The sequence below is a fragment of the Crinia signifera genome, chromosome 3 (assembly GCF_055691185.1).
Source record: "Crinia signifera chromosome 3, ASM5569118v1, whole genome shotgun sequence".
In the NCBI taxonomy this organism is placed as follows: Eukaryota; Metazoa; Chordata; class Amphibia; order Anura; family Myobatrachidae; genus Crinia; species Crinia signifera.
The window spans coordinates 320,378,373-320,439,320 of NC_139219.1; the positions used below are offsets into that span (position 1 = coordinate 320,378,373).

Sequence of the window (60,948 nt, forward strand, 5' to 3'; positions counted from 1 at the left end):
ACTGGCTTCCTCCGCCAAAGCATTAATCCCTGGCTGGTCAGAGACCCTGGGGGAGTGGGGTCCTGCTCAATAGAGAGGTCTTCCCCTCCAGGGCACCCCCAGCCCAGGCTGAAGCCGGGGGCTGTCCCTGGTGCCCCTACATGGTGGGCACCAGGCTGATAGCCAGAAAGTGTAAAATAAAAAAGTCAGTAACTATTGGGTTAAGTTGTGGAACTACTAGTTCCAGCAAGCCTCCCCCACATGCAGGGACTTGGCGAACCCCAAGTCCCAGCATGTGGGGCATTAAAGGGCCTGCTGGATCTTGTAGTTCCACAACTTAAGCAATAGCCAAATAAATCCATAGACACCCAGTAAAATAACACTTTAATAAACACCACATTCATCCATCCAATACATACTTACCTATAGGGTCCACCATAAGCCAGTCCTCTTCTCCAGTAGATATCCATATAAATCAAATTATACTCATCATGTTCTCTGGCGAAGATTGAATTTTCTTCATTCCATGTAGGCATCCATGGGTAAAGAAAAAAAATGGACAGTCCGGACACCATAACGAACTGAAGGAGACATAAGTGTGTTTACACTCGCGACTATTCCCTTCGAACTGAGGTTTTCCCAGGGACATCATACACTGGGTCCTCCCCAGCCAATTAACAGTGAGCTCCGAGGGAACTCTGTGGCTGATTGGCTGTTCATGGCTCCATAGAAGCCCATGTTAACGATTAACATGGGCTTCTATGGGCGGTTTTCCTCATAGGCATCCATGTTAAATGTTTAACATGGGCTCCTATGGTGGGAAATATATATATTGTGGCAGGGACAGCGTACTTCCACATGAGGGTAATGTCGAAGATCCGGTCCAGGATTTAGAACAGCAGCAGGGCTAAGGAGATCCAACCCGTGTTTTCCTAGGGGGTGCCGGACGGGGTCCCGACAGTCGGGATCCCGACAGTCATTAACCCGACGTTGGGATCCCGACTGTTAAAACACAGACGGCCAGGTTCCCGACGGCCGTCGGCTATTTTCCCTCGTGGGGGTCCACGACCCCCATAGAGGGAGAATAGAATAGGTGGCGAGCCCACAGCGTGGCGACCGCAGCGAGCCCGCAAGGGGCTTTGTTGCGCTGACCACTCTGTCTCAGACCAGGCAGTTGGGATCTCGACGTCGGGATAATGACTGTCGGGATCCCGACTGTCGGAGAATCATACCACACCCTTCCTAGGATGTATTGGGAATCACTGGCTGATAAGCAGCACCTGGAGCTTCGTGTTGTATGTGTGTTCAAGACAGAAGGTTGGTGTTCCCAATGGCAATTAGTGTCTGGGCAATAGGCTTGTGGGGGTGGCGGGGTCTGTGATCCTGGAATGCCTGAGAATAAAGAACCAGACCTCTTTAACCCGTGTATGTGATTCCTTGTCATTATTTAATTTACATTATTTATTTCCTACATTAACAACCTCCACTGTACCAAATAGCTGCTAAACATATTAGTATTATCTCCTAACAGCGTTTACTTTATTCAAATTCATTTATTAATTGTCTGAGCCTAGAAGCTGTTTGGGAATCCCCTTATCAGTTACAGCATTCCATTTATTATGTGCGAGATACTATAACAGTCAGCCTGCTGGACGCAACAGATGTGTTTTATATCAACAAGATTAAGTAACATACAGCGGCTATAAAGATTACTCCCCCCCCCCTCTGGAGTTTCTGATATTTTACTTCCCTACATCAGAGTCAAAATGGATATATTACAGATGTTTCACCTCTAATCAGTATATATATATATATATATACTGTATATATATATATATATATATATATATATATATATATATATATGTCATATCACAGTATCTTGATTCTTTTTTCCAGCCTGTTGTTCAGTCCCAGGTGACATACCTCAAGGACACTACCACCTTAATCACCAAACTTCAAATGTTACCACCTCAATCAGACAATTGCTGGTTATGTACCCTGGATGTGGTGAGCCTGTACACCAGCATCCTACATGATGCTGGTGTCCAGGCCTCACGCAGGCTTTTGTCTGGACATCAGCTGTACAAAGGGCCTGATATGAATTTTTTCATTAGTTTATTAGAGCTGTCTGACATTCACTTGCCAAATGAAGATAGCGCCGGAGCTGGGACTTATATAGCGATCCAGTCTCGCGAGAATCCGACGCGGGATGATGACGTTTTAGCCTTGTTTTGGACTCGGAAAGATGGCGGGAACCGTCAAACTCCTCTGATCCGGCCTCGGATCAGGTAAGTTCGGGGGGGGGGGGGTGGTTCGGATCTCTAGGATTGGATTGGAAGGATTGGAGCCGGCACACGGTGAAGGTGAAGACAAGGTTTTTAATGCAACAGCATCAAAGCAACAGTTACAGTTGTCAATCCGACAGCTGTTTCAACTGCTCACTGGCAGTTTTAATCAGGGGTGAAGCACATACAAATGGAGCCAGTATTTAAAGGGAAAATTGCGCCAAAAGAAACATGTAAATGAGGTCCGTGTGACCTCTGTAAGCTGCTGTGTGGCATCTGCAGCCATGACAGACTGTAGGAGGCGCGGCTCAGTAGCGCGTCACGGGGATACAAGTGCAACGTCACCACAGGAGGTGCGGCTACCCGGGATCTCAGTGAGCGGCTGGATGTGCATGGCGGCATCAGTCACTGAGCTACGGGAAAGGTGACAAAACATGAATGATAACAAAGCATGAATGTGAACAGATAGTACTGATACAAATATAAGTGAGATATGTCTGCATAGTGCGAGGCGTGCACACAGAATGTAGGCATGCTGCATATTATTGAATGCGACTGTATCTTCACACCAAATTAGTTGGCCAAACCTGCACTTGTTAAGGCACACCTCAACCTCTCACTTCCTCCCATCAAATAGCGCACCCCTATATACCTATAAATCATACTTACCTACCCTCCCGGATCCCCAGAATAGTGGGCAAGCCTCCCGAATTTAGCAGGGAGGTTCAAAAATGACACAAATTGGGTCATTTAGTACCACCCGCTCCCCGAAGAGCCGTGAATAGCGGCAATTTCCAGGATGTGGGCGGGGCTTAATGGCCCCCGCAAAAGCTGCAAAGAATCTCCTCTCCGTGCTTCTTCTGCAGAGGAGACTCTCAAGTAGGGATGGCCATCGTTGCCATTGCCATCGATGGTTGCCATCGATGGCAAATCAGCAACTGGCCATCGATAGTGCTTAACTATGCAGTGGATGACCATCGATATTTTTACATATCGATGGTCATCCATTGTGTTTGATTGATTGGCCTGTGGGCCAATCAAAACACGGGGGCGGGGCTTCGCGGGTGTTGGGGGGCGGAGCTATGCTCCGTGTCCCAGCACTTTGAAAAAAATAAAAAGCAAAACATCGTTTTGCTATTCCATCGATGGAGGGAAACCATCTGGTACTCCCCATCGATGGCAAAAGTATTCGACATCGGCCATGAACCATCGATGATTTCGAATCATCGATGTTCGAAGGCCATCCCTACTCTCAAGGTAGGCAAGTATGCAATAAATCCACCAACATTTTGCAGCATTACCCAGATACAGTAACAAACATTTACAAATTATATTATACTTTACACATTTGCACCTATCGGATTTGCTAATCGGCTTCTATTTTCTATAAAGAAAAAACCAAGACAAAGACCCGATGTCCACTTGGAAATAATTTATGGAGATAACATAAGAATTCCTAGCATTGTATAGGCATTGTAGGCTGATGAGAAGTAGTCTCTTCCTGTCTGAGGGTTCTGGATAAAACTTTGAAACTGTCAAGTGTTGAAATTTATATTCTTCAATGTAAAGATTTGCAGCTTTATCCCCTGCCATGCGCCGCAGTAATCCCAGGGTGCTGGGAGCTTTCGGCGCCTTGGCTGCCACCTCACACAATACTTCCCTGGGCGACACTGTAACATCTGCTCTGGTGACGTAGATGTGCTGTCTGGGAGAGGGGGATAAGTGACGTTTGGGAAAGTAGGGACAGATTTACTACATCCTGGAGCTCTGCACCGTTCCTTTCTTAGATTATTTTTATGTCTTGTGCTGGAGTTTCTTCTGTATATTATGGGATTTGTTCTGTTAGTGGCATCAAAGTATTTATTCGTTCTGTTTCAATGTTCCCACATACCTTGTCACGATCTGGGTAATTAAACACTTGTTCTTACCATTAATCAGTTGAGTGGTGGGTTATCCTGGGGCAGGACATACCTACCAGGGCGGGTTTGTTCTGCCCCAGAAATACTCAGCCCTGAATGGGCTGCCGCTGCTCTTCTCTGACTTTTGCAGCAGCCCTGTTCACCAGGGGATTCTACTGTCGCCGATCGCTAACCGTTGCTGCTTGGGGAAGTTCAGAGCCGCTCTCATATGTTTGTGCATATGTGTGTTTGTGCATATATTTGTTTGGGTGCCAAATGCCCAGGCAGCCATGAACTACCCAGAGCGGTGACAGGATGGATCGAAGACAGGGGGCCCCAGCGTTTGATCCCTGGGGTGAGTGAAAAAATGGGCGAGTGCCTGGAGGAGGTGGTTATATCATTGTCTTGCTCCATTAACTAATCCTCATCTCCAAACACTTGCTGCATCCACTAATCCTCATCTCCAAACACTTGCTCCATCCCACTAATCCTCATCTCCAAGCACTTGCTCCATCCCACTAATCCTCATCTCCAAACACTTGCTCCATCCCACTAATCCTCATCTCCAAACACTTGCTCTATCCCACTAATCCTCATCTCCACACACATGCTCCATTCCACTAATTCTCATCTCCAAACACTTGCTCCGTCTCACTAATACTCCTCTTCAAACACTTGCTTTATCCCAATAATCCTCATCTCCAAACACTTGCTCGATCCCACTAATCTTCATCTCCAAACATTTGCTCCATCCCACTAATCCTCATCTCCACACACATGCTCCATTCCACTAATCCTCATCTCCAAACACTTGCTCTATCCTATTAATCCTCATCTCCAAACACTTGCTCCATCCCACTAATCCTCATCTCCAAACACTTGCTGTATCCACTAACCCTCATCTCCAAACACTTGCTCCATACTATTAATCCTCATCTCCAAACACTTGCTCTATCCTATTAATCCTCATCTCCATACAGTTGTTCCATCCCACTAATCTTCATCTCCAAGCATTTGCTCCATACTATTAATCCTCATCCCTAAACCCTTGCTCATCCTATTAATCCTCATCTCCATACACTTGCTCCATCCCACTAATCCTCATCTCCAAACACTTGCTCCATGCTATTAAACCTCATCTCCAAACATATGCTCCATCCCACTAGTCCTCATCTCCACACACATGCTCCATTCCACTAATTATCATCTCCATACCCTTGCTCTATCCCAGTTAACCTCATCTCCAAACACTTGCTGCATCCACTAATCCTCATCTCCAAATAAATGCTCTATCCCACTAATCCTCATCTCCAAACAACTGCTCTATCTCACTAACCCTCATCTCCAAACACCTGCTCCATCCCATTAATCCTCATCTCCAAACACCTGCTCCATCCCATTAATCCTCATCTCCAAACACCTGCCCCATCCCATTAATCCTCATCTCCAAACACTTGCTACATCCTACTAATCCTCATCTCCATACACTTGCTCCATCACACTAATCCTCATCTCCAAACACTCCATATTCTTATATTCAAACACTTAATCCATCCCACTAATCCTCATCTCCAAACACTTGCTCGATTCCACAAATTCTCATCTCCAAACACTTGCTCCAACCTGCTAATCCTTATCTACAAATACTGGCTCCATCCCACTAATCCTCATCTCCAAAACACCTGCTCCATCTCATCAATCTATCTCCAAATACTTGCTCCACCCCATTAAGATTCATCTCCAAACACTTGCTCCATTTAACTAATCCTCATCTCCAAACACTTGCTCCATCCCATTAAGCTTCATCTCCAAACACTTGCTTCATTTCACTAATCCTCATCCTCAAAAACTTTCTCCATCCTATTAATCCTCCTCTCCAAACACTTGCTCCATTTCACTAATCCTCCACTCCAAACACTTGCTCTATCCCACTAAACCTTATCTCCCAACACTTGCTCCACCCCATTAACCTTCATCTCCAAACACTTGCTCAATTTCACTACAGTAATCTTCATCTTCAAAAAATTGCTCTGTCCTATTAATCTTCCTCTCCAAACACTTGCTCCATCCCACGAATCCTCATCTCCAAACACCTGCTCCATCCCACTAATCCTCATCTCCAAACACTTGCTCCATCCCACTAATCCTCATCTCCAAACACCTGCTCCATCCCACTAATCCTCATCTCCAAACACTTGCTCCATCCCACTAATCCTCATCTCCAAACACCTGCTCCATCCCACTAATCCTCATCTCCAAACACCTGCTCCATCCCACTAATCCTCATCTCCAAACACTTGCTCCATCCCACTAATCCTCATCTCCAAACACCTGCTCCATCCCACTAATCCTCATCTCCAAACACTTGCTCTATCCTATAAATCCTCCTCACCACACTCTGGCTCCATCTCATACTGTAATTCCTCTTTTGCAAATAATTGATCTTACAATACTCATCTACCAAACGTTGGTCCACCTCAATAATCCTCCTCATCACACTTTGGCTGCGATTCAGACCTGATTTGTCAGGTCCAAATTTGCTCCCCCAGCCGATGGTATTTGTGCATACCCTGGGACCGTATGCATTTGGTGAGTTTCACAAGAGGGTAGGCAGATTGCACAAGCAGGGAACCACCCAGCATTCTATAACACTTGCTTCATCTCACTACTCCACATCTCACAACAACTGCTCCATCTCACCCGGCAATTTCCATGGGAATGCCCTGCGTTTACACACTGGGCATTCCCATGGGCGAGTACCCTGCCCCGCCGCCCATGGAGCTTTTCTATACCCTGCTCTCTGCCATCATTTTGGCTTTACAACGCTGGCACCACCTTATTAAAGTTGGAGCATTTGGGCAGATGAATGGCTCATTGTAGTTGTTACTGAATGACGGTGAACCCTCTGAGTGCCAACTAAAAATGTCAGCATCGCTCACAGCGGTTGAAATGAACTGAGAAATGATGTTTGTACTGACCGGAATGTGCCAGTGGAATCTTGGCAATGGTAATGACAATGGTATATTGATGTTAGACGAACAATTGATGATGAGATGAAGAATTGATGTTGGATGAACAATCGATGATGGAGGGCTGAAGGAACTATGTTAGATGAACAATCGATGATGAGACACTGAGGAATCAATGTCAGATGGATCATCGATGGTTAGGCAATGAAGACTCGATGTTGGATGAATAATCGATGATGAAGCTGAAGAGTCTACGTCAGACGGACAATCGGTGGTTAGGCAAAGAAGTCTCGTTGATGGATGAATAATCGATGGTGGAGCTGAAGAATCAATATAGTTAAAACTGTTGATGATGCTGGGATATCAGAAGAGGTCAGGCAGCACCTTAGGGAGGAAATAGGTGCAGGTCTCTTTAAAGAGGAATGATTATGCAGACACAGGTGCTGGAGTCCTGGAAACTTGCAGGAACAACCACTGGAGACGGAGCCATCCAACAGGAGGTTAGACAATTGAAGCACTGACAACCAGGAAGCATTAGATCAGGGAACTTATACCTGCTGTGAAGCAGGGATTGGCTGGCCAATATCCAGGAAGCAACCTGCATCGGATTGGCTGGGAAAGCCCATTTAATTCTGCCAAACATGGCTGCACCCATGTTTGTCGTGGAGGGAAAGTCTGTTTGTTTGCTGCATGGCGGACGCCTACAACAAAGGCAGTAATCAAGACAGCTGCAGTGAGCAGATGGCATCAGACAAAACTGCAGGGATAAGCTGCATAGCTGCAGTATCAGCAGCACCAGGTGACCTCTGAAAAGACCGTGGGGAAACTACTGTATGCTGTGGACTGTATGCAAACAGCACTGATGATATCCAGGCCTGGAGTACAGTGACAGTCTGGACCGAGGTGAGAATAAGTATTTAATTACCTGGATCATGACACACTAGTATTGCATTGCACCGCAATTCCTGAGAGTACCCCCACATTATGGGTGGGCACTGGAGGCTTAAGCTCCGTACATATGGAGCGATTGGTTGCTGAGTGATATATCCCTCAGCAACCAAATTGCCGAGTGTCCCGTTTTCATTAGTGACCAACCAGGGGTAGCCGCTGGTCACCGGGGTAGCAGGAGCATGGACAGAAGAAGGGGACGGGTTTCTGGAAAAGTGGGTGTGGCCTCATAAATCACACATTTTAATCACTTTTCCTCACAACTCCTCTTATGCCAGTCTCCTCACTCACTCCCCAGCTCGTGCCAACCTTTGCCTCCTCAGCTGTCACCCACATACCCTCAGCAGTCACAGCCAGGTTCCTCTCGCCAGGCTTGGCCTATGAGTGACAGTCCTCTCTCCCACCTCCCGCACACCACTGCTCAGCTCCTCACCTTAATCTCTTTTCTGAAGCTAGCGAGAGGGTAACGCCAAAAACGTGGGAGACAGGGGAAGGCAGTGGGTGATGTAGTGTATGACGGGTGCAAGCATTGGTTGGGAGAGGGTGACAAGAGAGAGGGATGATGGGATGACAAAGTGAGAGATGAAGTGGGTGACAGGAAAATATGATGGGGAGGGGCAGTGGGTGACAGAGATGCAGTGACTGGGAGAAGCACTAAGTGACAGGGAGAGGCAGCGGATGATGCTCAGGAGAGGATGGGCATGACAGGGAGGGGCAGGGCATGACAGAGAGAGAGTGGATGTCGATGTTGGTGTCCCTTGCATAAAGAAAAAAACACAAACATATAGTCTGTGCCGTCATATTTAATGGGCGTCCAACGAAGCAATTCAATTGTTCCGGGTGCTCGTTATTTTATTGAACCCAATAGACCAGGTTTATCTGCATTAAACAACTATGCACATCTGAAGTGGGACTTTTTCTACATTTCTGATGGCCACCTCTGGAGGCTGCGAGTAGACACGTGTCACCTGCTAATTGGTGTCCGAGTAGATCAGCAATTGAATCATTCTATCTGGCGTGCATTAGTGACAGCCACTGTGAGAATCAATTCAATCGCCACTATAGCCATTACATGAATAAATATACACACTATGGGCCAGATGAAATAAAGCCTTGAAAAGTGATAGAGTAGAGAAGGATAAAGTACCAGCCAATCGGCTCCTAACTGTCATTTTTTAGAAATATAGTCATTTTTGAAAGTTTTTAAGGCTTAGTACATCTGGCTCATTGAGTGATAGAAATTGAACTCAATTTAAGCACCATAACCTCACACGCAATATTATCATGGTAATATTAGGAATCCATATTTATGGAGAAAGTAGGGATGTGTGCTAATGTGCATCTGCTCTAACTAATACCCCTTCTACACCAGCAAGCCGGGTTACCCCCTGGACTTTAGACCCGGCTTCTGACCACTTTTACAACGGTCTCCCCACCCGGCACAATGCCTGGCGGGTGATGTCACCGGAGGCGGGGCCTGAGACAGCGCTAGAAGATGAGAGCATATCCCAGAGACGGCTTTCCCATTGCAGTGAACGGATTGGTTACCCATTTACACTGTACTCAGAGCCGGGTCATTTCTGTCTTCTACCCTGGTAGAATTCCCAGGACACTCGACCAGTGATCGTTTTCCAAGGACCCTTTTCCAATAGCAAAAAACCCGGGTCAATGCGCCTCCCCCAGAAAAAACCTGGGTTATATTTGCTAGTGGGAAAGGGGTATAAACTACAAGCATTATCCTTTATCCGCTCTCTATAGTGTCAGCGCTTATATTATCCTATGTTAAAGGAAGATGCTTTATACCAAACAGGGGTCTATACATGAAGACTGAAAAGACTGCAGAAGTCGTCCATGACAACCAATCAGCTTTGAAGTAACATTTATCAAGTGGATTCCATTATACAAATTACAAATTATAGGTAGCGCCCGCACCGATGGCCATCCCAAGCATTGTGTGTCTTCTGATAGGAGGAGCTAGGAGGAGGGAGTATTCCCCATGCAGGTGCAGAATTCAGACCAATATTCTGTGGACACCTCCTCACTCTCCTTTACCCCAACTTTATCATGCAGTGAAGTTGACACATGAAAGCATAGTGAAACCCAGTGGCTTAACAATAGCCCCGCAGACCCCGTGGTGGGCTATTGATATGCTGCACTGCTCGGGACCACATTTGAGGGGTAAGGCAGGGTTGGGGGGAGATTTACTTTACGGAACAGGGGGGGGCAATCCCAGCAGCGTAACTATAATTTGGGCGCCCCCCCCCCCCGCCGATAATAAAGCACGCCCCCCCATCCCCTGCATATTTACCTGTAATCGCTGCGCTGGTCCCGGCTACCCTCCTGGCTTCATTCTGATGCTAAACACGGACCATCACAAAATGGCCGCCCCCATACAGCAGACAGTTTCATAGAACAGTTTGCTATATGGGGGCGGACATTTTATGATAGCCCGACGAAATAGCATCAGAATGAAGCCAGGGGAGCCGGGACCACCGCAGCGAACATAGGTAAAGATGCGGGGGATGGGGCATTATAACAGCACCGCAGCCCCCCGGCGCCCGGGCTTACCCAACGCCTCCCCGCTACCACGGGGGGGCTGCGGTGCTGTAGTTACGCCACTGGGCAATCTATATTAGCAGCTCTCAATGCCCTGGACAAATAGGGACATTTACCAGGTAGAACGAATCTATTGGTATAATTCAGAACTGATCGCAGAGTACATTTTGGGGCCGATTCAGTCCCATTTGTATGGGTCCGAATTTGGCCACGTTTCGAATGGTGGTTGGTCTACGCATGCGTGTATATGCTCATGTGCATACCCCCTGTACGAACGCCTTCGAGGAGTATCACACTCGTCAGCAGCATCAGGGGAACTCCTAGCGTTTTAGAGGCATCCCTACGAAAAAGCTGGGCATTCCCCTGGAAACACAGGTGTAGCGTTACCTGCACAGGGTGGTCGGCTAATGTCACATGAAGTCAGCGCCCACCCGAATTTGGAGAATTAGGCCCTTTGCAAAAGGACAAAACCATGCTGCACTGCAGGTGGGGCAGATGTAACATGTGCAGAGAGTTAGATTTGGTGAGTTATTGTTTTTCTGTGCCGAGTAAATACTGCCTGCTTTATTCTTACACTGTAATTCAGTTTAATTCAGTTAATAATTCAGTTTCAGTTTGAACAAACCCCACCCAAATCTGTCTCTCTCTCTGCCCATGTCACATCTGCCCCACCTGCAGTGCAGCATGGTTTTGCCCATTGGCAAACAAAATGTGCCCTGCAATCATGTCTGAATTAAGCCCTCTGTGCCGGAATATTGTGCACTTTGTAAAACACGTCCAAGATCCAACGGGTATTTTGCCGAGGTGTCTGGAAAGACAGTGATGCTTATTACTGGCACAATAGAGGTCAAAAGTTTAAAAAATAAAAAGTAACGTCTGTTAGACTCTATCCGTGTTACAGCTCCTTTTTGGTCTGCACCAGGAGTCATAAATCCTTGATATGAACAATACAACAGGATGTGTAAAGATATACTAGTATACTGTATTATTTATTTATATCTATTTATTTTAAATGACCAGTATTACACAACTAAAAAAAAGTTGAGCAATCCTAAAAACTGGTGATAATGGGATATAGAATACCGAAAAGGGGGAGTGGCCTCATGGAAAGGAGGTGTGGCATTACAAAAAGGAGGCAATACACATTATGGAACACACCGTAATGCCCATTACACATAGTCACACACCGTAATGCCCATTACACATTATGGAACACACCGTGATGCCTATTACACATTGTGACACAATCAGTTATACCCATTACACATTATGACACACACACACACACTGTAACGCCCATTACAGAATTTGACACAATCCTTATACCCATAACATATTATTATGGGCAATGGCAATTATTCCTGCTGGCTGGAGGCTGGGTGCAAATTTACCTTGTCTCAGACAAGAAGTCAGTGAAGACGTTGAGTTGCAGCAGCCACAGGCAGCAGGGATAAGTCAGAGGTGCTGCGTAGGGTAGGGTACTAGGAGTAGGAATCAGGACTAGTCATAGATAAAAAACAAGCAGGACACTTACTAGTAGTAGTCTTGCACTGTGGCACTGGCACAGCAGGACAGATCCATTCCAACTACACCACGTGACTGGCTCTACCCGGCCCTCTGCTTAAATAGCAGCCGTGATGCCGTGCAGGTTCTTCCGCCCCTGGATTGGAATCTGGATGGCGGCGGCAGGTCAGGTGCATCCAAGTCATGCAAATGACATTCAGGAGGCAGCGGGGTGGTCTCTGGAGCAGCAAATGACATGGGGAGTGGTGTGGCGCACAGGACTCGAGGCAGCAGGGCGGGCTCAGCGCTACTGCAGAAAGTTCTGAGAACTTTCTGCACAAATCGGCCCACAAGGCCATCGCCATTTTGGCATTTGCCAGAAGAGCCAGATGGCCAGTCCGGCCCTTCGGCCCTATGTGAAAAGCATCACTGGAGAGGGATCTTCTATTCCCGCCCATCTCCATGCTCCTCTCCAATCACCTTTTGCAATTACAGTACTGCACTTTTGTTCTGTGCGTGCCTGTCCTGATGGCTGCGCGAACATAGAGTTATTGTTGATGCTATAACTGTACTGTAGGTGTCTTGGCCAAGATACGTTCTTATCGCACACAGTTGTCCGAGCAGAGGAATATTGGTAAGTTGGGAAAAAACTAATTCACTAACGCTGGTTAATGAGTCAGGGGATATATAGTTTTTGTGCCCCATTGCCCTCAGTAACAGACCACTATGATTAATCAACATTATATAGGAGTTGATATAAAATTGAATAATAAATTTAAATAAGATATAAAGCAAATATCTTTCAATATTGTTTCGTGGGATCTTGGACATCGCTCAGAGCGGTTAGGTTTAGACAGTGTAAAGGAGGTTAGGGATAGGCTGCACTGGGGGGGGGGCTGGGGGGGAAGGGTTAGGCTGAAGGGGGAAGGGTTAGGCACTAAGGAGGTAGAGTTAAGCAATAATGGGGTACAGCAGGGATTAGGCTGTGGGGGGAAGGATAGGCACTACAGATGTGATTAGGGTTAGGCTGTGGGGGCGACTTTAGGCTGCTGGTAAGGAGGTTTGGTTGGGTGGATTAGGCAATAATGGAGGGGTTAGGGTTGTGGGGAAGAGGAAAAGTAGGGTTAGGCTGCAGGTAGGGAGGGGTAGGAAAGTGGTTTGGGTTAGGCTAGGGGGGGTGAGATTAGGGTTAGGCTGCAGTTATGGGGAGTTTGAGGGGGGGTTAGGCACTAATGGAAGTGGTTAGGGTTAGGCTGCGGGGGGCTGAGATAAGGGTTAGGCTGCAGATAGGGAGGGTTAGGTGGGGTAGGGAGGTTATGGTTGGGCACTAAGAAACTGGTTCGGCTACAGAGGGGAGATTAGACTCAGGCGGCAGGTAGGGAGGGATGGGGAGATGGTTAGGGTTAGGCAGCAGGGAAGTAGTTAGGGTTAGGCAGTAGGGAAGTAGTTAGGGTTAGGCTGTGAAGGGGGTTTAGATTAGGGTTAGGCTGCAGTTATGGGAGTTTGGGGTAGGGAGGTTACGGTTGGGCACTAAGGAAACTGTTTAGGCTGTAGAGTGGAGGTTAGAGTCCGGCTGCAGGTAGGGAGGGATGGGGTGATGGTTAGGGTTAGGCAGTAAGGTATTGCTTAGGGTATGGGTCAAGCTGTGGGGGTGGTGGTGGTGAGATTGGGGTTAAACTGCAGGAGGGAAGGGTTAGGGTTGGACACTAAAGGAAGTGGTTAGGGATGGGCTGCAGATTGCAGATTAGAGTTAGGCTGCAAGTAATGCCGGCCACACATCAGACCAACTTTCCTCCAACCATCCAACTAGTTGGTTGGTTGGACTGAAAATCTGGTTCTGTGTGGGGGCAAATGCCAATAAGCAATTTGCTCACAAGCTCAGGAGAGTGGACAAAAACATTCAGTGAAGTTGTTTAAATCAAATAGCTCCAACTACAGTACATTGTCTGAGTGACAGTTGTTGTCCATTTTCCGATTTGGAAAACAAATGATTTAATTACAAATTACATTTGCTCCCATCCAGCACCAGGTTTTTATTCCATCCGAGCAACTAGTTGGACGGTTGGAGGAAAGTTGGTCTGATGTGTGGTCAGCATTAGGCAGGTTAGTGAGGGGGGGGGGGGGGTGTTAGAATACTTACCACCCAGGTGTCCGGTTTCGGGATGTCACTGTTGGCTTCTGTTTGCCGGGATCCCAAGCACTGATACTGCCCCCAAAGAGAAAACTGTTTTGGGGAGAAAAAACAGGGAAGGTTCATTTCCTCTGTGTCAAATGAAGTGAGGGTATAGTGACAGCCAATACAGGGATCTTAATTAGAGGAAATTAACCATATTTAAAGTAATACTCAGTAATTAAGTCTAGAAAAGGAATTTCTGTTTGTTTGTTTGTCTTAATCATATTTCTTTTTGTTTTTTAAAGCTATCAGTTACACATATATATGCAACTGATACAAAGCTGGGAACATCGCAGTGCACTGTACTACATCTTCCTCATATTTAGGTAGAGAGGCGGAGGGTGTGTCTCTCTGACCAGACCCCTTTCTTTCTGCAGTGTCATCTGTATCTCGTGTTGCCCATTAAATAGAAACAGCAACTTTCTCTTTATCAGTTTCTTGCAGGACCTGACAAGAGCCCAGTTACCATTACAATACCCTCATCATGTCATTTGACACTAATATTAGGTATAAATTTTCCATTCTTGCAATTGGACTTCAGGTCATCCTAATCGTTTTATTTGGGATATTTGTGCGGTATGATACACAGCAACATCCAACACCCCAAAACTCCACGCACACAGATGACACCTTCGTTGACTTATATCCGTGTAAGTATGAATTTCAGTTCCTTAACTCCTCAGCCTTAAAATACTGTAACGACACATTTTGTTTATTATTTGCAGAAAAAATTATTGAAATATTGTATTTTAAATGTAATTTGGAGCAAAGTATTAAATGTGCAATGAATTTGTTAAACAAATTGCTCTAAAATGATAATCTTGTTGTTACATAGGGCAAATAGTATGGTATTAATATTCATTATATAAAATTATATATTTTGCATTTTTGTATGTGCATTTTCTGCTATATTTAAATCCTAATAATACTTATTATTATTATTATTATTATTATTAATTTATTTTTCTGCATTATTATGATTATGAGAATTATTATTAATAGTAGAAATCATAATAATAATAATAATAATAATAATAATAATAATATTAGTATTAGTAGTATTTGATGCATAATTTACTTTCTTTTTATTTAGTAAGTGCATTTAAATCTTTTATGTAGCTTTCCATACCTTTTGTTTTATAATCAGAAATCTAAATTTTGCAACAAAAATAAATAATTAAATGCATTTTTCTGTCACATATCTTATGACAGGAAATAAGAAAAAAAAAAAAACCCAGCCTGTGTCTAATTACAATCATGGAGCAGGATTTCCTCTATAGTGATAACGTTTAAACCTTTATTTATATACGAGTAGTGGAGTAGTGCCCTCAACTCAAAGTGTGTTTATTTTGTATACTGTACAACTACAGCACATGTATCTTGTTGTTGTAAGTGGATATTCTATCATTTTAATAGATCCAAGTGATTTTCTCTAGATGTCGGCATTTCAGTTAATTCGATTTTTATGAACAATTGTAAATGAGCAGAATTTGTTGACCCTTTGTGAGCCGAGTGAATTTTTTTTTCAAAATACACATGGAGTAGGTCCCATCCTGGCAGGGGATGGCGCTGGCGACGCCAGCCGCCATCCCCCGCCAACACCATATCGATGGCGAGAAGGGGACGCGCGCGCACAAGAGGTGCACATCCCCTTCCAACGGCGCTTCCATCCGCTCCCCGCCGGCTATAACCATTACACCATCCGTACTTCCCACTTTGTAGAACAAATGGAAGAGACGCTGACATTTTCAGCAGATATATTGCACATCGCTCACAGAGCTGTTGGCCCTCAATGGGTTAACATATCATTTAGGTGCAAAAGTGTAGTAAATAATGTCAACCATTCAGCAATTAATTATTCTCTCGCGTTAGACAGCGAGTAGCATGACGTGACTTAGACGCTGCTCTACAGATTTTGCGTCTTTTCGCACTGCAGACAGGGTTGTAGCATACTGGGGGCTTGGAATTTCTACTTTTCCTGCATTTGTGGCGTGAAGTTGCATGATAAGACACATGACACGGTTACTCATATTGGTTTCACGGTCTCTTGTCGTGTTCTCACAGTACAGTAGTTTCTTATACAGTATATGCATTGTAGCAGCACGCAAATCCACTAGTGATGTATAAGGGACACCGAGTTTGTGCTTTTATCTCATCAGCCGTGCAAACAATATGCAAATTCACTAAAAAGTGAATGGATTTGGCCCCAAAATTGCCAGGACTGGGACTGAAGTTTCCAATTCCGGGATATTGGGGTTAGACTGCGCATGCATAGTCAACGCTGCCCGGCTGCTCCCGTCCCAGGTGTGCGGCTCTGAGAGCAGTCAGAGGTCACGCAATGCATCACGCTGCGCAGCCCGCCGGCCGCACCATCGCTCTCTAGTTCCTGCCGCTCTCCAGTTCCGGCCTCACCGCTGAGGATTCCCAGACCCTCTTTCCTGTACATAGCCACTCCTGGACTCTCTGCCGCTCCCGCCCAGGTAAGTACTGTAAATTTGGGGGGCGGGGGCATTTTTTTTTTATTAGGGAGGCCAATCCTGGGATCACGGGAATCCCAGGATTGAGGGTTTATTAAATCCCGGGATTGCCCTGGGATTAGCATTCTTAATCTGGATATCTGACAATCACTAAATTGACTCCATATGGTCAACATACATGTGGTTGACAAGGTCATAAGGTCAACATAACCAACAATTCGACATAGCAAAGGTCAACGCACGATAAGGTCAACGCGAGTTTTTCAGGATTTTTTTTTCATTTTGTTAAAAAACTTTTTCATACAATTCGTGAGGACTACACCTGGGACCGGTATAGCAATGCGAGGGGGCGCCGTGCACTAACTAGGCGTCCACATGCTCAGATGTTGACATTGACACCCTAAATCATTTTAAAAATGATGTGGACCTTTTCACGTGTCGACCTTGTGTATGTCGACCTATTGGGGTCAACCTACTAACTGTGGGCCTAGACATTGTCCGTGAGCTATACCACATCCCAGTAATAAATACTGAGCAACAGGCACATGGCGCTGCTGTGTTAAAATTTTCATGGCTCGCCAACTAGGCCTAGTGCAATTTGAGACTCAGGGGCTTATTTACTTATGATTTTACTAGCATATATAACGGCAGAGAAAAGCATTGCCATTTTAGGTTTCAAGCACAAACACGATCAGAATCAGTGAATGAGGTCACAACTGCAGCAGGCACCTCAACGAATCGACTACTTCTTCTGTTGGCATAATGTGCATAAGAGGCAATACTGTGTAGTGTAACTTGAATAAGGAGCACTATCGCATGAATAAGGGACACTACTATTTGGTGTAATATAAATCAGGGGCCCCTTTTTTTACCCTTCAGGTAAACTCAACCTTTTTTAAGGATTAAAAAGGGTTGAGTTTACCTGAAGGGTAAAAAAAGGGGCAGACTAGATGGGCCAAATGGTTCTTATCTGCCGTCACATTCTATGGGGGAAATTTACTAAAGGAAATTTGTAAAAAATAGGTGTATTTGTATCCAGAAATTCACTTATTTTTGACATTTACTATCCCGAAAATAGCCGTATTTTTGGGATAGTAAATGTCAAAAATAAGTGAATAAGTGTGGCATAATTTTAAGTGGGGGTACTATTGTGTGACCACACCCCTTACTTTTAAGACTACAGTCCTTTTCTTAAAGTATGGAAGGTAGGTCACAAATTTATAGTTTGAAGAGGGTTCTGAAAATCCTGGCACAGGCTCGGGCTCCACCTAATAGGGGAGGGGGTCAGGGGAAATGAGTTCCACCGCCTCTCCAGGAGCACTTTAAACCCTGGCCACACCCAAAACAATCAACAGAGAAAATGGGCAAAGAGACAACACAAATAGATTGCAGTCACAACATTTACTATTAATATATTCAGACAATAAATGCGGTAGCGGCTCTTACCATTATGGAGGGAGGGGGCTGCTGCAATGCGCCCCCCCCTCTGCTGCCACTGTTGTCCCCGGCCGCCTCCGCTGTTGTCCCCCGGCCACTGCCACCATCCCTGGAAGCTGCGCATGTCATTTCATAGATACTGTGCATGCACTGGCACAAGCCTCCATGGGCTGCCTTTGCAGCAGCCCCCGGAGGCTTCATCAGGTTACCGGGTTCCGACGCATGCACAGTATGGTCCGCGGTACTGCGCATGTGCAGAACCCATTTTGGGAGCTGACGCACATTTGCGCAGAGAGATGGGATGCCTTGAGTGACTGGCAGGTCAGACTTCCAATAGGAAGTCACTGCCATTCACAGTGAAGCCAGTGCAGTCTAACAGACTGGCTTCACTTTAGGCAGAGACAGTGGCGGATATTACATGGGGGGTTGCAGCCCTGCAGCCCATAGGTAAAAAACGCCACTAAATAAAAGGTATAATAGCATTAAATCAAATGGATACAATTACACAGAGTCACTGCTGTGATGGGGTCACATACAGTATCTGCTATATTAAAGTTTAAGGGTTAAGAAAATTGAAAAAAATCTAAAAAATTCTAAGCTCCTATTGCAACTACTGGATGTGTAAATTCCTACGAAGACACGTGTACAGTATCGGGGGAGAGAAACGGTTACATTATTGTTTCAGTATTTACAGTACTGTACTTTATACCGTAACTGTGTCTATTTTGGTGGAGCAGACAGAATATACAGTAAGTAACAGTTCTTGTTTATCTGCCGCGACTCCTTTTTCCTGGAAATTGCAGAACTATCATATGATATTAAGCGTTCGTCTCCAGCCGTTAGCATTAGTTTTTGTTGTATGTATTCCTTATAGAATTAGCTACAGATGGGGAAAATAATGTTACCATGTGACTGTGGGTTACCACAACACTCACCACAATAGTTTAGACGTTACGACACCTGTGTCTCTTATTGGGTTAAGTCATACTTGCCTACTTTTGAAAACTAGTTTCTGGGAGATTATAGTTGGAAATAGAATTTTGCACAGCGCCCCATTGAGGGGGGGGGGGGGGGGGGTGTCATGCTTCACCCAAAGGGCGTGTCTAGTTCCATATATGGAGAGATTGTGAATGTGGCACCTAGAAGTGTGGGTGTGCACTACTACATCTGAGAGGAATCTATTAAAATGACTAATATCCAAATGTAGATGAGCCCCAGAGCAGTTAGTAAGAGCTACTATACTTGGTAAAGTGCTGGGAAATGGTGCTGATGATTCAATGTAAATGTGTCTGTCTCTCATTCCTTTTTTACCCCAAAATGGAACAGTGCAATGTGGGCTAGGTGACATGAGGGAGATTGCTAGACTAATGAGGAAGAGAGGGAGATTACTGCTATGTCAGGGAGTCTCCTGCAGAATGCAGGAGGGGAGGTAACTATGATGTAACAGTGTAATGTGGGCTAGGTGACATGAGGGAGATTGCTAGACTAATGAGGGAGAGAGGGAGATTACTGCTATGTCAGGGAGTCTCCTGCAGAATGCAGGAGGGGAGGTAACTATGATGTAACAGTGTAATGTGGGCTAGGTGACATGAGGGAGATTGCTCGACTAATGAGGGAGAAAGGGAGATTGCTGTTATGTCAGGGAGTCTCCTGCAGAATGCAGGGGAGGAGGTAACTATGATGTAACCGTGTAATGTGGGCTAGGTGACATGAGGGAGATTGCTAGACTAATGAGGGAGAGAGGGAGATTGCTGTTATGTCAGGGAATCTCCTGCAGAATGCAGGAGGGGAGGTAACTATGATGTAACAGTGTAATGTGGGCTAGGTGACATGAGTGAGATTGCTAGACTAATGAGGGAGAGAGGGAGATTGCTGCTATTTCAGGGTGTCTCCTGCAGAATGCAGGAGGGGAGGTAACTATGATGTAACAGTGTAATGTGGGCCAGGTGACATGAGGGAGATTGCTAGACTGATGAGGGAGATTGCTGCTATGTCAGGGAGTCTCCTGCAGAATGCAGGAGGGGAGGTAACTATGATGTAACAGTGTAATGTGGGCTAGGTGACATGAGGGAGATTGCTAGACTAATGAGGGAGAGAGGGAGATTGCTGTTATGTCAGGGAGTCTCCTGCAGAATGCAGGAGGGGAGGTAACTATGATGTAACCGTGTAATGTGGGCTAGGTGACATGAGTGAGATTGCTAGACTAATGAGGGAGAGAGGGAGATTGCTGCTATTTCAGGGAGTCTCCTGCAGAATGCAGGAGGGGAGGTAACTATGATGTAACAGTGTAATGTGGGCCAGGTGACATGAGGGAGATTGCTAGACTGATGAGGGAGATTGCTGCTATGTCAGGGAGTCTCCTGCAGAATGCAGGAGGGGAGGTTACTATGATGTAACAGTGTAATGTTGACTAGGTGACATGGGGGAGATTGCTAGACTAAAGAGGGAGAGAGGGAGATTGCTGCTATTTCAGGGTGTCTCCTGCAGAATGCAGGAGGGGAGGTAACTATGATGAAACAGTGTAATGTGTGCTAGGTGACATGAGGGAGATTGCTAGACTAATGAGGAGAGAGGGAGATTTCTGCTATGTCATGGAGTCTCCTGCAGAATGCAGGAGGGGAGGTAACTATGATGTAACAGTGTAATGTGGGCTAGGTGACATGAGGGAGATTGCTAGACTAATGAGGGAGATTGCTGCTATGTCAGGGAGTCTCCTGCAGAATGCAGGAGGGGAGGTTACTATGATGTAACAGTGTAATGTTGACTAGGTGACATGGGGGAGATTGCTAGACTAATGAGGGAGAGAGGGAGATTGCTGCTATTTCAGGGTGTCTCCTGCAGAATGCAGGAGGGGAGGTAACTATGATGTAACAGTGTAATGTGTGCTAGGTGACATGAGGGAGATTGCTAGACTAATGAGGGAGAGAGGGAGATTGCTGCTATGTCAGGGAGTCTCCTGCAGAATGCAGATGGGGAGGTAACTATGATGTAACAGTGTAATGTGGGCTAGGTGACATGAGGGAGATTGCTAGACTAATGAGGGAGAGAGGGAGATTGCTGCTATGTCAGGGAGTCTCCTGCAGAATGCAGGAGGGGAGGTAACTATGATGTAACAGTGTAATGTGGGCTAGGTGACATGAGGGAGATTGCTAGACTAATGAGGGAGACAGGGAGATTGCTGTTATGTCAGGGAGTCTCCTGCAGAATGCAGGAGGGGAGGTAACTATGATGTAACAGTGTAATGTGGGCTAGGTGACATGAGGGAGATTGCTAGACTAATGAGGGAGACAGGGAGATTGCTGTTATGTCAGGGAGTTTCCTGCAGAATGCAGGAGGGGAGGTAACTATAATGTAACAGTGTAATGTGGGCTAGGTGACATGAGGGAGATTGTTAGACTAATGAGGGAGAGAGGGAGATTGCTGCTATGTCAGGGAGTCTCCTGCAAAATGCAGGAGGGGAGGTAACTATGATGTAACAGTGTAATGTGGGCTAGGTGACATGAGGGAGATTGCTAGACTAATGAGGGAGACAGGGAGATTGCTGTTATGTCAGGGAGTCTCCTGCAGAATGCAGGAGGGGAGGTAACTATGATGTAACAGTGTAATGTGGGCTAGGTGACATGAGGGAGATTGCTAGACTAATGAGGGAGACAGGGAGATTGCTGTTATGTCAGGGAGTCTCCTGCAGAATGCAGGAGGGTAGGCAGCTATGGGTTAAGTTTGACACTGCAGTGGCAGAAAGGACGGCATTTTTATATACTAGGCCCCAAAGAGCACTCAGGCCCTTATTCTAATCGGATCGGTACGGCCCGCGTGCGGCCGTACCGCCGATGTTTTTACTCTGCACATGCGCAGAGGTGAATCTGCGCATGTGCAGCCCCCTTCGCCGCAGACGTATTTCGTCCGCCGCAAAGGGGGCGTATAGGGGCGTGAGAGGCATCATGCCCTCATTTCCCTATGTGTACGCCCCGCGTTTCATGGGCGTTCCCATGCAAACGCGGGGCGTATGCATGGTAATGAGGCCATGACGCAACTCATGGGGGCGGAAAGCTGACGTCGCCGGATGTCAGCTTTCAGCCCCCATACAAGCTACCACACGGACGATTGTCCGTGTGGTCTCAGCTTGCGGGAGCTGCCGCGGCGTGCGGACCTGCCTTCGATGGTCGACGACCATCGAATGCAGGGGGCAGCTCCCACCATGGTGGAGGCGTAGCCTCCACCATTTTTATGCGGATCGCCAGCCGTCCGTGTACGGACGGCCGTGGCGATCCGTAGGGTGGGCGGGGATTGGTTTGTGCGGCCGGAGCCCCGTGTGCGGCTCTGGCCGCACCAACCAGAATAAGGGCCATAATGCAAAGAAACCCATCATTTCCGCGACAGGTGGTCTCCCTGGGAAAAGCTGGCCAAGTTCTCTGAATCACAAAACCTACAACAGAGGAAACACCCAGTTATAGGGCAGACAGCGGCAGATCCCAGTTATAGGGCAGACAGTGGCAGCACCCAGTTATAGGGCAGACAGCGGCAGCATCTAGTTATAGGGCAGACAGTGGCAGCACCCAGTTATAGGGCAGACAGTGGCAGCACGCAGTTATAGGGCAGACAGCGGCAGCACCCAGTTATAGGTCAGACAGTGGCAGCACCCAGTTATAGGGCAGACAGCGGCAGCACCCAGTTAAAGGGCAGACAGTGGCAGCACCCAGTTATAGGGCAGACAGGGGCAGCACCCAGTTATAGGGAAGACAGCGGCAGCACCCAGTTATAGGACAGATAGTGGCAGCACCCAGTTATAGGGCAGACAGTGGCAGCACCCAATTATAGGGCAGACAGTGGCAGCACCCAGTTATAGGGAAGAGAGTGGCAGCACCCAGTTATAGGGCAGACAGCGGCAGCATCTAGTTATAGGGCAGACAGTGGCAGCACCCAGTTATAGGGCAGACAGCGGCAGCATCTAGTTATAGGGCAGACAGTGGCAGCACCCAGTTATAGGGCAGACAGCGGCAGCATCTAGTTATAGGGCAGACAGTGGCAGCACCCAGTTATAGGGCAGACAGCGGCAGCATCTAGTTATAGGGCAGACAGTGGCAGCACCCAGTTATAGGGCAGACAGCGGCAGCATCTAGTTATAGGGCAGACAGTGGCAGCACCCAGTTATAGGGCAGACAGGGGCAGCACCCAGTTATAGGGAAGACAGCGGCAGCACCCAGTTATAGGGTAGACAGTGGCAGCACCCAGTTATAGGACAGATAGTGGCAGCACCCAGTTATAGGGCAGACAGTGGCAGCACCCAATTATAGGGCAGACAGTGGCAGCACCCAGTTATAGGGAAGAGAGTGGCAGCACCCAGTTATAACGCAGACAGCGGCAGCACCCAGTTATAGTGCAGACAGTGGCAGCACCCAGTTATAGGGCAGACAGTGTCAGCACCCAGTTATAGGGCAGACAGTGGCAGCATCTACTTATAGAGCAGACAGTGGCAGCGCCCAGTTATAGGACAGACCGTGGCAGCACCCAGTTGAAGGGCAGACAGTGGCAGCACCCCGTTATAGGGCAGACAGTTTCCACACCCAGTTATAGGGCAGACAGGCAGCACCCAGTTTTAGGGCAGACAGCGGCAGCACCAAGTTATAGGGCAGACAGTGGCAGCACCCAGATATAGGGCAGACAGTGGCAGCACCCAGTTATAGGACAGACAGGGGCAGCACCCAGTTATAGGGCAGACAGGGGCAGCACCCAGTTATAGGGCAGACAGGGGCAGCACCCAGTTATAAGGCAGACAGTGTCAGCATCCAGTTATAGGGCAGACAGTGTCAGCATCCAGTTATAGGGCAGACAGCGGCAGCACGCAGTTATAGGGCACACATTGGCAGCACCCGGTTATAGGGCAGACAGGGGCAGCACTCGGTTATAGGGCAGACAGCGGCAGGACCCGGTTATAAGGCAGACAGCGGCATCACCCGGTTATAAGGCAGACAGCGACAGCGCCCAGTTATAGGACAGACAACGGCAGCACCCAGTTATAGGGCAGACAGCGGCAGCACCCAGTTATAGGGCAGACAGGCAGCACCCAGTTATAGGGCAGACAGCGGCAGCATCCAGTTATAGGGCAGACAGTGTCAGCATCCAGTTATAGGGCAGACAGCGGCAGCACGCAGTTATAGGGCACACATTGGCAGCACACAGTTATAGGGCAGACAGGGGCAGCAATCGGTTATAGGGCAGACAGCGGCAGCACCCGGTTATAAGGCAGACAGCGGAATCACCCGGTTATAAGGCAGACAGCGGCATCACCCGGTTATAGGGCAAACAGCGACAGCGCCCAGTTATAGGACAGACAGCGGCAGCACCCAGTTATAGGGCAGACAGGTGCAGCACCCAGTTATAGTGCAGACAGTTGCAGCACCCAGTTATAGGACAGACAGGGGCAGCAACCTGTTATAGGGCAGACAGCGGCAGCACCCAGTTATAGGGCAGACAGCGGCAGCACTCAGTTATAAGGTAGACAGCGGCAGCACCTAGTTATAGGGCAGACAGCGGCAGCACCCAGTTGTAGGGCAGACAGTGGCAGCACCCAGTTATAGGGTAGACAACGGCAGCACCCAGTTAAAGGGCAGATAGTGACAGCACTCAATTATAGGGCAGACAGTGGCAGCACCCAGTTATAGGGAAGACAGTGGCAGCACCCAGTTATAGGGCAGACAGCGGCAGCATCTAGTTATAGGGCAGACAGTGGCAGCACGCAGTTATAGGGCAGACAGCGGCAGCACCCAGTTATAGGTCAGACAGTGGCAGCACCCAGTTATAGGGCAGACAGCGGCAGCACCCAGTTATAGGGCAGACAGTGGCAGCACCCAGTTATAGGGCAGACAGGGGCAGCACCCAGTTATAGGGAAGACAGCGGCAGCACCCAGTTATAGGACAGATAGTGGCAGCACCCAGTTATAGGGCAGACAGCGGCAGCACCCAATTATAGGGCAGACAGTGGCAGCACCCAGTTATAGGGAAGAGAGTGGCAGCACCCAGTTATAGGGCAGACAGCGGCAGCATCTAGTTATAGGGCAGACAGTGGCAGCACCCAGTTATAGGGCAGACAGCGGCAGCATCTAGTTATAGGGCAGACAGTGGCAGCACCCAGTTATAGGGCAGACAGCGGCAGCATCTAGTTATAGGGCAGACAGTGGCAGCACCCAGTTATAGGGCAGACAGCGGCAGCATCTAGTTATAGGGCAGACAGTGGCAGCACCCAGTTATAGGGCAGACAGCGGCAGCATCTAGTTATAGGGCAGACAGTGGCAGCACCCAGTTATAGGGCAGACAGCGGCAGCATCTAGTTATAGGGCAGACAGTGGCAGCACCCAGTTATAGGGCAGACAGCGGCAGCATCTAGTTATAGGGCAGACAGTGGCAGCACCCAGTTATAGGGCAGACAGCGGCAGCATCTAGTTATAGGGCAGACAGTGGCAGCACCCAGTTATAGGGCAGACAGGGGCAGCACCCAGTTATAGGGAAGACAGCGGCAGCACCCAGTTATAGGGTAGACCGTGGCAGCACCCAGTTATAGGACAGATAGTGGCAGCACCCAGTTATAGGGCAGACAGTGGCAGCACCCAATTATAGGGCAGACAGTGGCAGCACCCAGTTATAGGGAAGAGAGTGGCAGCACCCAGTTATAACGCAGACAGCGGCAGCACCCAGTTATAGTGCAGACAGTGGCAGCACCCAGTTATAGGGCAGACAGTGTCAGCACCCAGTTATAGGGCAGACAGTGGCAGCATCTACTTATAGAGCAGACAGTGGCAGCGCCCAGTTATAGGACAGACTGTGGCAGCACCCAGTTGAAGGGCAGACAGTGGCAGCACCCCGTTATAGGGCAGACAGTTTCCACACCCAGTTATAGGGCAGACAGGCAGCACCCAGTTTTAGGGCAGACAGCGGCAGCACCAAGTTATAGGGCAGACAGTGGCAGCACCCAGATATAGGGCAGACAGTGGCAGCACCCAGTTATATGACAGACAGGGGCAGCACCCAGTTATAGGGCAGACAGGGGCAGCACCCAGTTATAAGGCAGACAGTGTCAGCATCCAGTTATAGGGCAGACAGTGTCAGCATCCAGTTATAGGGCAGACAGCGGCAGCACGCAGTTATAGGGCACACATTGGCAGCACCCGGTTATAGGGCAGACAGGGGCAGCACTCGGTTATAGGGCAGACAGCGGCAGGACCCGGTTATAAGGCAGACAGCGGCATCACCCGGTTATACGGCAGACAGCGACAGCGCCCAGTTATAGGACAGACAACGGCAGCACCCAGTTATAGGGCAGACAGCGGCAGCACCCAGTTATAGGGCAGACAGGCAGCACCCAGTTATAGGGCAGACAGCGGCAGCATCCAGTTATAGGGCAGACAGTGTCAGCATCCAGTTATAGGGCAGACAGCGGCAGCACGCAGTTATAGGGCACACATTGGCAGCACACAGTTATAGGGCAGACAGGGGCAGCACCCGGTTATAGGGCAAACAGCGACAGCGCCCAGTTATAGGACAGACAGCAGCAGCACCCAGTTATAGGGCAGACAGGTGCAGCACCCAGTTATAGTGCAGACAGTTGCAGCACCCAGTTATAGGACAGACAGGGGCAGCAACCTGTTATAGGGCAGACAGCGGCAGGACCCAGTTATAGGGCAGACAGCGGCAGCACCCAGTTATAAGGTAGACAGCGGCAGCACCTAGTTATAGGGCAGACAGCGGCAGCACCCAGTTGTAGGGCAGACAGTGGCAGCACCCAGTTATAGGGTAGACAACGGCAGCACCCAGTTATAGGGCAGATAGTGACAGCACTCAATTATAGGGCAGACAGTGGCAGCACCCAGTTATAGGGAAGACAGTGGCAGCACCCAGTTATAACGCAGACAGCGGCAGCACCCAGTTATAAGGCAGACAGCAGCAGCGCCCAGTTAAAGGACAGACAGTGGCAGCGCCCAGTTATAGTGCAGACAGGGGCAGCACCCAGTTAAAAGGCAGACAGCGGCGGCACCCCGTTATAGGGCAGACAGTGGCAGCACCCAGTTATAGGGCAGACAGCGGCAGCATCTAGTTATAGGGCAGACAGCGGCAGCATCCAGTTATAGGGCAGACAGCGGCAGCACCCAGTTATAGGGCAGACAGGCAGCACCCAGTTATAGGGCAGACAGCGGCAGCACCCAGTTATAGGGCAGACAGGCAGCACCCAGTTATAGGGCAGACAGCGGCAGCACCCAGTTATAGGGCAGACAGGCAGCACCCAGTTATAGGGCAGACAGCGGCAGCATCTAGTTATAGGGCAGACAGCGGCAGCATCTAGTTATAGGGCAGACAGCGGCAGCACCCAGTTATAGGTCAGACAGCGGCAGCACCCGGTTATAGGGCAGACAGGGGCAGCACCCAGTTATAGGGCAGACAGGCAGCACCCAGTGATAGGGTAGACAGTGGCAGATCCCAGTTATAGGGTAGATAGTGGCAGCACCCAGTTATAGGGCAGACAGCGGCAGCACCCAGTTATAGGGCAGACAGCGGCAGCACCCAGTTATAGGTCAGACAGTGGCAGCACCCAGTTATAGGGCAGACAGGGGCAGCACCCAGTTATAGGGAAGACAGTGGCAGCACCCAGTTATAGGGTAGACAGTGGCAGCACCCAGTTATAGGACAGATAGTGGCAGCACCTAGTTATAGGGCAGACAGTGGCAGCACCCAATTATAGCGCAGACAGTGGCAGCACCCAGTTATAGGGAAGAGAGTGGCAGCACCCAGTTATAACGCAGACAGCGGCAGCACCCAGTTATAGTGCAGACAGTGGCAGCACCCAGTTATAGGGCAGACAGTGTCAGCACCCAGTTATAGGGCAGACAGTGGCAGCATCTACTTATAGAGCAGACAGTGGCAGCGCCCAGTTATAGGACAGACCGTGGCAGCACCCAGTTGAAGGGCAGACAGTGGCAGCACCCCGTTATAGGGCAGACAGTTTCCACACCCAGTTATAGGGCAGACAGGCAGCACCCAGTTTTAGGGCAGACAGCGGCAGCACCAAGTTATAGGGCAGACAGTGGCAGCACCCAGATATAGGGCAGACAGTGGCAGCACCCAGTTATAGGACAGACAGGGGCAGCACCCAGTTATAGGGCAGACAGGGGCAGCACCCAGTTATAGGGCAGACAGCGGCAGCACCCAGTTATAAGGCAGACAGTGTCAGCATCCAGTTATAGGGCAGACAGTATCAGCATCCAGTTATAGGGCAGACAGCGGCAGCACGCAGTTATAGGGCACACATTGGCAGCACCCGGTTATAGGGCAGACAGGGGCAGCACTCGGTTATAGGGCAGACAGCGGCAGGACCCGGTTATAAGGCAGACAGCGGCATCACCCGGTTATAAGGCAGACAGCGACAGCGCCCAGTTATAGGACAGACAACGGCAGCGCCCAGTTATAGGGCAGACAGCGGCAGCACCCAGTTATAGGGCAGACAGGCAGCACCCAGTTATAGGGCAGACAGCGGCAGCATCCAGTTATAGGGCAGACAGTGTCAGCATCCAGTTATAGGGCAGACAGCGGCAGCACGCAGTTATAGGGCACACATTGGCAGCACGCAGTTATAGGGCAGACAGGGGCAGCACTCGGTTATAGGGCAGACAGCGGCAGCACCCGGTTATAAGGCAGACAGCGGCATCACCCGGTTATAAGGCAGACAGCGGCATCACCCGGTTATAGGGCAAACAGCGACAGCGCCCAGTTATAGGACAGACAGCGGCAGCACCCAGTTATAGGGCAGACAGGTGCAGCACCCAGTTATAGTGCAGACAGTTGCAGCACCCAGTTATAGGACAGACAGGGGCAGCAACCTGTTATAGGGCAGACAGCGGCAGTACCCAGTTATAGGGCAGACAGCGGCAGCACCCAGTTATAAGGTAGACAGCGGCAGCACCTAGTTATAGGGCAGACAGCGGCAGCACCCAGTTGTAGGGCAGACAGTGGCAGCACCCAGTTATAGGGTAGACAACGGCAGCACCCAGTTATAGGGCAGATAGTGACAGCACTCAATTATAGGGCAGACAGTGGCAGCACCCAGTTATAGGGAAGACAGTGGCAGCACCCAGTTATAACGCAGACAGCGGCAGCACCCAGTTATAAGGCAGACAGCGGCAGCGCCCAGTTAAAGGACAGACAGTGGCAGCGCCCAGTTATAGTGCAGACAGGGGCAGCACCCAGTTATAAGGCAGACAGCGGCGGCACCCCGTTATAGGGCAGACAGTGGCAGCACCCAGTTATAGGGCAGACAGCGGCAGCATCTAGTTATAGGGCAGACAGCGGCAGCATCCAGTTATAGGGCAGACAGCGGCAGCACCCAGTTATAGGGCAGACAGGCAGCACCCAGTTATAGGGCAGACAGCGGCAGCACCCAGTTATAGGGCAGACAGGCAGCACCCAGTTATAGGGCAGACAGCGGCATCACCCAGTTATAGGGCAGACAGGCAGCACCCAGTTATAGGGCAGACAGCGGCAGCATCTAGTTATAGGGCAGACAGCGGCAGCATCTAGTTATAGGGCAGACAGCGGCAGCACCCAGTTATAGGTCAGACAGCGGCAGCACCCGGTTATAGGGCAGACAGGGGCAGCACCCAGTTATAGGGCAGACAGGAAGCACCCAGTGATAGGGAAGACAGCGGCAGCACCCAGTTATAGGGTAGACAGTGGCAGATCCCAGTTATAGGGTAGATAGCGGCAGCACCCAGTTATAGGGCAGACAGCGGCAGCACCCAGTTATAGGGCAGACAGCGGCAGCACCCAGTTATAGGTCAGACAGTGGCAGCACCCAGTTATAGGGCAGACAGGGGCAGCACCCAGTTATAGGGAAGACAGCGGCAGCACCCAGTTATAGGGTAGACAGTGGCAGCACCCAGTTATAGGACAGATAGTGGCAGCACCCAGTTATAGGGCAGACAGTGGCAGCACCCAATTATAGGGCAGACAGTGGCAGCACCCAGTTATAGGGAAGAGAGTGGCAGCACCCAGTTATAACGCAGACAGCGGCAGCACCCAGTTATAGGGCAGACAGGCAGCACCCAGTTATAGTGCAGACAGTGGCAGCACCCAGTTATAGGGCAGACAGTGTCAGCACCCAGTTATAGGGCAGACAGTGGCAGCATCTACTTATAGAGCAGACAGTGGCAGCGCCCAGTTATAGGACAGACCGTGGCAGCACCCAGTTGAAGGGCAGACAGTGGCAGCACCCCGTTATAGGGCAGACAGTTTCCACACCCAGTTATAGGGCAGACAGGCAGCACCCAGTTTTAGGGCAGACAGCGGCAGCACCAAGTTATAGGGCAGACAGTGGCAGCACCCAGATATAGAGCAGACAGTGGCAGCACCCAGTTATAGGACAGACAGGGGCAGCACCCAGTTATAGGGCAGACAGGGGCAGCACCCAGTTATAGGGCAGACAGCGGCAGCACCCAGTTATAAGGCAGACAGTGTCAGCATCCAGTTATAGGGCAGACAGTGTCAGCATCCAGTTATAGGACAGACAGCGGCAGCACGCAGTTATAGGGCACACATTGGCAGCACCCGGTTATAGGGCAGACAGGGGCAGCACTCGGTTATAGGGCAGACAGCGGCAGGACCCGGTTATAAGGCAGACAGCGGCATCACCCGGTTATAAGGCAGACAGCGACAGCGCCCAGTTATAGGACAGACAACTGCAGCACCCAGTTATAGGGCAGACAGCGGCAGCACCCAGTTATAGGGCAGACAGGCAGCACCCAGTTATAGGGCAGACAGCGGCAGCACACAGTTATAGGGCAGACAGGGGCAGCACTCGGTTATAGGGCAGACAGCGGCAGCACCCGGTTATAAGGCAGACAGCGGCATCACCCGGTTATAAGGCAGACAGCGGCATCACCCGGTTATAGGGCAAACAGCGACAGCGCCCAGTTATAGGACAGACAGCGGCAGCACCCAGTTATAGTGCAGACAGTTGCAGCACCCAGTTATAGGACAGACAGGGGCAGCAACCTGTTATAGGGCAGACAGCGGCAGCACCCAGTTATAGGGCAGACAGCGGCAGCACCCAGTTATAAGGTAGACAGCGGCAGCACCTAGTTATAGGGCAGACAGCGGCAGCACCCAGTTGTAGGGCAGACAGTGGCAGCACCCAGTTATAGGGTAGACAACGGCAGCACCCATTTATAGGGCAGATAGTGACAGCACTCAATTATAGGGCAGACAGTGGCAGCACCCAGTTATAGGGAAGACAGTGGCAGCACCCAGTTATAACGCAGACAGCGGCAGCACCCAGTTATAAGGCAGACAGCAGCAGCGCCCAGTTAAAGGACAGACAGTGGCAGCGCCCAGTTATAGTGCAGACAGGGGCAGCACCCAGTTATAAGGCAGACAGCGGCGGCACCCCGTTATAGGGCAGATAGTGGCAGCACCCAGTTATAGGGCAGACAGTGGCAGCACCCAGTTATAGGGCAGACAGTGGCAGCACCCAGTTATAGGGCAGACAGTGGCAGCACCCAGTTATAGGGCAGACAGTGGCAGATCCCAGTTATAGGGCAGACAGTGTCAGATCCCAGTTATAGGGCAGACAGCGGCAGCACACAGTTATAGGGCAGACAGTGGCAGCACCCAGTTATAGGGCAGACAGTGGCAGATCCCAGTTATAGGGCAGACAGTGGCAGCACCCAATTATAGGGCAGACAGTGGCAGATCCCAGTTATAGTGCAGACAGTGGCAGCACCCAGTTATAGGGCAGACAGTGGCAGCACCCAGTTATAGGGTAGACAGTGGCAGCACCCAGTTATAGGGCAGACAGCGGCAGCACCCAGTTATAGGGCAGACAGCGGCAGCACCCAGTTATAGGGCAGACAGGCAGCACCCAGTTATAGGGCAGACAGCGGCAGCATCCAGTTATAGGGCAGACAGTGTCAGCATCCAGTTATAGGGCAGACAGCGGCAGCACGCAGTTATAGGGCACACATTGGCAGCACACAGTTATAGGGCAGACAGGGGCAGCACTCGGTTATAGGGCAGACAGCGGCAGCACCCGGTTATAAGGCAGACAGCGGCATCACCCGGTTATAAGGCAGACAGCGGCATCACCCGGTTATAGGGCAAACAGCGACAGCGCCCAGTTATAGGACAGACAGCGGCAGCACCCAGTTATAGGGCAGACAGGTGCAGCACCCAGTTATAGTGCAGACAGTTGCAGCACCCAGTTATAGGACAGACAGGGGCAGCAACCTGTTATAGGGCAGACAGCGGCAGCACCCAGTTATAGGGCAGACAGCGGCAGCACCCAGTTATAAGGTAGACAGCGGCAGCACCTAGTTATAGGGCAGACAGCGGCAGCACCCAGTTGTAGGGCAGACAGTGGCAGCACCCAGTTATAGGGTAGACAACGGCAGCACCCAGTTATAGGGCAGATAGTGACAGCACTCAATTATAGGGCAGACAGTGGCAGCACCCAGTTATAGGGAAGACAGTGGCAGCACCCAGTTATAACGCAGACAGCGGCAGCACCCAGTTATAAGGCAGACAGCAGCAGCGCCCAGTTAAAGGACAGACAGTGGCAGCGCCCAGTTATAGTGCAGACAGGGGCAGCACCCAGTTATAAGGCAGACAGCGGCGGCACCCCGTTATAGGGCAGATAGTGGCAGCACCCAGTTATAGGGCAGACAGTGGCAGCACCCAGTTATAGGGCAGACAGTGGCAGCACCCAGTTATAGGGCAGACAGTGGCAGCACCCAGTTATAGGGCAGACAGTGTCAGATCCCAGTTATAGGGCAGACAGCGGCAGCACCCAGTTATAGGGCAGACAGCGGCAGCACCCAGTTGTAGGGCAGACAGTGGCAGCACCCAGTTGTAGGGTAGGCAACGGCAGCAACCAGTTATAGGGTAGATAGTGACAGCACCCAATTATAATGCAGACAGTGGCAGCACCCAGTTATAGGGAAGACAGTGGCAGCACCCAGTTATAGGGAAGACAGTGGCAGCATCCAGTTATAGGGCAGACAGCAGCAGCACCCCGTTATAGGGCAGACAGTGGCAGCACCCAGTTATAGGGCAGACAGCGGCAGCACCCAGTTATAGGGCAGACAGCGGCAGCACCCAGTTATAAGGCAGACAGCGGCAGCGCCCAGTTAAAGGACAGACAGTGGCAGCACCCAGTTATAGTGCAGACAGGGGCAGCACCCAGTTATAAGGCAGACAGCGGCGGCACCCAGTTATAGGGAAGACAGTGGCAGCACCCAGTTATTGTGCAGACAGTGGCAGCACCCAGTTATAGTGCAGACAGTGGCAGATCCCAGTTATAGGGCAGACAGTGTCAGATCCCAGTTATAGGGCAGACAGCGGCAGCACCCAGTTATAGGGCAGACAGTGGCAGCACCCAGTTATAGGGCAGATAGTGGCAGATCCCAGTTATAGGGCAGACAGTGGCAGCACCCAATTATAGGGCAGACAGTGGCAGATCCCAGTTATAGTGCAGACAGTGGCAGCACCCAGTTATAGGGCAGACAGTGGCAGCACCCAGTTATAGGGTAGACAGTGGCAGCACCCAGTTATAGGGCAGACAGCGGCAGCACCCAGTTATAGGGCAGACAGCGGCAGCACCCAGTTGTAGGCCAGACAGTGGCAGCACCCAGTTATAGGGTAGACAACGGCAGCACCCAGTTATAGGGCAGATAGTGACAGCACCCAATTATAGGGCAGACAGTGGCAGCACCCAGTTATAGGGAAGACAGTGGCAGCACCCAGTTATAGAGAATACAGTGGCAGCATCCAGTTATAGGGCAGACAGCAGCAGCACCCCGTTATAGGGCAGACAGTGGCAGCACCCAGTTATAGGGCAGACAGCGGCAGCACCCAGTTATAGGGCAGACAGTGGCAGCACCCAATTATAGGGCAGACAGTGGCAGCACCCAGTTATAGGGAAGTGAGTGGCAGCACCCAGTTATAACGCAGACAGCGGCAGCACCCAGTTATAAGGCAGACAGTGGCAGCGCCCAGTTAAAGGACAGACAGTGGCAGCACCCAGTTATAGTGCAGACAGGGGCAGCACCCAGTTTTAAGGCAGACAGCGGCGGCACCCAGTTATAGGGAAGACAGTGGCAGCACCCAGTTATAGGGCAGACAGTGGCAGCACCCAGTTATAGGGCAGACAGTGGCAGATCCCAGTTATAGGGCAGACAGTGGCAGCACCCAGTTATAGTGCAGACAGTGGCAGCACCCAGTTATAGGGCAGACAGTGGCAGCACCCAGTTATAGGGTAGACAGTGGCAGCACCCAGTTATAGGGCAGACAGTGGCAGCACCCAGTTATAGGGCAGACAGTGGCAGCACCCAGTTATAGGGCAGACAGTGGCAGCACCCAGTTATAGTGCAGACAGTGGCAGCACCCAGTTATAGGGCAGACAGTGGCAGATCCCAGTTATATGGCAGACAGTGGCAGATCCCAGTTATAGTGCAGACAGTGGCAGCACCCAGTTATAGGGTAGACAGTGGCAGCACCCAGTTATAGGGTAGACAGTGGCAGCACCCAGTTATAGGGAAGACAGTGGCAGCACCCAGTTATAGTGCAGACAGTGGCAGCACCCAGTTATAGGGCAGACAGTGGCAGCACCCAGTTATAAGGCAGACAGTGGCAGCACCCAGTTATAGGGCAGACAGTGGCAGCACCCAGTTATAGGGCAGACAGTGGCAGCACCCAGTTATATGGCAGACAGTGGCAGATCCCAGTTATAGGGCAGACAGTGGCAGCACCCAGTTTTAGGGCAGACAGTGGCAGATCCTAGTTATAGGGCAGACAGTGGCAGATCCCAGTTATAGGGCAGACAGTGGCAGATCCCAGTTATAGGGCAGACAGTGGCAGCACCCAGTTATAGGGCAGACAGTGGCAGCACCCAGTTATAGGGCAGACAGTGGCAGCGCCCAGTTATAGGGCAGACAGCGGTAGAACCCAGTTATATGGCAGACAGCGGCAGTACCCAGTTATAGGGCAGACAGGCAGCACCCAGTTATAGGGCAGACAGTGGCAGCACCCAGTTATAGGGTAGACAGCGGCAGCACCCAGTTATAAGGCAGACAGCGGCGGCACCCAGATATAGAGCAGACAGTGGCAGATCCCAGTTATAGAGCAGACAGCGGCAGCACCCAGTTATAGGGCAGACAGTGGCAGCACCCAGTTATAGGGCAGGCAGTGGCAGCACCCAGTTATAGAGCAGATAGACAGATAGAGGACGCACCCAGTTATAAGGCAGACAGCGGCGGCACCCAGTTATAGGGCAGACAGTGGCAGATCCCAGTTATAACGCAGACAGTGGCAGCATCCAGTTATAGGGTAGACAGCGGCAGCACCCAGTTATAGGGCAGACAGTGGCAGCACCCAGTTATAGTGCAGACAGTGGCAGCACCCAGTTATAGGGCAGACAGTGGCAGATCCCAGTTATAGGGCAGACAGTGGCAGCACCCAGTTATAGGGCAGACAGCGGCGGCACCCAGTTATAGGGCAGACAGATCCTTTTCAGGCAGTGCCTCGATAATAATAGTGTATATCACCATTAACCCCCTGATATTGGTCAGCCACACTGTAGGAAGTACCCTGTAGGGTTCCCGTTTCTCCTGCCTGATTAATGTGGTGTGTATGTGTGGTCGATTCCACTATTGTTACCTGGGTATGGAACCATCTTGTTCCTGACTACTTGTCTTCTGGATTACCCCTGTACGGACTTCAGATGGTTTATCTACGCTGCCCTTCTGTGCTGATCTTGGCTGCTTCCTGATTTCTTACATTCAGGTCTCTGTCACCACTTCTGTTACAACAGCCCGATACGCCATGAACAAAGTATGCATCCGTACATGTTATTTCCCATGCACTACATTTTGGAATACTGTAGTTCAAAACAATTAGGCAAGAATCCCCTGGGGCGCACTTGTTCATTATTATTTAATCACAGAGAATGGTGGACAAATAACTCTGCTTTTCCTTGAGTTAGATTTTCCTTTCCTTTCTGGCATCGCGAGGAGGGAAACTTGTGACACGGTGACTTCTTTTGTGCTGAGGGTTAAGGATCTTTCTGGAAGACATTAAGCTGATGCTCGTTAGTATAACATTGGGCCTAATTCAGGTTGACTGTCAGTAAGGACCCTTGTGCATCAGTGTAGCTACCCCAGTTCCTAGGGACACAGCCGCAGAAGGTACCATTAGTAGGTCCATGTGTCCTTTGCCTGTTGTGCCCCCATTTTACTATCCATAAAAAATCAATGATTTGGAATATGTGGTTTCTTGTAAATCAGGCACTTGATCCATCTAAAGTAGAGGCTAGCAGCAGCAGCACACGAAGGGGGAAGGGAGGGGGTCGGACCAGGGCCCCCGCTGGGCCCCTCAAGCAAGCCCGGGCCTGGGTAATTAGTACCTGCCCCCCCCTCAGCGGCCCTGGTTATGCTTAACTTGCTTGAAACTGTCAATACTGTAAAAGCTGAAATATATGTACAGTAGTGGGAGAAATGTGGGAGAAAAACACATGTAGATAAATAATTATGTGGTTCTGGGTATCTTCACTTGGAGCAAGCAGGTTCTATCTGCTATGTGTAAACTCAAAGGTGAGTATCTCTGCCTGTACTACACTCACATCTCATCCAGCACAGAACATCACAGCGACCGCCATATCATTAACCGAGCAATGTACACCTTATAATATAGAAGCATCAGTTACCGCCATACAGAAATAATATCTGCAATGGCCATACAATACAGAGAGTATATATATACATATACTATGGACAACATCCGTGACTGCCCAGGCATGTGTAATTCCCACAGCCACCACTAGCCCGGTCCCTGAGGTGGAAAAGGCCCTTAGAGCTATGGTACTTTTGACCTGCCATCTCATTCACCCTGATGTGGGAACCCGGATGCCATTTTTAGTAAATACATGATTGGTTTGGACATAACTGCACACTGCACTTTGTTGGACAGCGCCAGCACTTTTTTTTCAAGCGCCAGCACTTTATGACCCAAGAGTCTCCGGAACTTTATATCAGCTGCGGTGATGCTGAGCTTCACAGCTGGGACCTCTGTTACTGTACCGGCTAAGCCCATTGCAGCACCGATCCAGAGTAAGACATTGCTCTCCAGGGGTGGCCAAACCTGTCCTCAAGATCTACCAACTGTGCATTTTTTCCAGGCAACCTGTGGATCTATAGTAGGAATGAATGCAGCAGATTTTAAAATGTGACAGTTAGTAATGACTACAGCTGTGCACCAGCTAGGTAACCTGGAAAACGTGGACCGTGGGTAGATCTCGAGGACCGGTTTGGCCACCCTAGCTCTACACTATTACCGTCTATCCGCTTCATGTTATTTATGGTGATATTGAATATGTATGTTTTTTTCTACCATGCCAATACATTTTCTTCATTAATCCATTGAATTGCATTATCTCACATCTTGTCAGTGACACTGTACCCCGTACGTGTACCTATTTTCTCTCCAATAGTGGAGTAATCGCCACCCAGCTGTGAAGCGGTGCAATGACATGCTTTTGCCGTAGTATGCATTAGTGCGCCATAACGAAACATTTCTACTGGCACAACAACAAAGCCAGAATGACGGTCCAACAGGATAGATGAGTTTGGCTACATCTGTATCTCTGTTTTCTATTTTCAGTAATTGGTGTTTTTGGTTTGCTATTCAAACTTTGCACAAAGGGCCCAGATAACCATTTTATCTGACGTACAGGGAATTGCCCTTACTTATGGTCCGAAAGATCTATAAAATGTGGGAGTATCATGGCACTGCCCCCTATGCATGATGCCCTGGTATGGATCATTGGGTTGACCAAATTAAGGTCAACATACAGATGGAGCCCCTCTCATGCTTGCGGGGGCTGGCGATAGAATCGCCAGCCGCCAGCCGTCGGAAGGGGGTGCATGCGCATGAGACGCTCACACGCCCCGTTCTGACGAAGCTCCCCGTCGGTCCCCGCCACCTCGTCGTCGGTCCCCGCCTTCTGATTGGGTTTCATGTAGCCTAGCTGCTTTGGGGCATAATATGGTAACATTTAGGGCAGAATTCAATGTCAGGGTCACGGCAGTCAAGCTTGCTCGACCGCCGTGACCCAGTCCCGTTCTCGGTCAGCTCGACCGAGAACACGCAGGCGGGATTCAATGTCCCGCCTGCCGGGGAGCGAAAAGGGGGCGTGGCCGCGAGTTGCGGCCGGGAAGAGGCGAGCTGCAACCGCAGCTCGTCACTTCCCGGCTGTTCTTGGCAGAACGAGCCCGACAGCTAGTGATGTCGGGCTCATTCTGCCGAGATACCCTGCTCAATGCTGTCGGGGAAGACAGCATTGAATAGGGCCCGGCGGCCATCTCCCCGGTGGGAGGTGCTCGCCGGAGATTGAATATCCCCCTTAATCTAACACTTTTAGCACCTTAATTGTTTTTTTACCATTGTAACACTTTTTAACACTTTACTTATTACCGTTCACCTATGTAAAACTCTCAACACATAGCTAACACTGATTTTTCCTAATGTTAAGCCTTATGGTGGTTGACTTGTGCTGGCCTGGGGGTCCCTTGACCTGGATTTGAACCTTAGTGTTAGGGACACACCTGGTTGCAGTTGGTGGGCCCATGCTAAGCACCTCATATTTACTCTATGTTATATTGCAGAGTTTACTATAATTATTCTGATTAGCATTGTTTGGTATTTAGAGTGTGCCACTGCATCGGCCTAAGCATGATGTACAGCAGGAATGGTGTTTGTTATGTTTAATAAGGGGCACTACTGTTTGTCATAATGTGTAGAAGAGGTACTATTGTATGGCATAATGTGAAAAAGGGGCTCTTCGTAGCATAATGTGTATAAGGGGCACTACTGTGTTAAGAAACATGATTAAGGGACATTACCATGTCATACCACAAATAAGGGACCCTACTGTGTAGCATAATGTGTATAAGGGGTACTACTTTGTGGCATATGAATAAGGGAATGCACTGTGTTATATAATGTAAATCAAGGGCATTATTGTGTGGTGTAATGTGAATAACGGCAACTACTGTGTGGTGTTATGTGAATAAGTGGCACTGATGTGTGGTGTAATGTGAATGAGGGGCATTACTGTGTGGTGTAATGTGAATAAGAGGCACTCCTATGCAGCAGAAAGTGAATAGGGAGCACTACTGTATGTTGTAATGTAGTGTAATGTGGGTACTTGTGTAATATCTGGGCACCCGATTTTTCATTGTATTACATTGCATCGCATGCAATATAGTGGCATACAATTCATGCGATGCTATTTTTAATTGTAAAGACCCGATTTTTAATTGTATAGTCACCCATGGGTGATTTTATACCCCCACTATCCAACTACGCATGGAGTTGATTTTATATAGTGTGACGAGCGGACACAGAATACATGTAAAGTAATCCGCATCCCCTCGAGGGGCTCGCTGCGCTCGCCACGCTTCGGGCTTGGTGGCTCGCTGCGCTCGCCACACTATATAAAATCAGCTCCATGCGAACTTGGATAGTGGGGGTATGAAATCACCCATGGGTGACTATACAATTAAAAATCGGGTCTTTACAATGAAAAATCGCATTGCATCGCATCGCATGCCTTAAGTAGTGGCATGCGATGAAAAAATAGGGTGTCAGATAATACACAAGTACCATAATGTTAATAAGGGGCTCTGCTGTGTGGTGTAATGTGAACAAGGGTCACAACTGTGTGTCCTAAATCCAACTTATTTCTGTGGATTCCAATTGTGGCTCCAAGGGGTCAGGTTGTAAAACCTAATGCTTCTGATCATGTTTATGGAATGAACAATGCTTTTTACTAGCCACATCTTACAAGCAAAACGTTTAAATATTGGGCATAAACACACTTGGAGTTTTACACCAACACTGACAAACTTAAATGCCAGATCTCTATTTTACTATTGGGTTTGATATACTGATCACCCCCAGCTTGCTCTGCGAGTCTATTGTAAGAAATTTACTTACCATAGACTCACAGTTAGAACTAGGGTCAAACACCCCCGATTGCCACTAATAAATTGGAAAAGGCTAGGGCAAATCTGGTTCCCATGGCAGTGCCAATATATTGTAAATCATAGCAACCATCAAATTACAAATTTTTGTTGCGAACACATGCCATAGACTTTAAAGGTGCAATTGCTGGCTTCAAATAGTCACAGCATGAGTGAGCCATGCATCTTGGAATGTTGCTATGGGCAACCAATTATACTCTTTTATCTTCTAGAAGTTGCTACTATTAATAAATAAGAAGTCGATTCTGATTGGTTGCTCTAGGTAACATCCCATCTTTAATAAAACTCCCATCTTTGTAAATTTGCCACTAAAAATCTGCTTTACCATTTACTGAAACAATTTTATATATATCTGTTGTCTTCTCAGTTTTCCAAGATGTCCACGTGATGATCTTCGTTGGATTTGGGTTCTTGATGACCTTTCTGAAAAGATACGGCTTCAGCAGTGTTGGAATCAACTTTCTTATCGCAGCTTTCGGTCTCCAGTGGGGAATTCTGATGCAAGGCTTTTGGCATCTCCATGCTGGAAAAATTGAGATCGGTATCAAAAGGTAAATTTATGTTTTTGTTTTTATGATACATCTGATACATTCAATGAGGCAGGGCTGAAAAAGAAAATATATGAACCATCGTCAGATCAACAGTAACTGGCGGTGCCATGGATACAAATGCACCAAGAATGTTGCTGAGGTGTGCAGCTTTACAGAGCCAGAAGGCAGCATTTGTGGTAAGGTCGGTCATTTCTTTGAAAGGTTTAAGTTGGCAACCTACCGCACCCAATTGTGCAGAACAGTTCCTGAAACTGAATCTCCTTTTGGAGATTGAGACCATAATAATAAGGAAAACTGTTGACAGGAAAACAATTTTAGCCCTATGAGCTGTTTGCGTCTGAGATAGGGAGGTATGCATTAAAAAATGACAATACGTAGATATTAAGGGATAGGTCCCCTCCTCGCCCTGCAAAGTTCATCAACTCCACGTTGCATCTTTTCCGCCAAAAGGGGGTGCGCGCATAAGAAGCTTGCACGACCCATTCTGACTGAGCCTGCTGCCACCCTCCGCCGGCTCCCCGCTACTCCCCCATCCTTCCCCGTAGCTGCTGCACCACCACTCACCCTGCCTGTCTCTGCTTCAGGGAGCTTCAGGGATATGGGCAGGGCAAATGGTGGCGCAGCAGCTACGGGGAAGGATAAAGGAGTAGCGGGGAGCCGGCGGAGGGTGGCGGCGGGCGCTGTCAGAACGACCATGCAAGCTTCTTATGCGCGCTCCCCCCCTCTAGCGGAATCCACTCCCCATCACCGTGCTGACGGGAATGCACGTGCATGTTAGACGCTCGCGCGTTCCCATCAGATGGAGTCTCTGTCCACCAGCCTGCGCCACCGTGCTGACGGGGACGCGCATGCGTGTTAGACGCTCGCGCGTTCCCATCAGATGGAGCTCCTGTCCACCAGCCTGCGCCAGCTCAGGAGATCTGCCGATTCCTCAGGCTGGCTAACAGGCGGTCCATCTGTACGTGTAGGTGCAGGATCCCATAAATGCTTGATTGGGATCATGACGAGGGTTCGTGGTAGCCAAACCCTTCATTAGAACTCTTTAGAAAGTCCAATTCTGGACACCTTGGGACTGATGACACAGTGTATTATCCTGCTGGAATATTTATTTCTTATGGTGGTATATGAAGTCCATAAAGGACTGCAAATATCATCAAGCAATGCAATGTAGCTGTTACCAGTCAATGACAAGATCACGTGAACCAGTAGATCCAACCCATGTCGTGTGAATGCACTCCACATCATTATGAAACCACCACTAGCCTGCACAGAGCCTTGTTCACAACTGTGGTACATTACATGGCCTCGTGCAGTCTCTGCCACACCAATAACCTAACATCAGTCCAAAACTACTGGAACCATGACTCATGAACCATGCTGCATGTTACCAGTTCTCAGTGGTGTGTACTGAAATGCATCCACCGCAGGCTGCCATAGAGGGAGCAAATTTGAAATGCCGCCGGTATTGTCCTTCAATGGGTGCCTGCTCATGCCTCCTCCCCTGTGCTGGTTCTGGCCTGCTGCAGTCATGCCTAGGGGTGACACCTGATGTCCTGTGACTTTGTTCTGGGGATTATAACTAATGCCCACAATAGTAATTTGTGGGGTCAGCAAGGGGAGCAGAAGGTGAGGGACGAGGGGCCCTGCCTAATCCATAACCTCCATAATTACCACGGTCACCAGAGGGTGGAGCTCCTCTCCCTCCCTCTAGTGGTTTAATGTCAGCCTGGGGCTATTAAATTAAGTTCTGCCATGCGTTAAGCCCCGGAAGGTGTACAGCTAATTGAATCAGCCCCTGCATCTAGTGTCCTAGCAATACCTGCACATACTGTACTATATGTTAGCCTACATTTCCAACAAGGTGCCGTACACTTATATTGCTGTACACTTATATTGTTTCCTAATTGTAGCTTCTCTTTGGCTCACCAGTATGATAAATGCCGACTTCAGCACTGCGACCGTGTTAATTTCATTTGGAGCTGTGCTGGGGAAGACCAGTCCCGTCCAGATGCTGATCATGGCCGTCCTGGAGATCTTTGTGTTTGCGTGCAATGAACATCTTGTAGCCTACCTGCAGGTAAGTTGTATAAAGGGTGGGTTTTCGGGAGGAGTTGCGCCGTGGACTTTATGAGGTAACCCTGCTGCAATGAGTGTAGAGGTATACTACCAGTACCTCTTGTTGAAGCTAGTCTGGGGGGGGGGTTACACCTTGCGGTGTGCACTCTGCGCTAAGGGTATATCTTTTAGAAATATTTGTAAAGATTCTCTATCTACAATAATAATGCAGTCACCACTGTTGGAATTTCTTTGAAAAAACAATGATTTTTATTTTAAAAGGTATATAAGTATTCTTAATTAAATAACAGAACAAAGGCTATAATAGGTAGTTTAAAAGGCATAAATTACCTTAGTAAAATGAAGGTTAAAAAAATGAACATATAATAATAATAGTTATCTGCGTGTATGTAGGCTCTAGTACCGGTATACACATACAAGAGGGTATACAAACAGGGAGACACACTGGGGGTAATTGTCCTCAGCAACTGATCCAATTCTTATATGAGCAGTAATACAGTTAGGCAAGTCTCCGTTTTAAGTGGGTTATCCACTAAAGCTTGATACCTGATTCTCCAGTGGGGTAAGTGGTAACGTGGAAGTGTCTGCCGGCAGACTCCCGTCAGTATCCTCTTAACCAGAGGGGTACTCAGCGGGTCCAGGTGCAGCGATGTGTCAACTACAGTAGGAGCAAGTTTCATCTTTGCTCCTTGGCCATGGCTAGCCATGGCTATTCTATTGTTCTCAGCTGCAATACTTATTGTATTGCAGCTGAGAACAATAGAATAGCCATGGCTAGCCATGACCAAAGGAGCAAAGATGAAACTTGCTCCTACTGTAGTTTCACCAGGTAACTGGCTTCTTCAGGATGATCGCAGTAACTGGTTTACTTCTCCGTATCTCCTTTTATCCCCTGGAGGTGGGCGGGGTCAGCGTGACTTGTCTACTCCTTATTGGGCAGCTGTCACTGTTCTGTTCCAGCGCTCGCCCCATCTCTCGCTGGGCGTCACGTCACTTCCGCCCTTCTCCCTCTGTGGCGTCTTGCTTCTACTTCCGCCCTGAGTAGCGCGGCGTACGTCTCTTCTCATTTTGTTTATGGATGGTTGCCCTGGTTACTGGGCTGCTATCTCGCCGTGTCTTATCTCTCCTGTAGGGCTAATTGTCGTGGTTACTTGCATGCTGACATTCTGCTATAGCTTTTCGATGCTTTTATTCAGCGGGATTATTAGTAGAAAGTTCCTTCAGCTTCTCAGTCCCGTTTTTTTATTTATTGGATACATAAGGGAGGGAGGGGCTGGGATTTTTTGACACAAGGGGTATAACGACCATATAAGGTTGTAGTACTAATACGTGAATAATGTGCTTTCTATGATAGCATAGTGTGTATATATAGTTCTTGAATGGCAATTGCATATTTTTACAGACTAACCCATTCCTTGCTATAGATGGTGTACAGGTTGCTCTACTTTATGGAGCTATGTGCGGTCTAGGATTGTACTATGTGTATACATATTGGATTAATTGAAATCCTAGCTTCCTATAGGCAGCTCTTATTTAACTGTATGTGTGGAACTGGGTTTGGGTCCTTGTCCTCGATAATCATGGTAGTCTAAGCTGGTGGACTTGGTTTTTTTTTATAAATGAGCTCATGAGAAATATATAACATCCTGCCTATATGATTGATGGAGGGTTAATGATTGTTCTACTGTTGGATACAGTCATATTTTGTTCTTTCTTCAGATAGTATCTCTTTAACTCCCCGAATCTTTAGTGCACTAGGGTATCCTAACCTTTGATGTTCTGGGTGGATGTGACCTTTTGTACATATTCCTTCAGTTTTTATTTAAGGAAGGCTGAGATTTCAAAGTCAATATTGAGGCCCTTAGGGGCGAGGGTCCCCATATGATATATTAACTTTGCAGGTAAGTTGTGTTTGTCATCCTGTGTGGCAGCTTGTGACGTATCTGTGAGGACTGCGTCTCTGCAGTAACAATCAGGATTCATGTGCTGAGACACAAGCGCAGACTTACAACAGCGGCCAACTGCGCGCGGCTTCAACACATCGTGCACCTCGGAACCAGTATCACTGGGGGTTATTCAGACCTGATCACTGGGCTGCTAGAGTGAAACCGTGCCCCGTGCAAGCCTGAGAATTGCAAGCGTCTCACCATCTGATGATCTTCCTAGTGTGTGCAGTCTGTTTGTAGCCCAGGACTGCACATACTGTTTGTTGCCCGTCTGGAGGCAACGATGGAGGACATATCTACTGGATACATAGACCTCATAGGTGGCATAGGTGCTGTTGAATCCTCTCTGTAAAATGCGAGGGGATGTGTACAAAAACACATCCCCTCGCATGCAGCCACTAACAGGACATATCATTCGATAGTCTCTGACCATCAAATGACTTCTCCTACCGTCGCAAAGAAAAGTCTGATCTGACTTAGTTGTGAGCGCTAGGATGAAGGGCAGCTGACATCCTGAGACATCAGCCAGCCACCCCTGGCAGGCATCGGCCCACCTGGGCCCGCAGAGTACCGCCTAGCTTTTCATGGGGACGCCCATAAAGTACTGGGCGTTTCCCTGATCTGACCCTGTGTGAACCAATGGCCGTCCTTTTCCAAAGCCGTTCGCTGTTGTGGTTTGCACATACGCAGAAATGTGCAAACCCTGACCATCGGGGCTGGGGCCAAACGCGGATTGATGCGAACAATCCTGAATCAACACCTTAGTCTGGGACACTGCGACATATTCACACAAGGTAGTGTTAAATGAGACATAGGGTCCTAAACCTAAGATGTAACAACGTGATAATGGAAATGCAGCGGATAGTAGCGCATCGGTGTGATTTCTCCTTGCATGACGTATGATTTGCTCTTCTACCAACATGATATATTCTTGTTCTGCAGGCCACCGATGTTGGTGCATCCATGGTTATCCATGCATTCGGAGCCTACTTTGGTTTGGCCGTGTCAGCAGTTCTGTATCGGTCTGGCCTGAAAAACGGCCATGAGAACGAAGGATCCGTCTATCACTCGGACCTGTTCGCTATGATCGGTAAGGAACCAGGTCTTCTAGTCTGCCGATATGGTGACATCTCATACTGTACGTTGTTTAATGAAGTAGGAGCAGGGCTGGGTTAAAGTTTGTTGGGGTCTTAAGGCAATTAACTTGTTGGGTCCCTGCAAATAAATTTGTAGTAATGTGTATATACTCCCAAAAGCACAGATGTGTTAAATACAATGTAATGCCCCCAGGTTACATTATGCTATTGGGAAATCCCAATAGGGCTGTAGAAAACTTGGCCGGGCCAGGGTACTTTGGTAGGCATGGCCTTATTGTGGGAGATGTGGTTATGCTGTTTAAACAAGGGGGTGAGGGTATAATCATTGGACTTGGAGCCAAGAGAGGCTGATGTAGGCAGGTGAGAGGTAGGGGAAGGCTGCAGACCCGGGCCCATGCCAGGCCTCTCTCCCACAAGCCGAGCCAGGGTAATTAATATACACTCCCCTATCTCAGTGGCCCTGAATGTTGCTATGTGTGAAGGCCTCTGGGCAAACCACCCATTGCCAACCAAATTTTATTCTGGCACTGAGTAATAGATAGATTGGATTTATAATAAGGTGCAACATTTATTGAAACTCCGCATCTTTCAAGTCATGAACCATATTAAATGAGTGTTAACTGTTCAGTAACCAGGGCCGTTTCTATGGCCATGCGTGCCATGCACTTGCATGCGGCACCTTTGACCAGTCAGTGTCTGCCGTACCCCATGCGGCCTGGTGGGTCACATGGAATACTGTTGAAAATGTCCCTCCCAAAATGGCAGTTGCTTCAGTGTTGACAGTTGTGAAGAACATCTACTAGAGCTTCTTCCGCTTCTGGAGAAATTACATAAGCTGAATAAAAACATCAAGCCACGCCCCCTGGATGTTGTGTGAGGAAGTAGACAGCATGGAGGAGATCAGGACAGTACACCAGGCATGATAGTGAGAAGCACCACAGGCCATTATTTAGCTTCACTGGCATTGCAAGGTCCAATTCATCTAACCTACAGGACAGACACATGAGATACTGTAATACGGACTATTGGGGTGGTCCTCCCACATATGGAGTCTCACCACCAAGAAATTTGGTATGAGACAGTCACAAAAAAGCAGCATGGGTAAGGCCCCATCCACTAGTGTGACTTATTCAAGCTCGAAGTCACATATGAATTCCATTTTTAACAGCTTCCCAGGAGCCCTGCACACACGGTTTTGTACATGAGTGCTACAGTATTTTCACATATGATATATTGCATGCGATTTATCAAGTGGCGACACATCGGATGTGATACAGCACACACATTATACATACGATTTATCTTATGAGCCAGACTACAGAGTAATAAGGCGGCTGACAGTCAAGTGGCTCATGTGATACATAGCATGCGACATATCGCAAGTAGTAAAAAACACTCCGATGTGCACCGTTACGCCCGCAATTATCAGAATTGTAAGTAAATGACATACGATGTGACACTTTCCACGTGATTTATCGGTCCGATGTGTAGAAATCGAGTGAAAAAGGCTAAAATAACACTACTGGATGGGCACCTTAAGAGCTGTGAATAATTATAGAAGAGCCAGATGTGTGGTTGGTTAATATAACCATTGTTGTGGGATATAATACGGTGCAAGGTGCATTACTGTGTGTGGCATAATATGCTGTAAGGGGAACAATTGTGTGTGGCATTAGAAGATGTAAGGGGTACCTGCTGTTTAAGGGGCATGTAAGTGTGGCACATAATGCATAGGGGGCATTACTGTAAGGAGGAATTAGAATTTTTTAGTAAATTTTCCCCAAAATGTAAATTTCGAACACAGCCTGTAACATGGCAGTTAGGAGCCGAGTGGCTAATACTTTATCTCTTTCCATTTCATCATTCTCCAAGGCATAGTAAATCGCCCCAGGGACAGACACGATTGTTGTACGCAATAACTAATCTGCTTAATATTTGCAGGAACCCTGTTTCTGTGGATGTTTTGGCCAAGTTTTAATTCTGCCATTGCTGAACATGGAGCGGATCAGGAAATGGCCATTATTAACACTTACTTCTCATTGGCCGCCTGTGTACTAGCTGCATATGCTTTCTCCAGTCTGCTAGAACATAAAGGGAAGTTTGATATGGTAAGCCAAATAACAAAGCTGTATGTACAGACTTTACTTACCTACTTCGTAAGGAGACACTGCAGGCACTTCAGGGGTGGGGCCGAATCTTCTCATTATTAGGTCCGCCCACCAGGGCTCCAGTAGCTGCAGGTGCATAACACACAGCACTGCCCACATCACTAGGAAGGTTGGAGAGCTGCCTACACTTCCAGGACTGCAGGGGACTACCCAAGAAATTGGGAGCCTCCCGCAGTTTATGGTAGGGTAGGCAAGTATGATACAGAGGTAGTCAGTGGAAAGCTAAAGTGACACAGATTATTCAATATAATTAACTTTGAACCATCTTCTAAGATAAGTTCCGAGGTGAAATTAAGTACGAGGAGTCTAAGAATATCCAGGGCTATAGCTATTAATTATAAGGTATAAAGTGGACCCGGAGAGAAATAGGAAGGCCATTTGGGTCATCAGGATTTCTGGTTTTAAACATATATGTAACTTAATCCGGGTCACTAACTTTAAAAACATAAGCTGTGCTATATAACTTGTGTGTGTTGTCACTTTGCCTGTTTCACACTATGGGTCTTATTTTTCTAAGACTTTTAGCTATTTTTAACACATTGCAAATACTAAATGACGCTCCAGTCAATCAATTCCCAATATCATTTTCAAACACATGACAGGAGCTGATTGGCTGAAGCACTCTTCATCACATGCTACAAGTTTTAAATAGCTAAAACTCAATAATATATGCTTAATTTACATTCTGAGTGGGATTTATTTATCTGTTCACATTTACAAAGAACGATGTTAAACCAACATCATTAACTGTCCTACACACATATAATGCAAGAGAACATGGGGGGGGGGGGGTGTGATGGGAGTAGCTGCAAGGTGCTGGCATTCCAACCACCTGACTACATTTCCATGTCACAGACTACACCTGGTATTAAATTCCCTCTCTAAACATTTAAGAATACAATTTACCTAATATCAGTACTTAGCATGCCACCAGTACCATGCGTAATAGTGAATGTTATTTCTTTAAGCTGCTAATAAATGCCATTGCCACAAACAGGTCCACATCCAGAATGCCACCCTGGCTGGAGGTGTCGCAGTGGGCACCTGTGCCGATATGAACATCGGGCCATTCGGAGCAATGATCATTGGTTGTATCGCAGGAATCATATCCACTGTAGGATTTAAGTTTCTCACTGTAAGTTTGCACAGAACCCAAATACTTTTCACAAATAGTTAAAATAGTGATGCTGTATTTGTTAATCGTAATGTACGGTATAATCAGTTCCTAGTCATACTGCCCTGCCGTGGTGACATACCTGTCATGGGGACGAGGGGCAGGACATAGAATAGGTTTGGCCACTTAATCAAATTATTTCTATCTGTTCTTAAAGTGTATACAGTAAATGTATCAGCAGAAGCAAAGTATAATTAAAATAATGTAAAAGTAAAGACAGACTTATTATTTTTAACCCTTTGAGTGCCAACGTTGCTGTGATAGACATGCAAAATATCCGCTAAAAATGGCTGTTTTGCTCACAGCGACTGTTATATTTTTGGTCCAAATTTAAAAAAAACTTCAATGAATTGACTTCGTATCATTTGCCGGCAATAACTAAAGTGATTCATATTCCTCGACTTCGACCCCGGCATGTTTAGCGGATATTTTGCACATCTCTCACTGCACCGTTGGCACTTAAAGGGTTAATTCTGTATCCCTATAACATCACGTTTTATATTTCTCGATTTGCAGAACACTTAAGTGTCAGGTGTAAAGAAGATTTTTCCATGCATTAGTAGGACCCCCATGAGTACATTCATTAAAGGTCAATATAGATTTATTTCAAGTAAATCTTAATTGATGTACATTGATGCGCTGCTAAGGCTAAAATGCACATTTACAAGCAGACAATTTTTTTAACAACGATTTTTAAATCTTAGCAAATTTTCAATTTTTCCACTGAATTACAACAAAATGTCAACATGTAAAAGATTAACAGCGTTTACAGTCGCTTGGTACAAAGGGTCAAAAGGCTCAAGTGGTCGACACAGTTTTTTCCCCTTTTTTCCGCCCTTTTCAACATTTACCACCCACGTGGATTAGGACTGGGAAGAGTAACATGAGCGGAACACAACAGTAGCAGAGCGCGGCACCTTGCCCACAGAGTGATGAGTGAAGCGGTACACTATGTGGGTCACATGTCGTTTTCTAATATTGACCTTTCAACCCTGTTGACCTTTTGTACCTGAAGACATTTTGTACATGACCTTATGACTTTGATGACCGTGTTGACCAGATGGGGGTCCATCTATTGACTGTCGGCCCAATAATCTGTACCCATTTTGTTCATCATGATCCGATCATTGAGACTCGATCTTTACTAATCCGACTTTTCAGATTCTGTTTCACTACCAAGTCCGTAACTACATTAGGGTGACAGATGCCGCTGGCCAGCGCACCAGCCTGATGAGGCGGCAAAGCTGCTATCCCAAGGACTCCTGCATCTTGGGTGCCCATCAGGCATTTACATAATTATATTAATAATATAATGTGTTATTCAAATTTTTAAACTTTACCCTCATATTATTAATAACGAACCAGTGGCGTAACTATAGTCCTGCAGCCCCCGCGGTGGCGGGGAGGCACTGAGAAGGTTTGGGCGCTGGGGGGTCTGCGGCGCTATAGTTATCTGCTGCCGTCTGCCCCCGCCCCCTCCCCGTGCAGCCGGTACCTCCTGTCCTGCGCTTCTGTCGGGTCCCGGCTCCTGCAGCTAATAAAAAGTGACGATCAGAAAATGGCTGCCCCCATAAAGCAGACCGTTTTTAAGGTAGCTAGAGGAGGCCACCGCCTACTCTAGCATCCTCAAAAACTGTCTGCATTATGGAGGCAGACATTTTCTGAGAGTCACTTTTTTTATATGCTGCAGGAGCCAGGAGAGTCGGGACCTGACAGAAGCGCAGGACAGGAGGTACCGGCAGCATGGGAAGGGGGAGGGGGCTGGGGGTTATTAACCCTAGGGGTTGGAGGGGGGTTTGTTAACCCAAAAAGGGGGGGGGGGCACAAAATTAATAGTTACGCCACTGTAACAAAATATGGGGTAAATTTACAAAAGCTCATAAAAAAGAAAAGAGTTACTGTCTATTATTTCTTTATTGCATAGTAGAAAAGGATAGACAGAATCTGATTGGTTGCTATGGGCAACAGCACCTCTTTTCATTTATAGAAGCCTTAGTAAATGTATCTTTATGAGGCGAAATGTACTAATATCGGAGTTCTATTTCACATATTGGATACTATCTATTATCTTCTAGTCGGTTCCAAATAAATAAGAAGTAGAGTCTGATTGGTTGCCCATAGCAACATCCCATCCTAGTAAATTTCCCCCGATGAGTCTATTTGAAGCCAGTTACTAGATCTAGTCCGTACACATGTTACATTAGAGTTCTCCACACAATGGGCATTACCACCATTTACTGTACTGTACGTCTGCTCCGAGAGTTCTCTTAAATGACTCACTTTGCGCCAGTCCTATTTGTCAATGGAAATCCCACCCCATTCACCATGCAGTAATGGGATTCTGTGTTTCAGCCAATCGTCGCTTCCAAGCTGAGGATCCAGGACACATGCGGCGTGCACAACCTACACGGCCTCCCCGGACTCTTTGGAGGCATCGCAGGGATCGTGGCCACAGCACTTGGAGCCAAGCCCCAGTGAGTGGACATCATTCATTACAGACTGCGGTTCAGGCGGAGCTGTATAGTAGGAGTTTGTCGGAATAAAGATTCAAAAAGGGGTGGAGCTAATGATGTACAGTTTGCTCTGATTGGCCATTAATGCAAGTTTTTTAGGGGGTGTCACAAACCACCAGATTTATCTGTCAAAATGACTGGAGAGTCGCGCATCCAGTGGCGTAACAATAGCACCGCAGCCCCTGCGGTCGCGGGGAGGCGCTGTGTAATTGCGGGCACCGGGGGGCTGCGTGGCTATTGTAATGCCCCCCCCCCCCCATCCCCCGCAGCTTTACCTGTATTCGCTGCGGTGGTCCCGGCTCCCCTCCTGGCTTCATTCTGATGCTGGTGAGATGGACCATCATAAAATGTCCGCCCCCATATAGCAGATAGTTCTCTGAAACTGTCTGCTGTATGGGGCAGACATTTTGTGATGGTCCGTTCTTCATAGCATCAGAATGAAGCCAGGAGGGGAGCAGGGACCACCGCAGCGAATACAGGTAAATCTGTGGGGGATGGGGGGGCATGGGCGGCAAGGGGGCGAGATGCACTGCTTTATTATCAGCGGGGGCGCTCAAATTTTAGTTACGCCACTGTGTGCATCCCCTTCCAACGGAGCTCCCCGTTGGTCCCCGCAGCCTCCCAGCTCCCAGCCCCTCCCATCTCTCTGAACCAGAGATGGGCAGGATTTCCGTCCCCCACCGCCGAAGAACTGGGACGCACGTGCGTGTGAGACACTCGCGCTTCCCATTCAGATGGAGCGCATCGCCAGCGGGGACATTCTGGCGATCCCCGGCGCTGAACGAGAGGCAATCCATCTGTGCTATACTGAGAAGGAGAGGAGCTGGGAACAGTGCTGTGTGGGTGTAACCAGTGCTGTGTGTCCGGTGCCATGGGGCATTTACACCCCTACTCTGTCCATCCAATTGGCAATAGGCCTTTTATTTAAAAAAAAACAGCTTTTACACGATAGATGTAAAGCACCCCAATATACTTGACCCATACCTTTTACCTCTATTTCCATCCCTCAGCACTTTTCATCCCCCAAACTGACATCTCATTAATGGCAAATTAAATATAAGTTAATACTTAGCAAATATACCCCTAAGTGTCATCCCTCAAATGTCTAAATGTACTTGTGTGTGTGTCCTGTTTTCCAGATATAGTCCCGTCATTCAAGGAGCTGCCTTGGCTGCAACGTTTGGGATCTCTGTTGTTGGAGGAGTTATTACAGGTTTGTAACTAGAGGTAGATGGAAAACCAGCCCAGGAAATTTCTGGAAGTGGCCCTCATGTAGGCGGGGTCTGTTGAGGGGGCGGAGTCTATTGTAGGGGCTGGATCCCTCCTCATAGGGCCTGAGTTGGACACAGCTGCAGCCATCCTTGCGTCTTTTTCTGCAGTTGTGTTTGACTTTATACTTATTTCACTACAATGCCCTTCCCTGGTGCCATGGGCGGATTGAGAATATAAATGGCTGTCGAAAAATTTCCAAAAAGTTGCCCCTTTGCACGCCCACATGGCCAGCCTGCCATCTTCTACTTCCTAACACACCCACAATAAAAAATCTGTTACGTCTACCTTCCCCTCTGCTATATACTTTCATGCACGCGTTTCATATGAATATCTGTCGACTTCATAAGAGCATTCTAATGGACAATAGCAATATTCCTTTGATCTAAGTCATTATTGAAACTGTATGGCCTGATTTAGCATTATACGAACCACAAAGGCATGCGATTGAGAAAACCATGCTGCACTGCAGGTGGGGCAGATGTAACATGTCCAGAGAGAGTTAGATTTGGCTGGGGGGGTGGAGCTATCAATACAGTATATACAATAAAATCAATGACTGTACATTGAACATGTTTCTATTGTCTGTTTCTCTAGGATTCATACTCAAATTACCTTTCTGGGGGCAACCACCCGATCAGAGCTGCTACGATGATTCAATCTACTGGGAAGTAAGTCAAAATCTAAAATGAATAATTACAGTTACGTGCTCTGAAATCCGAATATGCTCTCGAACTTCAATGTTTAAGTAAAAATCTTATGGCATTGATATTGAAATTGGGAGAGGGCTTTAGTGATGTTGCACCGGCCGACCGAGCACCTGCTCAGCTTTCGAGGCGTTTGCGAGCAGAGGTGTAAGCATGCACACCTGCACGCAGCATCGCGGTGGATTCGGGCGGTGGGGAGGCGTGCGTTCGTTAACATGCTCGCTAGGATCTGAAAATACGCAACCTAGCGAGCAGGTCTGAATTATTCCCTTAATTGCGGTCACTTATAAACCAGGGTTGCCTACCCTCCCAAAATGGCTGGCAGGCTCCCGGAAATCATGTCCCTTTCCTAGGCCCCCGGAAAGGTGGGCAACACCCGACCACCCCCACCCCGTATCTCCCCCCGCAGCAGCATTTATTTCCCCAAGATTTGTGGCTTTTCAGAATGGGGGGTGGGGCTAAAGATGCAAATAGGGCCATTTAGTCCCACTCCCTTCTTGAAAACCCACGAATTGCAGGATTTGCCTACTGGGGGGCAGGGCTTGATGATGTCTACATCAAGCTCCGCCCCCAAAGTTCTGCTAACAGTCTCCTCCCAGGCTTCTCCCACACCGCAGGAGATCATACAGCATGTTTACCTCCCTAATATGCAGCACACCAGGAGACTGTGTGAGACCATTTGTTTGCCACCAGGGATAGTCTGCACTATAACCCCACTTGTATATGGTCCGATAGATCTATTTATTTATAGTTCTTCTGTTACATGGCTATTTTTTAAATGCATTGGCGATATAAAACCACGCCCAGACAAACCATGCCTGACAACTTTCTCTTACCCCCGTTTTATCATTACCGGACACTGGTGTCTGGGCCACTTGCTTGAGTTTGCCTGTCAGGCTAAAAAGTCGCTGTCGAGCCTGCGTCCATCTGTAAATGTTCTATCATTACTATGAGACCCCTTTCTCTTTAATTTTATAAATAATAACCTATGAAGTTGTTGCTATAGCTGTCTATGGCTAGCAACCTGACAAATCTGGTTACTCAGTAACATTGTACTGTATCACCTGGCTGTAGAAAGCAATACCAACTCCCATTAATATTAACAAAACATACAGTACTGTCCCCAAAAACCAGGCATGCCGACGCTGTGTCACTCGGTATAAAGGTGTCTACGGAGGAGTCCAGCACGTCTTCCAAAGTTAATTATCAGCTTATATCCACAGATAACCCAGAAGACTTATATTAACTGATGTACTGGTCTTAAATTAAAGACTCAGTCAATCAGAATTGGGATTCATGTACTGTAGGTCAATTTTGTTTAAAAAAAAAACATCTAATTAAAGTGATGGACAAAAAAGAACAGACAGAAATCCACAAGAAAATGCATTGAAAACATTTGTCATGTTCCTTTCTACTTAGAAACACGTATACTGTATATGGGCTGTGTCACCAGGGTAGCCGACAGGAATGCCGGGCCCTGGTAAAATTTTGGGGGCGTGGCCTAAGTGTGGGAGGTGTGGGCACCTCCTGCACTTAGACCACGCCCCCAAAATGTTTATAGGAGGGTGAAAGAAAACTCTAAAAACTAATCTCAGTAGCAGCACACACCTACAGCATGTGCTGTGCTGACAGCAGGCTCAGCATGACCTCTTACACTGTCAGTGAGACACTCATGCTGAGCCTGCCGTCAGCACAGCACATGCTGTAGAAGTGTGTGCTGCTGTTGCTACCTGGGAGGGAAGGAGGGGGAACAGAGGGGTAGGACCAGGGCCCCTGCGGGGCCCCTCCAGCGAGCCTGGGCCTGGGTGATTAGTACCCGCTCCCCACCCCTCTCAGCTGCCCTGTGTGTCACTTCTTGGCAGAAGCTGATTGCCCATTAATAAATAGGGCAAGAACACACATGTAAAACTTATATAACCATCCAACTGTAATGTGTGTAAAAAAAAAAAACTCACATTAAAAATCGCATTTAGACATTTTCACATAGAAAACATCAAAATCAAAAATGTAATAGGGTGCGATTTTTCATGGTTCTGTCCCCAAAAAGTGTTCTAAAGTTAACATGAAAAAAAAATGGCGTAGGGTCCCCCGTCCCAAGCATAACCAGCGCCGATTATTGAGGCGGTCCTGGTTCCCCAAATGGATCCCCCATATTTAATAAACTGGTCTCTTTACCGGTCCTAGTACCAAAAATATGGGGGAACAAAATGACTGCGGTCCCCCGTATTTTGGGAACAGCACCGGGCTTCAGCAGCCAGCGGTGTCATGCCGCAGACGAATTATGATCACCCTGGCTGGTCAGCCCTGGACTGGGTACCTGAGGACCCTGCACAAATCTGCATATGTCTAAAAACGCACTTTTACGTTACTAAAAATTGCACCCTATTACATTTGCGAATTTCGGGGGAAAAATCGCAAATCTGAAAAGCGAGTACCACTGTGATTTCTTTTAGGTTCCTCTAGAGGAGGATGAACATGAAAACCACTATCACGGTGAACAAGGCAAGATCAAGGTGGATGCATAAGCCAGCAACATCGTTATCGACTCCTGTCCAACCCCATGAAGTTATTTCTACCGAGTTTAGTAAATTGCTGTCTGTATTACAGGATGCTATGAACTGTAAAGAGATCGTTTACTAATTAATGTATAAAAGTATCTTACAGGAGTTATGGCCGGGGAAATGCACCATGGCTAATTCATTATAAAGTATGTTGAGAAGGTTTGGATCTATATTATACATAAAGGATATTTCATATTTTTAGTCTTTCATTGTTGCTATTTTTTATTATATTAGATACATGACTGGTCAACATTGGGTGGCAATTTTAGAGGGGAATTTTTTTAACGTTCTACAGTAATATCCCCCAAACCGTTCACACTTAAATGCTATCCCAACATGTTGAGGCCTACAACTCTAATTCCCTAGAGTAACCCTATAGCTGTGCATGTTGGTTAGTGAATAGGCATATTTGTTCCGTACCCACCACCACCCACTCACCAATACCGGCTCTCCAGAGCCTCAGGTGAAAGTGTGGAGGAGGTGACTTAGAAGTTGGTCACCTCAACGTTTTCATTAAGTTCAACAAGAATGCCTCTCTGAGTGTTGAGGCAGACTATGATATTCCAGATTCTGCAGCCCCTAGGCAGCTGCCTAATGGTAGTGCCGGCCCTGGTACCAGGGCACTTCAGGTATCTGGTCATAATGACAAGGCTGCTGCAAATAGGAGTCCCGGAAGCTGGGTGTCTGGTGCTTCTTTAGGCAGCAGTGCACCTCTCAAGGAACCCCCACAATGGAAGCAGGTCATGCCACAGCAACCGCACCACAGTCTTGGACTTGGGCTTTGTACAAAGGTTCTGGTTCATCACCCTTGCAGGGGCTTAACTAGATATTCGTAGGCCCCATAGCAAAAGTTTGTAAGGGCCCCCTATTTAGCGACTGATTCTTATGAATATATGTAAAACATATTACTTAGACAGTAAAGATGGCCCCCTTCAGCTCTGGGCCCCATAGCAGCTGCACCCCTTGCACCTTTGGTAGTTATGCCCTTACACCCTTGGTACATCCTGCCAGCCTGCACCCTTGTAGATAAAACATTTAAAAAATATATTCATGTTAAAGGCTGCAAGTACAGAGATAGAAAGGACAAGTTCTATTGAAGTCCTCTTTCTTTTCAAACTAGATATATATATCTAGTTTTTGTTCTGTGTACTAATAATGAATGTCAATTTATAATGAGCAAACTCGAGCAACTTTTGGGTATAATTTTAATATTTGTTCTACATCACAATTTTGTTATTAGTGATTGAATAAAGTGAAAAAAAAATAGAAGAAAAAATTGAGGATATAAAAGGTTGTTTATTCAGTTGCTGTTTTTGTAATTTTTAAACAATTTGTTGCTTAAAAACATTATAAACGTAAAGTTTGTTTTCCTTGTGTAGACCACCGTTATGTTTGAGCTATTTGTAGAGATGTACGTCGATCCCTGTGTTTTGGTGTTCAGATCTGGATTTCAATTCAGGTTAAAATTGATTTTGAAAAATGTTATTTTAATAACATTAATTAATTGAAAAAACATCTAAAATCATGTCATTTCTGCAATATAAAATCTGAAATTCAAAGTTAAAAATCTGAATTGCGAACCACGGGAAGATCTGAAGCATGACTTGGTTTGGATCGGACATGCTTGAGAGATCTAGACCGAGTTTTTATTCGGTTCGGATCCACAGAATTTGGTTGGATGCGGATTTTTGGAGAAACGATCTGCAAGTCTCTAGTTATTTGTGAATGCTGTTCAGAAAAAAACATTAAAGAACCTTAAGCATTTCCGCCTTGTTCAGCCCATCTGTAGAGGAAAGCCAACCATGTCCAACTGTTTAAGATTGAACTTGAGCATCCCAGATACACTTCACTCCCATTGAAAAAGGAAAATCCGTTTAAGACAGATCTCCGGTAGCGTGAAATCAGATGCAACACTGGAAAGTTGCATGGTGGGTTTTGCCAGCAGCAGTGCAATGGAAAAAGGTATAACCGGGCAGAAGTAGTGCCGGATTTCCCACTAGGCATGTGAGGCACATAATGCATAATACAGGGAGAGGTGCAGCTGGAACTGGTCAATACATAGTCAGTACTTAGCATTTAAAGTGTGGGGTTCCAATTCTCATTAAAGGAGGCGAAGACTCATTACATTCTATACTAAGGGGAGGCTCATTATATTCTATGGGGGGGACAAAAAGACAAAAAATATTATTATTATTTTTGGTTGTGGGGCGGCCAATAAAATTGTACCTAGGGGTGTCCTGTCGACCTTTAGTAGTCAACCTAGTTTATGTGTTGACCTAGCGACCTTATCCAGCCAATTGACCCTAATTACATTGACCCCAAATAGAAAATAATATCAGAAGCCTTTGTAGTCATTGGGGTGGCTAGACGAACAGAATGATAGGGACAACGGATGAGGATAGTGTTGGGGGAACCACAATTTTTTTATGTGATTTTATAAGATCCATGAGACTATAATCATCTAGAGCTGAATAATTCCGTGATAAAACAATTATTATAACTCATAACAACCTGTACCTCAACGCTGTTGTATGTAAATGTGTTATTATTACTTATCTGTACTAAATAAACTGAGCTATTACTAAGATCTGGAGTGTCGCCCTTCTCCGTGACACAGGCCTGTTTACTTTATTCTCAGTGACAATGCAGTTACTGTCATAAGCAATGTTTAACTATGTCCTGAGGTCGGTGCCAAGTCAAACACACGGCTCGTTACACCGTACACTGACAGACCGTGGATCACCACCTGCGCCACAGTGTTAAAGGGAATAGGATAACACGGTAATAAACTATTAACTGGTTTATCAATGTCATTTAATTTAACATCACAGAGTCGAACCCAAAGTGGATTTTTTTTTTGCATGAAGCCGCAGATACCAGATTTGGGGGACAGATGCACAAAGTCTTAGAGTGATAAAGTTGAAAGAGATAAACTAACTGATTAAAATTATTTGCTGCCATGCCTATATTCTGTGTGTACGTGCGCATAGGAAACACAGTAGGGCACGCAGGGGGGTTTCTGAGTACCCAGAAACCTGCCCAGGAGTCTAAGGAACCTAGGCTGAAAGCTGAGGGTCCCCTCTTTCCATGGGTATAAGAATTTTAAAAATCGGCCCTTGGGAACTGGAGATATCTGACTTCAAAGCAGTGGTCCCAATCCAAGCCTGTTAATTGCTCTTCCCAGTCAGATATTTCAGGTTCTGTCTGACTTAGAGCTTTTCTGAGGGTATATTCCAAAAATTGGGACTCTCCCCCTTTGAAGGACACTATAAGCTTGTATCTACTTTTCCCAGAACCAGAGATATCAGCCTTCCAGCAGCTGGTTACTGCTCCAGCTCCACACACCTGGTATGTAGTTTTATATACTTGTTGGCAGATTGCTCTGCCTCCTGAACTCTCATCCCCTAGTCCCCAGTACCATTTGGTAGGTGGGATTCTCTAGTTTTTAATTCCATTAAAATCTAAGAAATCTATTTCTGGGAACTGGAGATATCTGCAGTCAAGCAAGCTGTCCTCGCACCAGAAAATTATGAATAATAAGCCCACTGCACTATACACCCCTCCTCTGCGTATAAAACATCCTCTACCACCCTGGAAGTTATGTATCAGGGCCCCTTCATTCAGCCCAATGCCCCCTTCTCCCACCCCATCTCCCACCATCTGTGCAGTAAAGGGGTAATTAGTGGAAATTACTGATCCAGGCCCTACATGCTGAGCGGTTGATATAATACCCCCTACCACCCGCGGGAAATCAAAGCTTCCCCCACCCCTACCGCTGGAGGATCGGTAGGTGCCCCAATACATTGCTATGCCCAGGGGTCTACACTGCTGTTGATGCCCCTGTATGTATATGTATTTATATATATTTTTTTTATTATTATTATTATTATTATTATTTATATACATTTGGTCTATCTATAATACTTTAACTGACCCGGCATATACTGGGTCACCTAAGTGTCCATCTTCGTGCTTTGCTCCACCCCTCTGGAAACCCCCTTCCGAAAATCCTGCGTTTGCCCCTGAAACATTATACTACAGTGTTTCCTTGCCAAACACTGTGATATAATACATCCACAATTACACACAGAATAGAGGCATGCTGCATTAGTTATTTTAATCAACAGAAGCTGCTTGTGCGTCCTATTGCGTCACATTGTGAATACGGCACATTTTCAGAGGAACATTTTTAAGGTTAGAAATCACTTTAAAAATCTTAATTGGTTGTAAATATGCTGTAATTTTGTACTTGTTATTGACTTACAAACATTGCAGAACACAACCCATCCAAAAAAGTACGGAGAGCTGCTCCTAGCGATCGAATCACCAACCGCCTCCATCCGTCACGCGCCCCTCCACCGCCCGGTGCAGGAACACATTCACACCTGTCATGTCATCCAGGTTTAAATGGTCAATTACACACAATGTAATAAGCGCTGACTGACTACGCTAACGGCATAACGCTGACTGACTACTCTAACTGAGTAAGCTCCGGCTATGCGCGAACGGGCAGGAACACTACACTACGCTGACTACGCTGCCTGCGCTGGGCGTGCAAGCACTAAGCTGATTCTGACAGCGCCGT

The 60,948-nt window shown here is 47.7% G+C and overlaps 1 protein-coding gene across 1 annotated transcript; it reads left to right on the forward strand.

Annotated features, from left to right (window-relative positions):
* Positions 1-14,705: 14,705 nt before the first annotated feature.
* Positions 14,706-58,950, forward strand: RHAG (Rh associated glycoprotein). Its single transcript, XM_083178749.1, has 10 exons — positions 14,706-14,964; positions 40,669-40,852; positions 42,782-42,929; positions 45,817-45,964; positions 47,913-48,079; positions 49,137-49,274; positions 51,666-51,787; positions 52,966-53,039; positions 53,693-53,766; positions 56,256-58,950. Exons 1-10 carry the CDS (start codon positions 14,799-14,801, stop codon positions 56,325-56,327), a joined length of 1,293 nt encoding a protein of 430 aa, XP_083034875.1. The 5' UTR covers positions 14,706-14,798; the 3' UTR covers positions 56,328-58,950.
* Positions 58,951-60,948: the final 1,998 nt, after the last annotated feature.

Excerpts from the sequence above, each read along its gene's own strand:
- RHAG (XM_083178749.1), top strand. The coding sequence starts at position 14,799 with ATGTCATTTGACACTAATATTAGGTATAAATTTTCCATTCTTGCAATT. Across the intron at positions 14,965-40,668 it reads CTTCGTTGACTTATATCCGT|TTTTCCAAGATGTCCACGTG; the intron begins GTAAGTATGAAT and ends TTGTCTTCTCAG. Across the intron at positions 45,965-47,912 it reads GGACCTGTTCGCTATGATCG|GAACCCTGTTTCTGTGGATG; the intron begins GTAAGGAACCAG and ends TAATATTTGCAG.